The sequence below is a fragment of the Schistocerca americana genome, chromosome 4 (genome assembly GCF_021461395.2).
Source record: "Schistocerca americana isolate TAMUIC-IGC-003095 chromosome 4, iqSchAmer2.1, whole genome shotgun sequence".
NCBI lineage: Eukaryota > Metazoa > Arthropoda > Insecta > Orthoptera > Acrididae > Schistocerca > Schistocerca americana.
In genome coordinates this window covers 516,373,149-516,445,237 of record NC_060122.1, presented here as the reverse complement: position 1 = coordinate 516,445,237, position 72,089 = coordinate 516,373,149, and positions in this window count along the sequence as shown.

Genomic DNA, 72,089 nt, shown 5'->3' with positions numbered 1-72,089 from the left:
AAGGAATGCCCTGGCTCAGAAATAAGTAAGTAATCTCCGAAACTTTGTACTGAAGTTTTGCACTTTATAAAAGTGAAGCACACACTGACTGGAAAACTTTTACTGTATATATTTCAACTTTTTAGATTTTCTAACCTACCTGCTCGATTAAGGGATCCAGTATCTCACGCTCCGATCCGTAGAATGCCAGTTTTGTTTCTCCTGATGACGACATCCTTCTGAAATGCCCCCCCCCCCCCCCCCGGATATTCTAGTGAGACCAACCCAGCGAGGTGGCGCAGTGGTTAGCACACTGGACTCGCATTCGGAAGGACGACGGTTCAATCCCGTCTCCGGCCATCCTGATTTAGGTTTTCCGTGATTTCCCTAAATCGCTTCAGGCAGATGCCGGGATGGTTCCTTTGAAAGGGCATGACCGATTTCCTTCCCCATCTTTCCCTCACCCGAGCTTGCGCTCCGTCTCCAATGACCTCGTTGTCGACGGGACGTTAAACACTAATCTCCTCCTCCTCCTCTAGAGAGACTATTTTACCTCCTGAATGTTTTACCTAATAGGATGCCATCATCAGTTGCATGAACTCGGGAGGATTACTGCTGCAGTTCCCCTTGCTTTCAACCACTGGCAGTGAAAGGTCTCTGTTGGATTCCTTTCATGTTAATTTTTTAAAACTATTGTCATTTACGGCTTACATTCCACTTCTAAATTTACTGTGGTGTTCCTGACTATCTGGGAGGAGACTGAGCAGTTTAACGTGTTACTTTTACACATAATCAAGAACGATCTATCACACTACTACCCTTTAAAACACAGTATGTATGTAATTCATGTCACACAGTCTCATACGGAACCTACATCCGCTTTCTTTTATATACTGCATATGATAAGATACTGTCATCCCTCTTCCCTTCTGTGTGAAAGGATGAATGAGCAAATGTATATCTAGTTGCATGCTTGATGGTAGCAGGACAAGCCTGTCTGCTAGAGAACAGTAGGACCAACGTCGGAACAGGTAGCTACGCTTTCTAAAACCAAAGTGGTTTCTATTCTTAGTATGGTCCTGTCCGTCCCTTGTCATGTTGGTATAGGAAGCTGCCTCTCTGATCACCTCCATTTTATATCTGGAAGCTTCGTTGGCAGGGGCCCACGGCAGTCTGTCCGCGGCGAGCGTCTGAAGTGGTAAGATCTCTGGCTAAGCGCGTCTCTGCTAAGTCCGTAGGACAATGGATTTCTCAAGTTCAGCCTAACTGAAAGTTTAATCACCTTTACTTCAGGTTTAGATCTGAAATATCTAATGTTATCTTAAATTGCAACGCAGTGTAATTCTAGTGTGAAGTTCAGAATATTTTCCAGTAGTTGATTTGTCACTACTTTGTGAGTAAAGTGGAACCTCGTGTGGATGATCCGTAACTCTAACTAATATCATCAACCTTAAATGCGAATGTGCGTGAGATTATAACGTCTCGCCTTGACAATATTTTTCAATATAGCAACTTTTCTTTATGTTCAACCCACGTGGGGTGTACTTTGTGAGACCAGTACCACGTGCTTATACAATTGTTTGACCCATCAGGTTAATAATAAGACGATAGTAACCAGTTCGAGGTTTTTCTTTTGTAATTTGTGTTTCGATGTAATTTATTTCAATTATCAAAATTATTGTAGAGTTACACTCTTTGTGTAAACCAAGTTGACCACGTGACGCATGTAGTGTAATCATCAAAGTAGCCCTGAGCTATTCTTTTCGGGAAGATTTCACAGAGAGTTAGTATGAATTTAGTATACCAGTGTGTGGTAATTTCATGGCGGACAGAGATTGCGCTACGAACGTAACTTCTTTGGGTGAAAATTTAATGGGTTGGTTGTGGTTAATTTCCTCTTGCATATGTTTCAACGTTCTTCGTGTGTAATTTTATGAATGCAGTGTTGTATGCAGTCTCCCAATCTTGGCTCCCTATTTGATGTGTTCCGTAAGATTACAGACTCACATTTTCACAATCCTAAATATGGCACCAGTTTAGTTATGAATCCAGTTTAATATGCTGAAATTTTAACGAAACAATGATCAATGTTAAAATAAATGTCCAAATATAAAGTGATTTATTTCTTTTTATTTAAATTGTCTTTATATATGTATCACCGGTTATCGTAAGATGACTACTAAAAGATTATAATTAATATTAGTCTGGTTGGTTGGGAATTTGGTAAGCTAGACTGGATACCTAGTGAAACAGTTGCTCAGTAATGGAAAGTTAACTTCCCCAGATAGCTCACAACTTTTAACCCGCTTTTATTGTCTTGAATATCAGTACTGCTTTCGGAACAAATTAACGCATCAACATTTCAGCAGTAGCAGCAGATTAAGGCCAGATCAGTCAATCATCCAGATTGTAGCACTTACTGAAAAGGCTGCTGCCCCTCTTCAGGAACCACACGTTTGTCTGGCCTCTCAAAAGATACCCCTCCGTTGTGGTTGCACCTACGGTACGGATATCTGTATCGATGAGGCACCCAAGCCACTCCACCGAAGCAAGCTCCATGGTTCACGGTACCGGTTAATATTCAGAGTAATAAGTCGACAAAATATCGTATGACTGGCAGAACTGACAAAAGAAAAGTTGTGCGGAAAACTGTTATCATAATTAAGATAATGACAGGATATATCTTCTGGCAACCAGTAGAAGTTAGTCTGACATTGAAGGAATATGCATGACGTTAAAAAAAGGCCATTAGTGATTTAAAGATTATTGAAGAAGTGGAATATAGCAGGAAGGGGGAAACAAGAAAGATATCTGATGGTGTAAACACAGGTTGTCCGGGTTGAAGATATAATAATATTATTATAGAATTTAATAACTTGAGATGTAATTGAGATATTTATTGGTGGTTTGCTTCTAAAAGTGTAACAGCTGTTTTCCGTGTTTGCTTGCGGCAATTAGTACGGCGGGCGCACGCGTTTGATTGCTTTTTTCCGTAAATTCGCTTCACTAGCCATGTGGACTTCACAGCAGAAGGTGTTTTGTGTGCTTTCTCTCGTGGAACTAAAATTCGTTACTCTGGTACGACTGTTTTTTTGGCGTGACTATGGACTGCGATCAACCGACGACGTTCCCACTTACAAATGGGACAAGGAGCTTCGGGAAACTGGGAGTTTGCTTTCGATGTCGGGCCACCACGCCGAGCAAGTGGTTGCCGAGGCTGGCTGCTGATGAATTAACCCGTACATCCTTACAGCGGAGCTCTCGAAAGTCAATCCGGCAAGAGAGTAGGCAGTTCCACTTTCTTTGTTATGCAGTAGACGATGTAATCAATAAAAGGTTCCTCCTACGGGCGTAGAAACTGCAGCTTCGTTACAAAATTAAGCGTGAGGACAGTCCACGACGGAAATCATTCGCAGAGACAGTTCTGGAAAAAATTGGGTGAAAACGAAGCACTCCTCGACATTGTCTGTTACTCAGACGAGGCTACATTCAACACTTCCACACGGGAAACATGCACAAATGCCGCATATGGGGAACTGAATCCCCCTTCCCACTTAGTAACAGAGTGCGAACGTGACTCTCCGAAAGTGGCTGTGTGTTGTGGATTGTGAAAGGACGGGATTATAGGCCCATTCTTCTTTGCGGAGCCTACAGCTATTGCAGCAACGTACGTATACATGTTGGAGCTGCGTGTTATACCACAATTTCCTCGTGACATGATCTTTCAACAAGAAGGAGCACCATGCTACTTTGCGAACATTGTGAGGGATTTCTTGGATTGTGGGTTCAAAGAAGGTTGGACGGGGAGAGGTAGTTGGCTCTCAGAAGCCCAGACTTTAGGCCACTAGTTTCTGTGCTGTGGAGGTTTATCAAGAATCAACTGTACCAGACACCAGTCCGTGACCCAGCAGATATGCACCATCGCATTAATGTAGTTATGACAAAGTTACATCGGCAATGCTGCAAAAAATTTGGAGCGAGATGGAATACAGATCAGATGTCTGTTGCGCCAATAATGGTGTGCAGATCGAGGCTTGTGAGGTGTGTAAAAAATCATTTTGGGATGTCATACTTGGAGAAACATACGGCCAATATATTTCTCAATTACTTCTCAAATTATTAAATTTTATATTATTATATATTTAACACGGACAGCCCGTACTGAAAAGACAACAACATTCTATGTCCGTCCGTTACCATCTAAAAGGAGAACGAAATTGTTTCTAATTACAGGAATTCTTGTTCCCCGAACTCACTAGTCGCTTCGAAGTCAGTGCATAGATTATGGTCAGCTTCTTCCAGGCTTCATGAGGAAAGGTAGTGGAGCCATTTCATTAAACCTCTTACTGCGAAAAGTGTCGTATACAAATAAATTGGGTTAGCTTGCTGCAGTGAGACTCCGATCAAACAGAATGTTATGACCACCGACCTGCTATCGATATAAACACGTCCAGACGATAGCAGCGTCACCTGGCGTGGAATGGCTGCTAGACAGACACACGCACGATGCATATAGTATCAGTGAGCGTGCTTCCGGGTATAGAATGGGGAAGGCGCGCGACTTTCATGAGTCTGACCGAGGGCAGATTGTAATGGCCTCGCGGCTAGGCACGACCATTGCGGAAACCGCAAGACTTGTCAGGTGTTCGAGGAGTGCTGTGGTGAGTCTTTTCAACACATGGCGAAACCAAGATCAAACCAAGTCCAGGCGTCGTGGGGCTGGGCGGCTACCCCTCATTACAGATGTGGGACGTGGTAATCTGGGCATAGTGTTAAAACAAGACAGGCGGAGAACTGTGGCGGAACAAACATCAGTCTTTAATGCTGAACAGAGTACAAGTGTTTCTGAAGACACAGTCCACCGATAACTCCTAACAATGGGCCTCCAGAGCCGACGACCCACGCATGAGCCAATTATAACACCACGACATCGGCAGCTACTACTGCACTAGAACGGCACTAGAAGTTGGCGCAGTGGCAGAGCGTTGCATGATTTCGTGAAGCCCGATAATGTTTTCATAATTCTGGGGGAAGAGCGCGAGTCCGTCGTCTTTCACGGGAACAGTTCCTCCACACGTGTATTGCGGGAGAGAGACAAGCTGACGGCGGCTCCATTACGCTCTGGCGAACATTCACGTGAGCATTCATGGGTCAAGTGGTGCTCGTGCAAGGTACCATGAGGCAGAGGAGTATCGTACACTGGTTGCAGACCACGTACACTACTCCACGACGATCATGTTACCCAACGGCAGTGGCATTTTTCAACGAGATAATGCGCCATGTCACAAGGCCAGGAGTGTAATGGAGTATTTCGAGGAACACAGTGGCGAGTTCCAATTGATGTGATGGCTCTAAAACTGGCCAGATCAGAACCAGATCGAACATATCTGGGATATGATTGAACGTGGCGTCAGAGCTCATTGTCACCTCCGCAGAATTTACGGGAATTTGGGGACCAGTGTGTGCACATGTGGGGACAAATCCTCCAGCGACCTACCAACGCCTCATTGCTTCCATGCACGACTCGCCACCGGTTACCCGTGCCGAAGGTGGACATACCGGTTATTCGGTAGGTGGTCATAGTGTCGGGCTGATCAGAGCACATGGAGCATTTCTCTGTCTCATCTGTGCAACGTATATCAAGAGTGTTTAAGGAGATGACGATTCTTAGCTGAGGGGAGCCTCATTGCACAGACTAATTTAGGAACCCGTTAAGAACGAACATGGAAATAGGAAAAAGAAACAGTCTTTAGGAGAAAGTTTACTTACTTTCCACGTTGCTCCACTGTCTGATCTTGGTTCATCTGGATGAAATACATATTAGGAAAACTTCCCTTATCGCATCAGACGACCTTATTTAATACGCAAACCTTCAAAGGGAAACAAATAAAGACGACACCGTCATTTTACAGCAAACAACTTTTCTTTTTTCCTTACACTTACATTCGTATCCTGTAATTCAGTGCTCCCTCTTTGTTAAAGGATTCTCCGTGAGTGAGTTCTACCCAGTTCCCTTATTCCATTTGTGTGTTGAACATGAATAAGGACTGTCTGTAGTTATGTACAATCGTAAATGCGATTTCAGCTACGGAACATAAAGATTTTGCTGCATATTTGCCCCCTAAAGCCTGCTTAGCACTAATGCTGACAGTAAGACAAAATGTACAACAGCAGCGCATCGTTTAAGAAACTAGCGCCGTAAGCTATTCCCCATAACCAATAAAGATAAAATAACGACAAAATTTATGTAATGGGAAATTTTCCCACTTCATTTAATAACGATATGCAGTGTGACCGTCTAAGGCGCTGCAGTCATGGACTGTGCGGCTGGTCCCGGTGGAGGTTCGAGTCCTCCCTCGGGCATGGGTGTGTGTGTTTGTCCGTAGGATAATTTAGGTTACGTAGTTTTTAAGCTTAGGGACTGATGACCTTAGCAGTTAAGTCCCTTAAGATTTCACACACATTTGAACATTTGCAGTGTGAATGAAAACTTCTTGGACAAAATTTCAAAGGATGTTTGGTGATATTTTCTGAGTGTTTTGGTATAAAGAGCCATTGGTCTCCAGTGACTTGTTACAGAGCAGTTGTGTTTCGTTTGATTTTTTACCGCCGGCCGGAGTGGCCGAGCGGCTCTAGGCGCTTCAGTCTGGAACCGACCGACCGCTACGGTCGTAGGTTCGAATCCTGCCTCGGGCAGGGATGTGTTTGATGTCCTTAGGTTAGTTAGGTTTAGGTAGTTCTAAGTTCTAGTGGACTGATGACCTCAGATGTTAAGTCGCATAGTGCTCAGAGCCATTTGAACTTTGTGATTTCTTACCCTACTTCTTTTGTATATTTATTGCACTGGAGATATCTGCAGAACAATGCAAATCCGGGCCGTATAGGCTGTGTCCCTTGTTTACAAACAAAATTATTGCTCTCAGTCACAGTACCTGCCGCTGACAACGACTTGTTCGCACTCAAGCTTGCGTTCAGTACTGCCCTGTTCTGACACGGGTTTGTCTGCATCCGTGTTAGTTGTACGTTAACAAAATGTTCAAATGTGTGTGAAATCTTATGGGTCTTAACTGCTTAGGTCATCAGTCCCTAATCTTACACACTTCTTAACCTAAATTATCGTAAGGACAAACACACACACCCATGCCCGAGGGAGGACTTGAACCTCCGAACGGTACCAGCCGCACAGTCTCTGACTGCAGCGCCTGCGACCGCTCGGCTAATCCCACGCGGCTGTACGTTAACAGTGAGACACACTAGTATTGACAGGTTTGCAGACGAAGAGTTGGCCAACATGCATCTCTTGTACGGCTTCAATGGATTTGGCGGAACGGAGCAACAACGGCGCTACGCTGAGCTGTTCCCACAGTGTCAGCAATGACATTACACTACTCTTGGGGGTTGCTGCATTACTCCGTGTTTTCTGTTGTACGTTCAGGCGAGTGCATGTTACAGGCTTCTTCGCAGCTACTAAGCTGTTTTCACAGGGAGAGGTAACACGGGTTATTGTTGTGGTCCTCAGTCCTGAGACTGGTTTAATGCAGCTCTCCATGCTACTCTATCCACTGCAAGCTTCTTCATCTCCCAGTACCTAAGCAGCCTACATCCTTCTGAATCTGCTTAGTGTATTCATCTCTTGGTCTCCCGCTACGATTTTTACCCTCCACGCTGCCCTCCAGTACTAAATTGGTGATCCCTTGATGCCTCAGAACATGTCCTACCAACCGATCCCTTCTTCTTGTCAAGTTGTGCCACAAACTCCTCTTCTTCCCAATTCTATTCAATACCTCCTCATTAGTTATGTGATCTACCCATCTAATCTTCAGCATTCTTCTGTAGCATCACATTTCGAAAGCTTCTATTCTCTTCTTGTCTAAACTACTTATCGTCCATGTTTCACTTCCATACATGGCTACACTCTATACAAATACTTTCAGAAACAACTTCCTGACACTTAAATCTATACTCGATGTTAACTAATTTCTCTTCTTCAGAAACGCTTTCCTTGCCATTGTTAGTCTACATTTTATATCCTCTCTACTTCGACCATCATCAGTTATTTTGCTCCCCAAATAGCAAAACTCTTTTACTACTTTAAGTGTCTCATTTCCTAATCTAATTCCCTCAGCATCACCCGACTTAATTCGACTACATTCCATTATCCTTGTTTTGCTTTTGTTGATGTTCATCTTATACCCTCCTTTCAAGACAATGTCCATCCGTTGAACTGCTGTTCCAAGTCCTTTGCTGTCTCTGAAAGAATTACAATGTCATCGGCGAACCTCAAAGTTTTTATTTCTTGTCCATGGATTTTAATTCGTACTCCGAATTTTTCTTTTGTTTCCTTTACTGCTTGCTCAATATACGTCGGGGATAGGCTACAACCCTGCCTCACTCCCTTCCCAACCACTGCTTCCCTTTCATGCCCCTCGACTCTTATAACTGCCAGCTCGTTTCTGTACAAATTGTAAATAGCCTTTCGCTCCCTGTATTTTACCCCTGTCACCTTCAGAATTTGAAAGAGAGTATTCCAGTCAACATTGTCAAAAACTTTCTCTAAGTCTACAAATGCTGGAAACGTAGGTTTGCCTTTCCTTAATCTTTCTTCTAAGATAAGTCGTTGGGTCAGTATTGCCTCACGTGTTCCAACATTTCTACGGAATCCAAACTGACATTACCCAAGGTCGACTTCTACCAGTTTTTCCATTCGTCTGTAAAGAATTCGCGTTAGTATTTTGCATCCGTGACTTATTAAACTGATAGTTCGGTAATTTTCACGTCTGTCAACACCTGCTTTCTTTGGGATTGGAATTATTATATTCTTCCTGAAGTCTGAGGGAATTTCGCCTGTCTCATACATCTTGCCCACCAGATGGTAGAGTTTTGTCATTCTGGCTCTCCCAAGGCCGTCAGTAGTTCTAATGGAATGTTGTCTACTCCCGGGGCCTTATTTCGACTTAGGTCTTTCAGTGCTCTGTCAAACTCTTCACCGAGTATCATATCTCCCATTTCATGTTCATCTATCTCCTCTTCCATTTCCATAATATTGTCCTCAAGAACATCGCCCCTGTATAGGCCCTCTATATACTCCTTCCACCTTTCTGCTTTCTCTTCTTTGCTTAGAACTGGGTTTCTATCTGAGCTCTTGATATTCATGCAAGTGGTTCTCTTTTCCCCAAAGGTCTCATTAATTTTCCTGTAGGCAGTATCTACCCTACCCCTCGTGAGATAAGCCTCTATATCCTTACATTTGTCCTCTAGCCATCCCTGCTTAGCTATTTTGCACTTCCTGTCGACCTCATTTTTGAGACGTTTGTATTCCTTTTTGCCTGCTTCACTTACTGTGTTTTTATATTTCCTCCTTTCATCAATTAAATTCAGTATCTCTTCTGCTACCCAATTATTTCTACTAGCCCTCGTCTTTTTACCTACTTGATCCTCTGCTGCCTTCACTACTTCATTCCTCAAAGCTACACATTCTTCTCTACTGTATTTCTTTCCCCCATTCCTGTCAATTGTTCCCTTATGCTCTCCCTGAAACTCTGTACGAACTCTGGTTTTTTCAGTTTATCCAGGACCCATCTCCTTAAATTGCCACCTTTTTGCGGTTTCTTCAGTTTTAACCTACAGTTCATAACCAATAGATTGTGGTCAGAGTCCACATCTGCCCCTTGAAATATCTTATAATTTAGAACTTGGTTACTGAATCTCTGTCTCACCATTATATAATTTATCTCAAACCTTTTAGTATCTCCAGGGTTCTTCCATGTATACAACCTTCTTTCATGATTCTTGAACCAAGTGTTAGCTATGATTAAGTTATGCTCTGTGCAAAATTCTACCAGGCGGCTTCCTCGTGCATTCCTTAGCCCCAATCCATATTCACCCACTATGTTTCCTTCTCTTCCTTTTCCTACTGTCGAATTCCAGTCACCCATGACCATTAAATTTTCGTCTCTCTTCAATAACTGAATAATTTCTTTTATCTCATCATACATTTCTTCAATTTCTTCATCATCTGTAGAGCTAGTTGGCATATAAACTTGTACTACTGTAGTAGGCGTGGGCTTCGAGTCTATCTTGGCCTCAATAATGCGTTGAGTATGCTGTTTGTAGTAGCTAACCCGCACTTCTAATTTTTTATTCATTATTAAACCTACTCCTGCATTACCCCTATTTGATTTTGTATTTATAATCCTGTATTCACCTGACCATAAGTCTTGTTCCTCCTGCCACCGAACTTCACTAATTCCACTATAGCTAACTTTAACCTATCCATTTCCGTTTTTAAACTTTCTAACCTACCTGCCCGATTAAGGGATCTGACATCCCACGCTCCGATCCGTAGAACGCCAGTTTTTCTTTCTCCTGATAATGACGTCCTCTTGAGTTGTCCCCGCCCGGAGATCCCAGTGGGGGACTATTTTACCTCCGGAATATTTTACCCAAGAGGACGCCATCATCATTTAATCATACAGCAAAGCTGCACGCCCTCGGGAAAAATTACGGCTGTAGTTTCCCCTTGCTTACATCCGTTCACAGTACCAGCACAGCAAGGCCGTTTTGGTTAGTGTTACAAGGCCAGGTCAGTCAATCACCCAGACTGTTTCCCCTGCAACTACTGGAAAGGCTGCTGCCCCTCTTCAGGAACCACACGTTTGTGTGGCCTCTCAACAAATACCCCTCCGTTGTGGTTGCACCTACGGTACGGCTATCTGTATCGTTGAGGCACGTAAGCCTCCCCACCAACGGCAAGGTCCATGGTTCATGGGGTGGCGGGGGGGGGGGGTAACAGGGGGGTAACAAACCGAATAAATCTTGATAACATTATCACTCTGTAACAAACTATGAGAGACCACATATACGGAAATAGAAATATCCCCTGATACAACAATATTCAAGAAGTATCCCTCTTCAAAGCCCAAAATTTTATCAGTAGAATTCGAGTGAAGATTGTATGTAGATTGTAAGTACATAAAAAGTTTCCTTCCACAGCTGAGGTAGTTATCTGTGGTTGGGTTGTCACCTTACGGCGTACGAACTTGCCTATTTTTCTGTCAGGTTGCCTCCGCTACCCGTACAGTTGCAGCAGTTTAAAGGCGCCAAAGATCTGCTACATTCAAAGTGAGTGCATTTTGCAAGGGCGATAACGTCACGGTATTCACTTAACGCCGAGGAGATGTTGCTTCGCACCCCTAGGCAAGCCTGATCAGGGGATATTGTCCTGGATATCGCCAGCTTGAGACGAGACGCTAGCAGTCGTGCAAAGATTTTATAGTCGGTGTTTAGCATAGTGAGAGGCCGATATTGATTAACACTGCGACTCCCCGCCATCTTCGGGATGGGAAGAAGAAAGCCCGTCACAAAATCCGACGGTAGGCGCATGTGGAAGTATGATGTGCTGGTAGAACTGCTACGTAGCCGCAGCCATGTCACTCAAGCATTCTGACTTACTCGACATCTGTTATGGCAGTTGAGACTTACCATCCTTTAGCCTTCTTGTTCACCCTGCACATCTGCAGTTCATGCAAATTAAGAAATTAATTACATATGAAGGTAGAATCTGTGCCCGAAAGAACAGTTACCGTTGATGACCGTGCAGCTTTCGCTAGAATGAAATGATAACTAAATGGACCCCCTAGCTGCAAAGAGGTGTTGATATACTTCATTGGGGACATGTTGAAAATGTGTACCCAGACCGGGACTCGAACCCGGGATCTCCTGCTTACATGGCAGACACTCTAACCAACTTTATTTTATTTTTTGTTTTTATTTGCAGTTGCGAGTATGGGCAACCATCAGATGTATAAAGGAACCGTTACTGAAGATTTGTGCTGGGCCGGGACCTGAACACGAATTTCCCGTTTAATGCAAGCGGTCACCATATCAATTACCCTATCCGAGAAAGACTCATGAATTGACCCTAACTTCCACATGTCGTCAACCATTAGTGTATAACCTGAGGTCGTACACTCATTATATATATTTCCAGTTCCGGGGAGACATTTCATTGAAAGTCGTTTGCCCGGTGGTGGCGGATAAATACGGTACGGCTACGTCTCTGGTGTTATTTTTTTTTAAGAAAAAATTAAATAAAAATAAAAACGCCGTTCCTCCGCTTTATGGTCCAACAGCGTGCCCACTTTTTTCTTTTTGGGAACAGGAAGGCAGGGTAAACAAACAATCTTTATTCGTACATTTGTGCTGTCCTAGGGATAAGAAAAGTATCGAGACAGCAAATACAATTTGGAAACCATAAACATGAGTAAAGTAAATGACAATCCTAGTCACGGGCGGGAGTGAAAATGAAGTTATCATCTGCATCACAATCCCTGCAGCACGCGGTGTCGCAACATAAATCTGGCAGAAAGCCATATAATCTTGACCATTTCTGCCATTGTGGACGGCATGTATTTCTCCTGCGTCGACCATTCGAAGGACCATTACCTAAGGCGGTTTCGGTGTTTACCATCGTTGTGTTTTTTTTTTTTTTTTCGTGTTAACATAATCCAGTCATAACTCGTGTCAACAGGTAGGGGCCAGTTTTCTTCTCAGTGTGCCATGTGGTAATATAATTGAACCGCGCAGTACGTCTCTAGTCGTTCCTCTGCAGGAATCTTCTCAGTTCTGGGACATCCCAGCTGTCGGGCGGATTGTGAAAAACACTTCCTAAAAAATTCGAAAAGTGAGTCCTGTATTTCGTATGACTCCGTATGAGCTCGTGTTGTTCTTGTAAATACATCCAATAATTCATCACGGACTTAATATCGTACGAATACAAATATTTCGTCGCATGTCCAGAGATCCAATTGACCACATACGTCTTTTGGTTGGGAAAAAAGGTCTTGTCCGGTAGAAAAAGTACATCCGATGTGATTTCTGTGTAGTTAGTGCGCCGAAGGAAGGCAAATATTCGACACGTCAGCATCCAGACATCCCTCGCTGCGCCACACACTAAACCATGTTCTTCCGTTGCTAACAGGCCACAGTTTGCGCAAGGAGGAGAACCGACCATATGAATTGTATGTAATCGACTCCTGGTCACAAGTTTACGGTTTATAAGAATGTACCACATCGATCTCCCTGCTGTTGACAGTAATGGAGTATGCACTACACACCAAATGTGGTTCCACGTTCTCGACGGGTATTTGAATTCCATTACGTTGCGGGCATGGTGATCCATCAAGCACCTATAGATCTCCCGAGTCGTGGGTATTCTCGTCGAAGGTACTTTCAGACGAACATAACTGTAATCAACAAGAAATGAGGCAATGTGTGCAAGAGAAGGCGAAATATTGCCCACTGCAATAGGGGGTTCGTACGAAGGCGGAACAAGTACTTCTATCAGAGCTGACGTTATGGTATGTTTTCGTTGTTGCCAATTGCGTATCATCGCTCGCATGTAAAGCGCCAGAGCTTTGTTTCGCACGTTTGTGAGGTTGAGGCCACTGTTCCGGAACTGTAGCGTTAACGTGTCATATTTGATCTTAAATAACATCCCAGTACTAACATAGTAACCAAAGGCAGCCATGAAGCGGTCTGCAATATCCTTCGGTATTGGTAGGATCTGCGCTAAATGGGGCAGTCGTGACGCTATGTGAACGTTAGTGTATGCCACACGTCGGATCACGTCAAAGGCTCTTAGTGACTTGTTGCGTATCGTCAGACGAACATTCTGCAGAAGCGGCCGAGAACTCGCCGCCGCTGACCGCCGTAGTGAACGGGTAAATGTGATCCCCAGACATCTCAGCGATTCCACCGTCTGAAACGGTCCCGGTACGTCTTCCAGACCCCGTCCAATGTGCATAATATTGGATTTCGTCATGTTAACGACACTGCCTGCCGCCGTCCCGTTAGAGTCTAGATGTTCAACAGCCTGACGCACTTCATGTCCTGATCTGACAAGAAGGATCAGGTCGTCCGCATATGCGCGACAAGGGAAAGAGTTCTCATTAAGCGCTATCCCAGTAAGTGAGCGCCTCATAATACACATTAGCGGCTCAAGCGCTATCGCAAACAGCATCATGGAGAGTGGGGACCCTTGTCTGACTGAGCTGTTAATAGGAATCGAGCCCGCTTCCCGATCGTTTACAATCACCTTCGATGTAGCCCCTCGTATTAGCCTCATAACGATGGAGATGAAAACAGGTGGAATCGCCATTCGGCTCATGATTGACGCCAAGAAGTCATGGTTTATCCTGTCGAACGCACGATTTAAGTCCACAGATATCATCGCTGCTCGCATTTTACACGTTTCCGCAAGGGCGATAACGTCACGGTATTCACTTAACGCCGAGGAGATGTTGCTTCGCACCCCTAGGCAAGCCTGATCAGGGGATATTGTCCTGGATATCGCCAGCTTGAGACGAGACGCTAGTAGCCGGGCAAAAATTTTATAATCGGTGTTTAGCGTAGTGAGAGGCCGATATTGATTAACACTGCGACTCCCAGCCATCTTCGGGATGGGAAGAAGAGAGCCCGTCACAAAATCCGTCGGTAGGCGCACGTTCGGACTCATCGCCTCGTTGTACATCGACACCAACTGTGGCATCATCATGTCCACGAATTCTCGATAAAACTCCAGCGTAATCCCATCTGGCCCCGGTGATTTATGGGCCGCTCCATTTGTGAGTGCCACCTTTATATCGTCTTCTGTGAGTGGCTCCGTAAGCGCTGCCTTATCCGTCTCTGTCAGTGTCGTTTGCAGATGTTGCAGTATCTCTTCCCTCACCCGACGGTCCGTCGGTGTACCGGCATAGAGATGGCGGAAATGCTCTAAACATTCATTTGCAATGTCCTGTTGTGTTGTCAGTTGACTGCCATCTAAACCGTGGAGCACTGTTACCAATGCCCGGCGGTAACGTTTATGTTCCCGCGACACATGGTGCATCGAGGTACGTTCCCCAGTGATAGTGTCGAGACATCTTGCCCGTATTGGGATGCCACCCAGTCGTCGTCGCGTGATCGATAGGATTTGTGCCTTGACACGATGAACTTCCGCATGATGGTCTGCAGACGGCATCTGGAATGACAGCTCACGAAGTATGGTGTAATAATAATCAAGAGTGTCTCTTTGCCATCTCGTCTTATCCCGACCACACTGTATTAGAGCTCCTCTTATGGCCGGCATAGTACACTCGATCCACCATTGAGGCACGGACGTATATGTTGTAGACGGCGTTGACATGTGATCCATATCTCCTCGACTCTCTGACGACATTCAGCGTCCGCCAAAAGTGACGAATTGAGCTTCCATGTCCCGCGGCTTCTCCACACACTTTGCCTAGGGAGTGACATGGTACAAATGTAAGCCAGGTGGTCAGTAAATGCCGCAGGCCATCGTTCCGCGTCGACCACCTTATCCTGTAGGCCAACCGAAACACATATTCGATCGAGTCTGCTCGCCGAGTAACTGGTAAAAAAAGTATATCCCTCACGATTCCTATGAATCATGTCCCAGGTGTCGCTTAACTCCAGATACCGGAAAAGCACATGCAATTCACGACAGGTATTGTAATGTGGAGTCTGGTCTTTATGGGTTAAAACACAGTTGAAATCACCACCTATAATGAAATGATCGAATCTGCCGGTAAATAAGGGCGCAATCTCTTCCGAATAATATCTCGCACGCGCCCGTCTGTTGTCTGTGCCGGAAGGGGCATAAATATTGAGAATGTGAATTCCATTAACAGTTATCGCCAGTCCTCGTACCGAAGGTAGATAAGCCAGGTTGCGAACCGGAATCCCGTCCCGGACCAATATCGCCGTTCCACTGTCGTTGTTCGAGTGCAACGAGGTGTAGGAGATGTATGCATGAACTTCCTGGAACTCAGGAATGTAAATTTCCCGCACCATCAGTATATCCACATCCGACGCGTATATCATGTCCCTAAACAACTGCTGTTTCACGGGCGATCTAATGGTATTTACATTCACTGTCCTTATTCTGTATGCCTGGGGTCGAGTAGCTGTCATCTCCACATGATGTTAAAATGACAAAGTTTCCCCGTATCGATAGTCCCTTTGCACATCCGCAGAGGGCCACCCGACGGACGTGTCCCTGCGGCCTTAGGTGTCTTGAGATGCGGACGGATGCAAGTCCCCACCAATAGAATGGTCCGCATCGGTGATTTCGTCGTACTGCTCATACCAGCTGAAATTATTGGAGTGCTCCAAATTTTCCTGATCGGCATTGATGTGTGACATCTGTTGTTCTTTCGCAGCTTTAGACTCCGCCGCAGAAGGGGTATCAAGCCCCTGTGCGGATGCGTCGTCTGAACGACATGACAACTTTTCACTGTCCGAATTCATATGGTCTGCGACATCCGAAGCTTGTGGTTCCAAGTCAGACAGGTCCATAGTGTTAGACTCATCTGGGCTCCCAAGAAGAGAAGGGAGCGTCGCCGCAGAGTTTAGTCGGCGCTTCTTGCGGCGCTTTGGCGAGCGTTGTTTGCGGGCCCTAACCTCCGCCTCTGGTGTTGGCGAATCTTGCATCTCCTGCGTTCTCACCACCGCCACAATGCCCATGGGGCCATTCCACTTCAGCTTCCATGCCTATTGTAATGCTGTCATCCTCTATCTACACCACCTGTAGTGTCTGAGATTGGATGTTGGTCGGAGCCATTCCTTCTTCAATGGGGTCCGAAGGCGCCTCAATCAACTGTGGCGTCGGTTCAATAGTGCGCCCCGATCTCGGCGTCACCTCCCCGCGAAGCGCCGTCACGTAAGTCACCGGCAGTGACGTTGGTGTAGTCGGATCCTGGAAGTCTCCGCTGGGGAGTTGCACGAGTCTCCTCTGCATACACGCAGATCGAAGATGTCCTTCACCACCACACCCAGAGCATGTCCGGGGCTGTCCATCATAGATGACAATAGCTCTACAGCCGCCGATGTTTATGTACAATGGCACATGTTTTGTAAGGGCAATTCGCACCTGTCGTACACCATTGAGCACTGGATACGTGCTAAAACTTGCCCAACGTTCGGCCGAATGACTAATAACTCTGCCATATGGCTGGAGTGATTCAGTGACCAATGATTCGGGTACCTCGAAAGGCAGCTCGAAGACTCGAATCGTACGCACGCCCAGGCCCGAATGAGCGACTAAAACTTCGCCAATATGACCATCGGAGTGTCGGAACTGAAATCCTCGTTTGGCGGCTTCAATGATCCTATCGCATGCTGCGTCGTCAATCATCTTTACGTAAAGAGTGCTGCTCACGATTGAGAAATGAATTCCAATAATCTCCGTGTAATTAAGATGCACTTCGTCCTTCAAGAAACGTTCGATTTTTAAAGCCTTCGGTCTTGCATACTCGTTACAGAACGTGAACTGTATCGTGGTTTTTCGGAAATTGTGTGCCATTGCGTTCGATTCAAACAGAAACACACGCGAGTGACGACGGTGTAAACACCGCTTCTTCCGCGAACGTTCGCAGCCGGGACGTAAACAAGTCCGAGCTGCTCCGCGGCTAAAGGCGGACTGAGCCACCGAGGGCACAGAGGATAGGGCACCTGCAGGGACTTATTATCCCTTGCACGCTTCCCGTGAGACCCACATTCTCAACATGTCCACACCACTACATTCGTGGTGCGCCTAATAGATGTTTGCCCATCATACTCATTACTCGTGGCAGATTAATCTACCAAGTCCCGTAAGAGTTTGGGCACAGTGTGTGCGTTCGCACAAGAAGGTCAATGGCCGGGAAGCCATATTTTAACTATATATGAAGGTAGAATCTGTTCCCGAAAGAACAGTTACCGTTGATGACCATGCAGCTTTCGCTAGAATGTAAGCAGGAGATCCCGGGTTCGAGTCCCGGTCGGGGCACACATTTTCAACATGTCCCCAATTGAAGTATATCAACGCCTCTTTGGAGCTAGAGTGTCCATTTAATTATCATTTCATTCTAAGAAATTAATGTCTCCAGCTGACGCTTCAAAGAAGCTATCAATATAGAAATAACGTAGATTCTTCATTATCGGAAACACCCGCCTCGTAACCGAGGTCTCTAGCACACAACTGTGCGGTGGCATTCGACTCGTAGGTACACCAGTTCGAATCGTGCTGTCTGGAAAATTTTTAGTGTCAGTATAATTCGGGGTGGAGACATGTGGCGTAGTTCCTGATCATCAGTCTTCATGCCAATGAACTCAATTTGCAAAATTGTTAAGGCTTTCGTGAGCGTTTGCTGCAAACTGCCTGTTGAGTCCTGCCTCGGGTTCTACGGCCGAGGTTGGTCTGATGTATTTTCTGACGTTTCAGCAGCAAGAGTGGGTGACATTGTCATAGTTTCACCTTCCATTGCTGATGGTACTCTGACAATGCCAGCCACTCTAGCTGGCAAAAAGTCAGAAAATACATCAGACCAATGTCGGCCGAAGAGCCCTAGACAGAATCTATCAGGCAGTTTGTCAACATAATTTGCAACGTAAAAGTGTATGGGGGCTGCGACTATAATGTAAAATGTGGGCACTTCTTGTACACTACTGTAATGCACTGCTTAAAACTAAAAAAACCTTCTTGTTAAATTTTCTTATTGGGCTGGCGCTTAAAATTATTAAACACAAGAGATACATGTAACAGAGACTTCAGTCGCCAACAACATATTCTTCTTCACTATTTATAACATTACGCCTACGCTGGGGTAACTTCCCGATTTCGCTATTGTAGAAATCACGTAGTTCTGAGGTGAAACACTTTTCGAGAAATGTTCAGAGGACACTTTCATCCGGAAAGGAAGTTCATTGAAGGGTGTTCGACAGAGAGCGGAAAAGGTAAAAATTTGGGGGCAAAAGATCAGGTGAATAAAAGGGATGCGAAACGTCTTTCCAACCCGACTCCTGTATGGCGCTTTCTGTCTGTCTGACTTCACGCAGCCTTCCTGGTCGTTGTTCTTGGTTTGCGTCTGCAAGACGCCTCAGATGTTGACAACAGATGTCGACAGTTATGGTTACGCGTCGCGGTTCCACCAGATGCATAACATTATCTTTTGAGAATGAACGCAGGTTTGGTACAGGGAGTTGCTGTTTTGTTTGATCTCGTCTATTTCTTCCTTTTCCGTATGTACGCATAAAGGCACCATTTATCGTTACCAGTAACGATACAGGGTAGGAATGGTTGGCGTTGTTCACGAACCACTCAATGAGGAGCAAGCAGAGATGCACATGTGGTCACCAGCTGATTTTTATTATTATGGCTTAGAGCGTGCCGTACACATACAACCGAATTTTGAACATACTCGGTTAATGCAAATATCACACCATGGCGGAATGATCACGGATCATCACGTCGGCCGAAATGGTTCAAATGGCTCTGAGCACTATGGGACTCAACTGCTGAGGTCATCAGTCCCCTAGAACTTAGAACTACTTAAACCTAACTAACCTAAGGACATCACACACATCCATGCCCGAGGCAGGATTCGAACCTGCGACCGTAGCGGTCTTGCGGTTCCAGACTGCAGCGCCTTTAACCACACGGCCACTTCGGCCGGCTACGTCGGCCGATTCTCGAGTATATTCTCTTGGATCAATGTGGATTAACGCTTTTAAACAATCTTCATCAAACCTCGAAGGTCTTCGTGAACGTAGAAAGTCACTAATGTTTAAACGATTCTTCTTAAAACCAGAAGCCGCGTGGGATTATCCGAGCGATCTTGGGGGCGCTGCAGTCATAGACTATGCGGCTGGTCCAGGCGAAGGTTCGAGCTCTCCCTCGGGCATGGGTGAGTGTGTTTGTCCTTAGGATAATTTAGGTTAAGTAGTGTGTAAGCTTAGGGACCGATGACCTTAGCTGTTAAGTCCCATAATATTTCACACACATTTTAAAACCAGAAAACTATTTTCTTGCCATGCTCTGTTCAGTGGCATTATCCCTATAAACGGTCAAAATGTTCCTGGTTGCCTCCATTGCTGTCACTCCTCTACCGAACGCAAACAGAAGAAATGGTCGGAAATGTTTCGATTTCTCCACTTGGCACTCCATTTTCTACCATCGACAGATCTACACATTATCTCAAAATGACAATATGAGAACTCAGAAGCAACAGTTAAATACAATTAATAAAAAAATTGGGAAACCACAGCAACTGGAATACCAACAAGCCTAACAAAAGGTTACAAACTTTTGCGTCAACTTAATACACTTGACAACCTTCGGGCTTAGCCCATCCTCGGAATATCAAACAGAATACGTAGTACAATGTCAGATGTGCAGATTCTCGACTTCGGTGTTCAACTCAGATGCTGAGAGGGTACACCTATAACGCTATACTGCGTATAAAGGCATTTTGTTTGATGTTGTTGGACGGAATATGTCCGAAACGCGTCAACTATGGCAGTTGCTTGCAGCGAGGGATCTGTTGTTTACAAGCGACCCATAAAAGCAGTGTACAAGAGGTGCTCACTGATCTCGCAGGTGTCCTAGATTAAGTTCCAGACCTCTCCGCAGTGTCTCGTGAAGTGAGGGCTTGCGACACTGTTGACGGTGATCCGGCCGTCATCTGTGTGCTATTCGAGAGGAACTGGCTATGTGCCGCCACCAGGCTTTACACTCTCCCTCCCCTTTGTAGTGGTAGATGTAGGGAGGAAGTGGTAAGCTGCAGGACCGAAGTTACTTTACACATTTTACCGAAAAATAATTTATTGCAGGAAGACAGGAGTTTGATATTCAAGTTCAAAACTTTGTTCTGCTTCAGGATTAAACGCCACATTCCCATACTTCATATTACAGTATCTAACGACACAATGTTACAACAATAACAGCTTAAGAGTTTGATGGCAAACAATATGAATTCAAGCTCAAATTACAGGTTTTATACGGTGACTGTGATTCAGTAAAAGAAGGCTTCAAAACTAACGTCAGTTTCACAGAGCTTAGGTGACAACTAAGCAAGTTAACGTCTGAGTTAGAAAACTCAGCAGCGATTTCACAAATTTTGGCGTAATCAAATCCGAGAAGAATGAGCTTGGAGCTAACATATGAATTACTAAAACTTCTGAATGGTATTATAGCAAAGTTCACCGCAGTGAACGATTTTTACACTGAGCGCCAAAGAAACTATTATAGGTATGCGTATTCTAATTTCGAGATACGTAAACGGGCAGAATACGGCGCGGCGGTCGGCAACGGCTATATAAGAAAACAAGTGTCTGGCGTAGTGGCTAGATCGTTTACTGCTGCTACAATGGCAGGTTATCGAGATTTAAGTGAGCTTGAACGTGGTGATGTCGAACGAGCAATGGGACACAGCATCTACGAGGTAGCATTGAAGTGGAGATTTTCCCATACGACCATTTCGCGAGTGTACCGTGAATTTCAGGAATCCGGTAAAAAATCATATCTCGACATCGCTGCGCCCGGGAAAACATCCTGCAAGGACCGGAGCAACGACCATTGAAGAGAATTGTTCAGCGCGACAGAAGCGCAACCCTTCCGCAATTTGCTGCAGATTTCAATGCTGGGCCTTCAACAAGTGTCAGCGTGCGAACCATTCAACAAAACATCATCGATATGGGCTTTCGGAGCCGAAGGCTCACTCGTGTACCCTTGATGACTGCACGACACAAAGCTTTACGCCTCGTCTGGGCCCGTCAACACCGACACTGGACTGTTGATGACTGGAAACATGTTACCTAGTCCGACGAGTCTCGTTTCAAACCGTATTGAGTCGCTGGACGTGTACGGATATAGAGACAATCTCATGAATCCATGGACTCTGCATGTCAGCAGGGGACTGTTCAAGATCGTGGAGGCTCTGTAATGGTGTGGGGCGTTTGCAGTTGGAGTGATATGGGACCTCTGATACATCCAGATACAGCTCTGACAGCTGACACGTACGTAAGCATCCTGTCTGATCACGTGCATCCATTCACGTCCATTGTGCGTTCTGACGGACTTAGGCAATTCCAGCAGGTCAATGCGACATCCCACACTTCCAGAATTGCTAGACAGCGTCTCCAGGAACACTCTTCTGTGTTTAAACACTTCCGCTGCCAGCAAACTGCCCAGACATGAACATTATTGAGCCTTTCAACAGATGAGATCTCCACCCCTCTACATTCTTGTGGATTTATGGACATGGTGTCAACTCTACTTCAGACATAAGTCGAGTTCAGGCCACGTTGTGTCCTAGTACTTATGCGTGCTCGCGAGGAACCTACACGATATTAGGCAGGTGTACCAGTTTCTTTAGCTCTTCGGTGTTTATCTGCCCCCCTATGCTCATTACTTGTGTTTGGGACCACTTTGACTTTGACTACGGGAAATTCCTGCCAAGTAGAGGATACTTTGCAGCAATTGAAGTGATTACTACCAGGTAACCATCTAGCTCATCTGGGCTAACCATAGCTCGAATCAGCGACGGGGTAGACGAAGTGCCATTGTGTAACCGACAGAGACGTAGCGAAATGCAAATCAGCCTGCAAGTATGTGCGGGAAATTAACTCTCCCGTTAACTGAAAGCAAAGCTATTTGCGTCAGGCTATCAAGGAAACAAATTAACTCCTCAATACGTCATGCCGCAACAGGCAAGCGGCCGTGACGCAAGCACACGCAGATTAATGCGTGAGCTCTGTTTGGTATCGGCGCGGCGGCACGGAATGGCCGAGGACTCGTCACGGATACGGCGGCTGGCTAATAGAGAGAAACGTGCCCGATAGCGACACGCCGCAGCCAGCATCAATACTTGTCAGGCGCGTTCACGCACACGGCTCGCTAATATGTTAATAGCCGTAGGAGGGACGAGATTTACGACAGTGCTGCCGCTCTGACAGCGCCAGAGCAATGCGAACGAGGAAGTGCCGTAGCCGTCGCCGCCGCCGCTCCCGCGTCACGGTCGCATTAAGCAGTGATTCAGTACGGCCGAGGACTGTGGGAACGGGCGGCTGTCGCTTCCGTTTAGTTACACAACGGCCCACGTCTCTATTCCCCAGGTATAGTTTACCTGGTCGCTGACGTCGTGACAGGCTCGTGGCGACATGCTGATCTGGCGTCCGCATGCCGTATTCGCACCATTGCTTGAATGTACCTAATGAGAAATATTTAAGACACAAAGCAATTACAGACATTGGCTGCCAGTGGACACTAAATAAATTTGGAAAGTTTGAAAATTTGTAACGCACCAAGACTGGAACCTGGGTCTCCTCTTACTAGTCAGTTGCGCTGACCACTGCGCCACCCGATCACACTGGTCATCGCAACTGCACCGACTATCTGTCAGACCCACGTTCTCAACCTACCCACACACTACGATTGTAGTGCCCCTTCCTAATTATCCTCATTAATCGCGATATTTCACCGATTCCCGCAGGAGTTCGAGCCTGGGGTACATCCACACTGAGGACAACACTGGTTGTCATTGCCTTAAAGAAATGGACACAAAGACTAATCAGAATTAATTAGACCATTTCTCATTTTATTTATTAAATGCTTAGAAAGACTGATGTGAAGAATAAAGCAATAAAAAAACAAGCAAAAATTTCTAAAACAAAAAATTTAAAAAGCTATTCTGAACTTAATACATAATAATTAACTTATCTTGTGAAAATCACAAGGATAGTAGTAATAAAATTAACAAAAACATGAAGCTGTAGAACAAAACTTTAAAAGAACTTCAAAAACTTCATAAATCCAAAAATTTAAGAAAAACTAATCTAACCTTCATAAACATCAGTTAATTAGTCTTACTGGAAATGATAAGGATAATATTAATTATAAGGATAATTGATTGGAGAATAAAACTTTATAAGGACATCAAGAAATTTGTACAACAAAAATTAAAAAAGCTATTCTACATTTAATAAACATCAATTAATTAACCTTATTGAAGATAACAATCTCAATAAAATCAGCAAAACGAATAATAGTTATTTTCGAAATCTTCTAGCAGATAAAAATGAAGAAATTAAATAAAAATTATTAGAAATTTTTTTGAATTTATAACCTCCATTTTGATGAATTTTAAACTAGAAAAATTAATAGAAAATAGATACAGGTTCCAGAATAGTAATGTATGAATTAATAATTGTGATCATATTTTAGAACAAGGAATTTTTTAACGAAATACTAGAAATAAACACTAAATTTAAAAATGTTTTCATTTAAAGAAGAACAATTAATGTTAGTATGAGATGCATTTGTAGTTTTAAGAGATATGAATAAGTAGGAAAAGTTAGTTTGAGACAAAAAAACAAGTTTTATTGACATTACCTGATTCAGAAAATTATTACTAAAGACCAACAAATGAATTATTAACTGAAGGAAGAAATACAAAGAAAATACTCAGATTGGGCTTTATAGTCCATAATAATTTTGAATTATGTATTTATATAAACAATAATATTTTTGGTTCTCAATTTATCGATTTAAGAAAATAAATTAGAAATAAAAAGTAGCAGCCATATGTTTTTTACTTTCAATAAAATTTTCTTAATAACAAGTACATCACGATACAGAAAGAGTTAATACTTATAAAAGCAAAAGAGCCCAAATAGATGAAATTTTTCAAAAAGGAAAAATTATTTTTCCTTTAGAATAATTGGATGTTGTAAAATCTGAAAAGAAATGGTGTATTTCTATTAATGATTTTTCTTATGAAGGAAAATTTGTTACATACCCTCTTAACCACACATAGAACAAACAAGAAACCCACATTAAAATTCTATTTATTTGAGATGAAAGTAATTCACACTATAGTCAGATAAAAAGCTTACCATAATTAATTAGTACCAAAACACAAATCAGAAATTTACCCTCGTGATACATGGTTAACATTTTTAATGTCCAAGAAAAAATAATAATGAGCAAAAAGGATTATAAAGGACAAAAGAAGTAGAAATGAATATGCCTGCAAAAGAATAAAAAATTAAATTTAAAAATTGTAATCTTTCATTATGGGAATTTTTTGTAATACATACCAATTTCGAAAGATTATGACCAAACTGCGATACTTGTCAAGCAAATCGTGATAAACCTTATACCAGTAAATATAAAAAACATTTACCAGAATCTTTGAGTTGCTACATAATATATTGCAAGGGGGATTATAGGTCCCCCATGGAATTGTTGTTGATGCCACGAAAAATTTCTAGCAATATAAAAACAAGAATTTAAAGAACTTAATGCTGTACATAAAAACTCTAATAAGAGTAATAAAAGAAGACAAAGTAAAGTTTAAAAAATAGAAAACTTGTCTTGTCTGTGAAGAAGAATTTGCTGCTGGAGAAAAAAAGTAAGAGATGAATGTCATTTAATGCAGAAAATTCGAGGAATTAGAAGGATTTAATAAAGATATAATTGACAAATCAATAATGAAAAAAGTATCAAATACAATAGTTGAAAGTCTTTTAACATTCAGATTTATCGATAGTATTGGATTTTTATCATTAAGTATCAATAAATCATGTTGAAACTTAATAACAAACAATTTAGAGAAAAATTAAAATATTTTTAGGTGAAAAATTAGATTTGATTTTTAAAAAGGTGTTTACAAATAAAAAATATACAGATTGTGAAGAAAAATTGAAAGAAAGGAAATTATATAAAATAGAATGTTTTATATGATATTCAATTAATCTAATATATCTAATGAAGACTATAATTGTGTAAAATTAGTCTGGGAAAAATTTAATACCAAAAATTTAGAAGAATATATGAAATTATATAATTCATCTGATGTTTTACTAGTGGATATAGTTGTATTAAATCTTATTATCCTTATCAGACTTATATCCTTCAGCCACAGGTTTATATTATGACACTATGTCAAAAATGACAAAAATTAAATTACATTTATTAGACAATTATGACATGTTTTTAATGTTAGAAAAGGGAACTAGTGGAGGTAGTTCCCAAAGTATTAAGAAATATGCTAAGGCTACTAATAATTATATGACAGATTTTGATTATAAAAGGAATCAAGTTATTTAGAATATTTAGATGTAAAGATTTTATTTGGTTGAGCTACAACTCAGCCTTTACCATACAGTGGTTTCAAATGATTAGATCCAAAATATTTAAATCTAAAAAATTCAACAAAATACTGGATGATTATAAACATGACTATATTTTAGAAGTTGTCTATCAATACTCAAAAGAATTATATGATCTACACAAAGATTAACCTATAGCACCAGAAGGAGGAAATAAATTTTTAATGACACTATTTAATAAAGAAAACATGTTTTAGATTATAGAAATCTGGAACAGAGTGTAAATCTTGGATTAAAATGAACAAAAACCCTGTAAGTTAACAAATGATTCGGTTTTTGGTAACACAATGGAAAATATTAGAAGTAGATGCCATATGAAAATAGTAACAGGTCTTGGAAAATCATTCAATATATATTTCTACACAATATTATAAGTGTAAAATGGTATTTTCCGAAAATTTTGTACCAATCCATATGAAAATAATAAAATTAGCTAAACCCAGCTATGTTGGAATAAGTATTTTTAGTTTTTTCAAGAATTGAAATGTACGATTTTTATTGTTGTGTTATACAACCAATAAATGGAGAAAATATTAGTTTATTTTATATGAATACTGATTCCTTTACATAAGATAAAACAACTTAATATCTTTTCATAACGATATAAAATGCATTTTAAACAAATTTGATGTAGGTGAATATGTAACAGATAATACTTGTGGTTTACCCCAGGAAAATAAATTTTATTGGGCATAAATGGAAGATAAGAATTGTGGAAAAATTATGTTAGCACACATTAGGTTAAAATCTAGAATGTATGCTTATAGAGTAGAGGACAAGGAATTTAATAATTCTGAAAGAATAAAAAAATCAGGAGTAAAAATGAAATGACTTTTAATGATTATAAAAATGTTTACATGATAAAACAAAACAATACAAAAGTGAATTGAATTATATCTTAGAAACATAAACTGTTTACTATTGAATACAATAAAATTTCTTCACGTACCAGTGACAATAAAATGGTTAAATTAGAGAATGGAACAAATACCTTACCATATGAACATTAAAAATAAACGATTTAAATTTGAACAAAGAAATCCAAACATTTCAAAACTGTATGTATCAAACATTAAAAAATACATATTAACGAATATCAAAATGTTAAATATATGTACATGATGATAAATATTTTCGAAAAGGAAAACTTGGAAAATTCTGATAATTTTTAAAACTAGAGAGTTTTTAAATAATTAGTATATCTGTACATGTATGTTACCAGTTTCAATATTGTTTTATGGAAAGCCAATTTTTAATGTGTTCTCAGATTCGTTATAGATTTAATTTTTCATTAAATATTTAAACGTTTTCCTTGTAATTTGATTTATATTTTTGGTAATAAGTGTTACTAAACTAGTTAGAGGATTTTTGTTACAATTTAAACATTTTCTTCCTTTTTTGGCAGCCTATAGATTATTTGTGAACGTTTTCAAATTAATTTTTAATCCTATTTTTGTAAATTACCCAACAGGGTTGTTATTTGAATTATTAACAATTTATTTAGTACATCCAAATTTCTTTGTATTTTATTTGATTCTTTCTTTCTACAACCGATAAAACCAGTATAAGAAGGTAAATTCTTTTTTATGGATAAATAACGCACGTTCGCTAATATTCATCCACAAACTGTTATTATTAGTAAACCAGGCTTATATTAATTAATTATAAAGTGAAAAATGAAAGAAGCTGAAATTTTTTTATTAATTTTTGATATTTTTCATTTTCAATTTTTTATTTATTGGATGGAAATAATGTTAGGTCTGCAAAACAAGTAATTAATCTACAATAATAAAGAAGTATTTATAAATACTGAGCAAAAAATAACCCTTGGTATAAGCCTAACAAATGGAGAAATATTAGACTATGAAGATAGTCGCTATGCAATCAGAAAGCATGTTGATGGAAAAGATAAAAATTTAAACACAAGCAATCCTCACAGTTAAGAGGTTTAATAAAAATCATCAAAAGTTATCAATGAAGTTGGTTTATACTCTTTAATTTCAGAACCAAAAAAACTAGAATCCGCAAAATTTAGAAAATGGGTTGCACATGGTGTTTTATCCTTAGCTTGTAAACGTAGAGAATATAAAGTTATGACCAAAGTAAAACAAATATATTGGGGTCGAATAATTCACTTGGAAAATTTAAACACAATTTGTAAAGATCACTTACAAAACTTATATGTAGTATTGGATACTGCTATAGGAATCCTACAAGAGTGGAACATAGAAATATATAGACTATCGACAATGTTGTACTTCAAACTGAAGAGCTTAATTTAAGATTGATCTTTGTACTCTTAAAAGTATTCAGTGATTACTATGAGAATAATTGTTACATCATTAGAAGACAGAGGAATAAAGTATGCAAATATAGTTATATAAAATCGAAGCAATACACTCAATTAATGAAGAAATGTTAAGTCTTAAGAATGATCCTGATTCAATAAATTTTCACCAATGAATGCAAGAAAATTTCAATATGAATTGCAGTTGTAGCTATTTTAAACTTGTGAATGGATACACAAAAGAACAGTTGGTTAATGATATAACAGTTCTTCATCAATAAAAGTGAAACCCCAACTACTTTTCATAATTAAATTTTATATAGTATTGATAGCGATTTTTGTATACCTCTAATAAACCAAACTTGTCAAATCCATCTGATTGAACCAATTTAAATTTAATAAGATCAATAATTCTGACCTTATATGATTCTTATTAACTTTTCTTCTAATTCAAAACTATACCCTACCTTCCTTAAAAAACAACCAGTAGAATTAATATTGTAATCTATACTTAACACTTTTAAATTATCAGTAAAGAATTTCAAAAATTTCAGATCAGCAATTGGTTATGTAATTTTTTTCAAAAATTCCTTATAGTTTACTTATTCTTACCTTGTCTCCTATTTTATGCTTTGTTTTGTAATTGAATACAGCAATGGAAATACTCACCACAAAACACATTTCCATTACCTGCATGAAGGTTTTTTGGCATTCTTGAAATGAATTTTTTTTTCAAAGCTTCCAAAACATTTTAACTACGTTTATCTTTAATGGGAATTGCCCAAAAAAAATTTTTTGAAAGACATCAATAACAGTCAATAAACACTTATATCGTTATTTTTCTAAATTCCTTATAAGTTTCCATACTTCATTTCTACTGGATTTGCTGGCCATAAAAACCTATACCAAACAAAACAAAATTTTTTCTTTTTCTATTCAGTTTATGTAACTCATAAATTATTATTTTTAATGAATATTAGAAGGTTTTGTATCAGTATGTACATAATATTTGTAGCAAATTAACTGTTTTTAGTTTCACAAACTGTAAATATTCTGTCAGTTCCTTGTCTTTGAGGTTGGTGTGTTTCTGGAAACCTTCTAAACCTTGAGCACCAAATATGATTATGAATTTTTATAGAGGCAAACTTTTGCAAGCAATTAAAGGTCTTTACATAGATAGTCAGGCAGCATTTAGAGTCGACAGTAAACTGAGTTCATGGTTCAGAGTAGTTTCAGGAGTAAGACAAGGCTGCAACCTGTCTCCACTGTTGTTCATATTATTTATGAATCACATGTTGAAAACAGTAGACTGGCTGGGTGAGATTAAGATATGTGATCACAAAATAAGCAGTCTTGCATATGTGGATGACTTAGTTGTGATGGCAGATTCGACTGAAAGTTCGCAAAGTAATATTTCAGAGTTAGATCAGAAATGTAAGGACTATGGTATGAAGATTAGCATCTCCAAAACGAAAGTAATGTCAGTGGGAAAGAAATATAAACGGATTGAGTGCCAAAGAGGAGGAACAAAGATAGAACAGGTGGACAGTTTCAAGTACTTAAGATGCATATCCTCACAGGATGGCAACATAGTGAAAGAACTGGAAGTGAGGTGTAGCAAAGCTAATGCAGTGAGCGCCCAGCTACGATCTACTCTCTTCTGCAAGAAGGAAGTCAGTACCAGGACTAAATTATCTGTGCACCATTCAATATTTCGACCAACTTTGTTGTATGGGAGCGAAAGCTAGGTGGATTCAGGTTACCTTATCAACAAGGTTGAGGTTACGGATATGAAAGTAGCTAGGATGCTTACAGGTAGTAGTAGATGGGAACAATGGCAGGAGGGTGTCCACAATGAGGAAATCAAAGAAAAACTGGGACTGAACTCTATAGATGTCAGGGCGAACAGGCTTAGATGGTGGGGTCATGTTACACACATGGGAGAACAAGGTTACCCAAGAGACTCATGGGTTCAGCAGTAGAGGGTAGGAGGAGTCGGGGCAAACCAAGGAGAAGGTACCTGGATTCAGTTAAGAATGATTTTGAAGTAATAGGTTTAACATCAGAAGAGGCACCAATGTTAGCACTGAATAGGGGATCATGAAGGAATTTTATAAGGGGGCTATGCTGCAGACTGAATGCTGAAAGGCATAATCAGTCTTCAATGATGATGATGATGATGATGATGATTTATATAGATTAAAAATGTATAAAGCTATTTTTTTCACACAACAAAATTATTTTTGAATCTACTGCTACAGTTTTTACTATATATATTAATCCTGTAGCTCAAAACTTGATTTATCTACATTTTTATTGATTTGATGGCAGCAGTTATTTTGTAGAGATTATCAACACACTTATGGAAATTCAGGTTGATCTATTTATCTTATGACCACCTGCCTGGGGTATTGTAGGCCAGCCATGAAGCAGCACCTCAAAGTGCAATGGCTCCCATGTGACAGCACTATGCCCCCCCTTTCTCTGTGTGTTTTAGCCTGAAGACCATACAAATGTAGGCGCTTGTCAGGCAGTGTCATTTGAGCAGTGGAACAGGTATCACGAGTGTAACAGTGTAGTTTGCAAATGCAACAATGGCAAGAGCAAATTATTCAATTCCACAACAAGTATTTATTTACAGTTTGTATGTGCATACAGAGACTGCTCATACTGATCGGAAACTGTTTAAACAGCAGTCTCCAATTATCTGAGTTCCAAGACGTGATGAAATTCACAAATTATAGAAAAAGTTTGGGAAACAGGAAGTGACCAAGACAAGAAGCATAAATGACAGTGTACAGTGCTTGTGTCGAAGGCATTGCATATTACCAGGATAATTCCCATAAAATGTTTCTTGGACATCTTTCACAGCAAACACAAATATTGTGCACCTCTGTACAAATGGGTGCTATACTGCAGGGTAAGTATCAGTCATACAAGAACTTTGACTCTGTGATCCAGCAACAGCTATAAATTTTGCGAATGGGTTTTAAAACAAGTGCATGATACTGAAATGGATCAATGCCTCATTCTGTTTTCAGATGTGGCTTGGTTCCATTTACAGAGATATGTTAATTCCCAAACTGTTCACACTGGAGCACAGATAGATCTGTCGTTCTTCATGCGGCACCCCTTCATGATCTGAAAATAGAGGTGTGCTGCGCAGTTAGTGGAGACGAAATAATAGGCCCCATTTTTTTAAATGATATGGGTACAAGTGAAAGATGCGTGCAAAACATTTTGTGACTGTTTTTAATGAACCGATTGAAAGATTCAGCAATCACTCATATGGCCAATGTTTCTCTGAACGCAATTTACGATGTATTCGACGAAAGAGTGATTACTAACAATATCTGGCCCACTAGTAGTATGGATTGTAGTCCATGCGACTTTCATCTGTGAGATTCACTGAAAGACAAAGTGCACACTACAAATCCTCACTTGATAGAGGAACAAAGGACACTATCCATGTACCAACTAATTCAATGTCTCAGAGAGAATTACACTGTGTGATTAATAATTTCTTGAGTACATGTCACAAATGTGTGGAAAATAATGACAGGCAGTTCCAGCATGTCCTTGTGTGACATGGGTGAGTACAAAATTTGTTTACTTATATTCTGAATGTAGTCATGTCATACCACAGCAGTAGATGGGCAACACAGCATATGATCGCCGGTCAATGGAGTGCTTGTTGCTCGGAATCTATTGTGCCACAAAGGCAGTCACCATATAAATTGGACACCGTTTATTATATTATTTAAAAGATAAATCTTTCTTTTTATTTTCCCTAATAAGAACCACTTGCTTAAGAATAAAAGCATTCCCGAAATTATGAGTTATTTCCTCATTTAGAGACATAAATCAAAATTAAAATAATAGTTTATCATAAACCTTTCCCTCTAATTTATCTAGGTAATTAATATATGGAGCTACTTCCTAATTGGTATGATAATCTTTGAACGCTTTTTCCAGTTCCCTTTTGGTATAATAGTTGTTTAATCCTTTTTTGGTAATATAATTATTTAGCTGTTTTAGAGTACTTGCAAATTCAGCCTTCATGCCACATTCTTCAGTTAATTTTGTAAATATATTTTCTTCACTACATCTGGATCATTTACACCTACTAACTCTTTATTACTTAAATTAACTAAAGGTTATATTTAGTTAATTTAGAAACGCTAAGTAATTCTTTATAAAATTGTTTAATCCTATTTTCTATTTTTGATGAATTTTTGATCGAATATTATCAATTCCCTTTTTAATTTTATCTGATTTCATATTAAAATGTGATACGAGTGTTGGTTTTGTTTTTCTACTCCCTTTTTAAAATTTGATTCTGATGTTAGTTTTCTTTTTCTAATTTTCATTGAAAATTTTCTAATTATTTATTAATATTTAATTTCTATTCTTCACATATTTCTATTACCAAAAGTGTCCTTTTAGTAGATTCAAACATCATTACTGTTGTAACTACCTGACAATACTTTTAACACAAATAAACACAAATGGCGACATATAAATAAATTAAATTTTTTTTTATTCTCTCAATGTTGTAACATAAACTATTTTCCACAAATATTTTACTAATTCCATATGTATATTTCCACTAAATGAATAAAAAACAATTTTTATGTTATTTTGTTTATTAGACATAATCCACTCAGTGCCAACATTATCAGAATTATCTAAACTTGCTATTCCAGCTTCAAATATTTTTATGATTTATATGTGACAGATGAAGCAGTGACTGCTAAAAAAGGCTTAGGCCTGCTCCCAATCCTGAGACTTCATCCACGTAATTCGCCAGTAATATAAACACTTCTAAAATATTTTACTTTTAACTTATCAATAATGTGATAGTTTTTTACATTTTTCCATTATTTTTTGGAAATCGTTTTTAGTCTTACATGTTCCTTTCTTCTCTATTGCTGTATTATGTCTTTTTTGTCCCACTGATTCCTTATCATTTTTTGTTTTTCATAAACTGAGTTTGCACACAGATCCTCCTTTATTTTTTGTTAGATATTCTATAATCATTTCTACAACAGGAGGTTTAACACTGTAAGTAAGTTTCCACTGTCCTCTCGTTATCTTTGTGGATCTTGTGCAGTTGATCATTACTGACATTAATTCTGACTACATTTTGCTTAATTTTAGGACTTGCTAGCAAAGATTGTTTGATACTACAATCATTCACTAACACAAATTAAAAATTTAATAAAGAATTTTACTATAGTGAACCATTATGCTCAAGATCTCCAACAGCTGAACTAACATGAACTCAGCACATTCCTAATTTTCTCTCTAACTGTAGTAGCAGCTAATGTTTTTCCTATTGAAGCTTCTTCAGCATAGATTCTTTCTGTTGCAGCTAACTGAAATTCTCTATCTGTTTCCTGTCTTTTCTCTAATGCTTCATTATCTCAATAGGAGGTATCACGTTTTCTACAAGCTTTGTCTAATTTATTTACTCCTTAATAATCCCTAGCTAACCTTTCTTCTTTTTCTGTTCTTTAGCCACAGTAATTATAACCAGGAAGCATCATTTCAAATGGTAATTTATTATTCAAAGTGTTAACTAAACCTTTTAGATATTTCTCTGATTTTCTCAGTGTTCAGTCACACTATGGACTTTTGTATTGTTTAAGTCTTGGTATGTCTTTAAACTTTTCTAAATAATGGTGATAAGGAATGGGTGGGATCCTTTTGTTTTTCTGTTTCTCTGTTTTCTTCTGTAAATTTCAATATATCATCGCCTAAACCATGGCCGTCTGTGGGCACTGATGGTGAGATCTCGGTCTTGTTGTGGTGTTCTTCACTGTGGATGCCCTGTCCTGTGGCGCCTGGACACGTTTGATGTCTGCTGAAATCATTGCCATAATTTTGAGATCACACTTTATGGCACATGGAGGGCCTATGCAATGACTTGCTGTGTTTGATCAGCCTCCAGTCGCCCTAGTGTTCTACCCCTCATAATGTTATCAATATGTGTTCTTTGAGACATTTTCCATACACGGTCATAAATTAGCACGTCTGAAAATGTCTGCACACTTACTCACCATATGGTATACCCCAAGGTCATTTAATCCCACAAACCGCCCACCAAAGCACTGTTTCATTATCTATCATCATTATCCTCAATTTATTAGCATGAGTGTACTATATTTGAATTATCTTCACATTTGTATAATGCTATAATTTCATGATCATGATCAATAAAAGTAATAATCTTCTTTATTATTTATCTTCAACTTTTTTAAACATTTTTATAAATTCTGAGTACTTTGTTGATCTAAAATTTGATAATAAATGTGTAAATGATTAATTTTATCCCAGTTTAACAATCCAGAGGTTTAAATATAACAGTCACTCATTAATGAAGTCTTGCCACATCCACTAGTTCCTATGATGGCACACCAAATACAGTTTGGTAAAAGTTTACCATGTTCTTTTTTGATTCTCAATCTATTTAATTATATAATTTCTCATTTCCATTAAATGAGTTGATTGATGCAGTATAAAGAAAGCTTTGTCTGTCACCAATTTCAATTGAGTGTAAATTAAATGCTCTCAAAAAAATTATCTATTATCTGTTCCTGTACGGAATAGCTATAAAAATGTTAGAGTAGCTGATTTTTATACAAGTTTCTAAACTCCAAATGCTATTTAAAAAACAATAAATTGTTTTGTGATGGAGCAACAATAGAAAATCCTTTTGGTCAATGATGTTCACTAAATTACAAGCATTTATTCAATAAAGAAACAATATTCAAAATGTTGTTGTTGTGTACTTCAGTCCTGAGACTGGTTTGATGCAGCTCTCCACGCTACTCTATCCTGTGCAAGCTTCTTCATCTCCCAGTACCTACTGCAGCCTACATCCTTCTGAATCTGCTTAGTGTAATCATCTCTTGGTCTCCCTCTACGATTTTTACCCTCCACACTGCCCTCCAATATTAAATTTGTGATCCCTTGATGTCTCAGAACATGTCCTACCAAACGATCGCTTCTTCTAGTCAATTTCTGACACAGACTCCTCTTCTCCCCAATTCTATTCAGTACTGCCTCACTAGTTATGTGATCTTCCCATCTAATCTTCAGCATTCTTCTGTAGCACAACATTTCGAAAGCTTCTATTCTCTTCTTGTCCAAACTAGTTATCGTCCATGTTTCACTTCCGTACATGGTTACACTCCATACATATACTTTCAGAAACGACTTCCTGACACTTAAATCTATACTCGATTTCTCTTCTTCAGAAACGCTTTCCTTGCCAATGCCTGTCTATATTTTATATCCTCTCTACTTCGACCATCATCAGTTATTTTGCTCCCCAAATAGCAAAAGTCCTTTACTACTTTAAGTGTCCCATTTCCTAATCTAATTTCCTCAGCATCACCCAACTTAATTCAACTACATTCCATTATCCTCGATTTGCTTTTGTTGATGTTCATCTTATATTTTCCTTTTAAGGCACTGTTCATTCTGTTCAACTGCTCTTCCAAGTCCTTTACTGCTTGCTCAATATACAGAGTGAACAATGTTGGGGAGAGGCTACAACCCTGTCTCACTCCCTTCCCAACCACTGCTTCCCTTTCCTGTCCCTCGACTCTCATAACTGCCAAATGGTTTCTGTACAAATTGTAAATAGCCATTCGCTCCATCCAGACTGTTGTCCCTGCAAATCTTGAAAAGGCCGCTGCCCCTCTTCAGGAACCATATATTTGTCTAGCCTCTCAACAGATAACCCCCCATTGTGATTGCACCTATGGTACAGCTGTCTATATCGCTGAGACACGCAAGCCTCCCCACTAATGGCAAGGGGGGGGGATATTCACAATAAAGAGAACTAAATTTTAAATACAGTAACCATTGAGTTCGACATTAAATTACAAGGTTAAAAAGATAGTACTGGACAAGTTTCATGCTATAATTATGAAACTGTTGAAGCTAAAAAATCATTGATAGAATGTTCCTAAACTTTTTCCACTCAGATTAATCAAACCAAATTGGAATTTGACTGATGAAATGTTTGTGAGCCACATCGATCATTTTCATCAAGAAACTAGTAATATAGCTTCATTCAAGTCTAATGCAAAATTTGGTGAGGCAATAATTTATGAACCAAATTATACCAAATATATTACAAATTATTGATACTACACGGGATTGAGAAATTATTGTAAGTGATGAAAATTATGATTTAATTGATTCCAATGGCACTGCTGTAACAGCACCTGCTGTACACCTACCCAACAAGGAAAAAGAGACTATTATAAACATTGTAGATGGATGGATTCATTCCAGTCAGGCTCAAGTTTATGTGAGTTTCAGTTTTATTGGAAATGATCATAATGATTATGCAACATATGATAGAAAATTCAATAAAAAGTTAACAATAAATATGTAATTATGCTGTTTGAGGATATTACTATAAAAAAGGAATAAAGTATTTCATCTAGAATGGAACTTCAGTTTATTTCCCCTGATCTGATTAACCTACTTTCTAGCCAATGAATTAACAATGGAAAGCCATATTCTTAATAATGTGACACTAAAAAGTGAGAAATATGAAGTACTTCATTGTTTCGAACTATTAGGCAGAATTATTTGGGAAGGAGATTTAACTGTAATTTTGACTTAGAATTCTATTGCAAACAGCTCCATTTTTCCCTGGGCTGACCATAATGAAGCTGGTGTTGAAGAAGTAACCATACATCCTACAGAAAGAATAATAACTGTATAATCAATGAAAATCCATGTTTATGTGCTCAAATATGAACCACAAATATAAGCTCACTAGAGCTAGAGCATGAAAGATAAAAAATCAGATTCCGATACCTATCTTCGAATCACAAATCATAGAAAGTGCCAGATGAAGTGGAAAGAGAAATTTTGATTTAGATATTGTCAATTACTATAACTTTGTTGAATTTGATATGCATTACATAATTTTTCTTGTTTTCCTACCAAATCGAAAAAAATAATATCTTAGTTATTTATTCTTTATTTGATGATGTTATTTACAGAATATGTACATAAAAATGGAAGAAATTAAGTTTTTCCTCAAGAATCATGGTATCTAGATCCTTCAAACAATTATCTGAAGGCATATGACACTTTCTGGGATTTTAAAAGAGTACTGTAATAAAATGGCGCTGTTTATGCAAAACTATAGAGTGTCATAATAAATTATGCAATTTATGTTGTAAATGTATCTAGGAGAACAAATGTGTTAGCTAGGCAATAACCTACTTTAAAATTGTGTGCTGCTTTTAATTTGAAAATTTCTAGTGATACTTCAGCTTATATAATTTTTTGTGGAAAAAAGGCTTTATCTTATGATTCTCAACACAGACTTCTAACTGAAAACTTTTAGGTAAAGTTATATTATAACAATTTAAAAAATAAAAATTATAATAAGGTTTAAATAAAAAATAATTACAAATGAATATGTAAAATAATTAATTTAATATTTTTTCATTTAATTTTTACTCTTTTATTTTCTTAATTTATAATTTTTTCATTCTGTAATTTTTAAATACTTTCTTCCTTATTTGGAAATTCTTAACTTCAACAACTTTGGTGGTAATATGATTGGGAAGCTCTTTGGATGGATAAATAGTATGTTTTTGTTTCAATCATGTCATAATCTGCTAATTATATATGTATGGATTATATAACTGGTTTTCAAAGAAGCATAAGAAAAAGATGGAAAATGTAGGTGGTAAGAAAATATAATCAGTTTTGGATTTAACAGAAATCGAATGCCAACATTGGAAACAATAATAAAAACAGAACAATATGGAACAGAGGACAAAAAGTTTGTTTATGTGGGTACTGGTTGCCTTTATTATTAATTCTGTCTGTAAACATGACCACTATGTTCAACATATGCTGGAAGGAAGAATTGTTGTGAGAGATTTTTAGTGTTTTTTACATAGTGTATACTTCACACTGTGTGACTATATAATAGGGTTAATTCGAAAGCTAATAGTACAACTGCAGGATAATTTGGTCCATATTTTTTAATATTGGTTTCTCAAGACCAGTTTGTGCATTACAAACGAAGGATCTCGGTCTTGCAGCTGAAATAAGAGACTGTGAAATGCAGTTGATTTCCGTCTTTAGCTTTCAACAGTCTCCTTCCTTTTTTGATAAGTGATGATTCTAGGAAGTAATTTCAGTGACTGTTGATGTCTTTCAGGTCTATCCAAGTAGATGTCTGATGGGAGATACATCTCCATAAACTTGTAGTGTAATTACCTCCATGATTACAGCAGCAGTTTTAACCATTCATATGCATTTGTAATGTTGGTCTTTGCTTCTGACTTCATATCACACGTCAGATAAGATGCTACAGCCCCTGTTTCGAAAGCATATCAGGGTTTTCTTATCCTGATTTATTTTCCCAAAAAATAACAAATCTTCATAGATCATTTAGAACAGCCGTGTTTGTAATGCCTTCGAGTGTGAACTAAAATTCATCTTCGTTTTCTTCGAAATGCCCACACATCAAATTCACTCAGACGATATCTCACGTTTTGTTCGTCTAACACTACTGTGAATTGCAACATCAAAATTGTAAAACCTTTTCGCTCAGTTGCCAATGTATCTATATTCAACAACAAAAAGATTTTCAATGTGCCCTACTCGATATTTTACTTGAGTTCCACAGACATGATTCAAATTTATCACCATTTCCATTGCTGATTTTGAAAATATCTTTGTAACGAAATTTACAAAACAATTTTAATCGGTTCCTCCGCTTTGTTCCAGCGTAGTGATCCTTCTAATTAGTTTTTCCATTTTTCGTGAACAACAACAGCTGTACAGCTTACCAAAACAATACGTTTACCTTCCTTTACCGTCTTTCTTCCTCTCAATAAACGTTTGTACGTCTCTTTTCTTCACTGTGACGGATCATAACACGTTCACCACAAATAAAACATTCAGATGTCATACTAACCTCCACTGACGACTGATGCTTCACCGACTGCCAGATTTAGCAGCGACCAATAAAAGACCCCATTGAAAGCACGAGTTTTCGACAGTGAATTGTTGCAGTGCTAAATAAATGAAGCAACAAGAGCGAATATTGGAAAAACCATAGGTTGGACGTAAAAGAGTGACGATCATTAACCAAGCGATTTCGATAAAACCGATAAATGGCGATATTTATTAACCATCTAGGTTTTTCGTCACTTCCTCTGTCTTTCTAAAAACACATTTTAATGCACTACAACCTTTCTCCTACAAAAATTTTTCATCAAATTGGTCAGTTCTCAAATATTGCTCACTGTATGATGTGGAAAGTAGTGTTTATCGAAAATTGAAAAACTAGTGTTTTCTATGTAGCATGGAAGGCGTGGAAGTCACAGTGTTTCGTGAAGGCGGATTACAGGTAAGTTCACAATCAATATAAGTTGCATATTTGAAGTAATGATGAAAAAATTAAATCTATCCTGTCCTCTTACAATAATTCAGTTGATTGCTAAGGTTGGTAGGCACGTTAGACGGAACACAACCGACATGACGACTTCCGACTTCTGCCGACAAGAACCAATCAGAAAAGGGAGAGGAAGCGCCAGGAAAATCTTTACAAGCAATGTTTGCTATTAGTGGGCTATTTGTCGGCAAAGGATGGTAAACGTCGTGCAGCAGCCACCCATTGCCAACTTTAGTGATGTAACATGCATAATTTAATTTTAACTTCATTACTATTAAAAAGTTACACATTTGAACACAAACGTTCCTCTTCTGCACTTTCTGCCATCCACATTTGGATTTTCAGTGGTTTCCCAGTGCATTACAGGAGAATGGAGAATTTGTTCCTTGGGAAGGTCATGTTGTTTCCTTCCTCTCCAATAATAAGAACCAGAAGAGCTCCGTTTCTGATGTCCTTAGCTATCGACGAGACATAAAACACTATACTTACCTTCTTACTTCCATAGCAGATAGTTGATGAGCCTACGGAGTGGAAACTATGAAAGTGTTGTCAGCAATGAGCAAAATGGAAATTCGTTTCCATGTACTTCTCCTCTCTTCGTGACGGTCATTGACGTGCTTCGAGCGCTTATTAAGTCCTAATTGTTTGAAACTATACCCTTTGTTAGAAAGACGTTAGATTACCGACTTGTAAGAGCAAATGTTCACAGCCATCTCCAAACAATCGTTTACAGTCATACAAAAACACATCTCCAAGGAGATGCTATCGACAAAAGAATTTTACTGACTTATGTCTGCTTGTACATTTACATCTACGAGATCTACACCGATGATCCGCAATCCACCTCAAGGCGCGTTGCAGAAAGTACCCAGTACCACTACTAGTCGCATCCTTACCTGTTCTGCTCGCTAATAGAAGGAGGGATGGACAATTGTCTTACACCTACGTTGTTGTTGTTGTTGTTGTGGTCTTCAGTCCTGAGACTGGTTTGATGCAGCCCTCCATGCTACTCTATCCTGTGCAAGCTTCTTCATCTCCCAGTACCTACTGCAACCTACATCCTTCTGAACCTGCTTAGTGTATTCATCTCTTGGTCTCCCTCTACGATTTTTACCCTCCACGATGCTCTCCAGTACTAAATTGGTGATCCCGCGATGTCTCAGAACATGTCCTACCAACCGATCCCTTCTTCTCGTCAAGTTGTACCACAAGCTCCTCTTCTCCTCAATTCTATTCAATACCTCCTCATTAGTTATGTGATCAACCCATCTAATCTTCAGCATTCTTCTGAAGCACCACATTTCGAAAGCTTCTATTCTCTTCTTGTCTAAGCTATTTATCGTCCACGTTTCACTTCCATACATGGCTACACTCCATACAAATACCTTGAGAAACGACTTCCTGACACTTAAATCAATACTCGATGTTAACAAATTTCTCTTCTTAAGAAACGCTTTACTTGCCATTGCCAGTCTACATTTTATATCCTCTCTACTTCGACCATCATCAGTTATTTTGCTCCCCAAATAGCAAAACTCCTTTACTATTTTAAGTGTCTCATTTCCTAATCTAATTCCCTATGTATGAGCTCTAATTTCTCGTATCCTACCTTCGTGGTTCTTACTTGCAGTGTATGTTCGAGGCAAAAGAATCGTCCCACAGTCAGCTTCTAATGCCGGTTCTCTAAATTTTCTCGAGAGTGTTCCTCGGATAGAACGTCGCCTTCCTCCAGGGATTCCCCTTTCAGTTCCCGAAGTATCTGTACAACTCTTGGGTGTTGTTCGAACCTATCAGTAACAAATCTAGCAGCCCGCCTTTGAATTGCTTGGATGTCTTACTTTCATCTGACCTGGTACGGATCCCAAACACTAGAGCAGTACTCAAGAACAGGTCGAACTAGCGTCCTGCACGCGATTTCCTTTTTAGATGAACCACACTTTCCCAGAATTCTCTTCATGAACGGAAGTCAACCATTCGCGTTTCCTACAACAAACTTCACGTAATCTTTCCAGTTTATATCGCTCTGCGACGTTACGCCCAGATATTTAAACGACGTGTCTGTATGAAACAGGACACTGCTGATGCTGTATCTGTAATTATGGGTTTGTTTTTCCTGCTGATCAGCATTGATTTACATTTTCTTACATTTACAGCTAGCTGTCATTCATCACACCAACTAGAAATTTTGCCTAAGTCATCTTGTATCCTCATGCAGTCACTCGAGTTTGACACCTTACCGTAACCACAGCTTCATCAGCAAACAACCGCAGACTGCTGCCCACCCCATCCGCCAATCATTCATGTACATAAAGAATGATAGCAGTCCTATCGTATTTCCATGAACACTCCCTTCTCTCTGATGATTACTCGCCTACGAGGGCAACATACTGGCTTCTATAATCTAAGCTGTGTTCGAGCCACTCACGTATCTGTAAACCTATTCCGTATGCGTGTACCTTCTTTGACAGCCTGCACTGGACCACTGTATCAAATGCCTTCCTGAAATCTAGAAATATGAAACCTGTCTGTGGCCCTTCATCCATAGCTCGCAGTATATCGCGTGAGAAAAGGATAAGCTGAGTTTCGCACAAGCGATGCTTTCTAAAACCATGCTGATTCGTGGACGTAAGATTCTCGGTCTCAAGGAATTATTATAGTCGAACTGAGAATTTGTTATAAGATTCTGCAGCAAACCGATGTTCTGGATACTGGTCTGTAGTTTTGGAGGTCCTTTCCTTTAGCCTTCTTATACACCGGTTTTTTTTTCGGTCGTTTGGGACTTAGCGCTGGGCTAGAGATACACGATAAATGCAAGCTAAGTAAGTGCTCTTTCGAAAACCAAATTAGGTTCCCATCCTGACCTGGTGACTCACTTGTGTGCAACTCCTTCAATTGTTTCGCTACCTCAGGGATGCTATTTACTGCGTCATCCATAGGCGAGTCTGTTCGATGGTTCAATGCCGGTATATTTGTACAAGTCTCCTGTCTGAATGGTTTCTTGAACGAGAAATTTAAAACTTTGGCTTTCGTTTGGCTGTCTTCGGCTGCCACACCGGACTGCTTGATGAAAAATGTTATAATTTATTAGCTAAATGCACACAATAACTTAAATTTTATATATAAGTACACAATACTGCTTTATGTTCTATTACAATAAACTCCTCTTTATTACGATTTCCGTCTGTTGAAACCCGCCCCCGAAATCAAGCCCTAATTACGACTTTGAAGAGGTATGTTTCACAGTAGCTTAGATGAAAAAGTGCCCACGCACTTTAGAGGCCATACTTACTGGACATTTTTGCTTCGAATGACCGTTTCTGTAATATTCCCGAATGTTGTCCATTTCTCCTATGATACCTTGTATAGGAACATATATGGTTTGCCATCCTTCAAACGAAAACGTTGATTATACCAACAGATACTTATCAGAAGAAGCAGCGCTGCGAAGAATGCCAAAACGTCGATTGTGATAGTGGTTTGGTGTTTTTTTTTTTATTTTTATAATAGACAGATTGAGCGTGGTTAAGTATAAGCCACTGTAATGTACATATTAAAACTGAAAATAGTAATCTGAATTGTCAGCATGTTTACATATTTTGTATTTTTCATGAGAAGGATTACCGTGATTGTGAAATTAACTAACCCCATGTCATAGCGTGAAATCGCTCTTACGGTTGATAGAACATCCAATTAACAAAGCTATCATTAACCTTTTGTGAGACTCTAGTTTTCTTCAATTAAATTTGTGCAGGAATCTGATTTTGTTTTTCCGTCAGTTCTGTGTAGGCTAGAGAAAAACTAATGGTGGAGAACAATGACGCATTTCTGTAGCCTTCTTTCGGCATCTAATGAAATTACGGCATGTGACACAGCTGCAAGTGTTCGTGCAGGCTCGCCCCCTCCTTTTTAACTCTCATGTATTAGCACTGGGTGTTTCTCGGTCCTTAATTACATTTCTGCAGCCATTACATTCCACAAATATTTGAAACGGTGGACCGCGTACCTCTAATATGCTTTGAAAGGTCTGTGCTGAACAGCTGGCATACCTTCAGCCTATCTCACCAACTCTCGTGTGAAATGGATCTCAAGATTCAAGATCGAATTTCTAATTAGGTACAGGTCGCAGAGAAACATAGGCTATAGTCAATCCCCTAAAAGACCATCATACTTAAAATAAATATTTTTGTGTCTGTAAAAATAATTTTGACTAGAAATAAATAGATTTCAATGAAACTTAGTTAAAATTAACTAGACAAGGAGTGGAAAATAGGTAGTTTCGTTAGTTTTATACAGGGCGAGTCACTAACCGTTGCCACCTGGAGTAATTCCCAATGTATGATAGCAACTGAAACGTTTGTGGGACATATGTTGCATGTGTCGTTGGTTTTGTAGTGCTAGGTGGGGTCGCGTCAGAGATATGAAGGCCAACTTTGTTTTCTAATGGGATGCTATTACTTATTTTCTGATAGCGGCTATCGAGACGAATCCACTGATGTGTATCAGCGAGATGTTTGAAGGTCATAAAAAGGTGGCATGAACGTCGATTTACAGAAGGAGTTCGAAGTGATGACTGTTGGTATCAATGCAGTGCTGCAATCTTCTTATCATGGACTAAGAGGTATTCCTTATCACTTCAGCACTTATCGAAGCACATGCTCTGACATTATCCCTCTATATCGTGCGAATAGAAAATATTCACCGAATACGACGTATCCATCTAACGTGCCATAGACATGTAAACACCATTCGACGGCTTCGCAATACAGCACTAATAGGAACGGTAAGACTAGTATCGTCGAATCAGGCGAATGTGATTGATGTATTCCTTCGAAGAATAAGTCGATATGCTTCTCATTTACGGAGAATGCAAACGAAATTCAGTGAAAGCTAGACACTTACATGCAGAAAGATATCCTCAAGATACTCACCCTACACGTCTTACATTTAAATGTGTGTGTAATAAATTGAGAACAACTGGATCTTTAACACATCGGAAACATATCCGGCATAGGACAGTTACTAATGAGGAAATGGAAATTGATACTCTTGCTATTGTGGTTCGAGATCCACGTGCTAGTTCGCGCAAAATCGCACGGGAATCTGGCATGAGCCAGAGTAGGGTTGTTCGTGTTCTGCATCGCCATAAATATCATCCATACCATATCAGTCACCACCAAGAATGAACTGGTACGGATTGTATGCGTCACACTGAATTCTGCCGATTGGCTCAACTTCAGATTCAGAGGGATGACACATTTATTAATTTGGTTTTATTTACTGATGAGGCTACATTCACGAACCATGGAAATGTTAATTTGCATAACATGCATTATTGGCCAACTGAAAACCCATGTTGGCTGTGGCAAGTTGCTCACCAAAAACCGTGGTCGGTGAATGTATGGTGTGGAATTCTGGAGGACAGAATTGTAGGCCCCTATTTCATCGAAGGAAATCCTAATGGTAGCAAGTACACCACATTCCTGCAAGAAAGATTAGGCCTGTTATTGGAAGAAATACCTTTAGGAACAAGGAACAGAATGTGGTATCAACACCATAGGTGTCCGGCACATTTTTCGCTGATAGCTAGAAATGAGTTGCAGAGGCAATTTCCGAATCATTGGTTTGGACACGGAGCAGATGTGTCGTGGTCGGCTCGTTCGCCAGACTTGACGCCTTTGGATTTTTCCTTGTGGGGATTCGTAAAAGATGTTGTTTATAAAGACGTTCCAACTACACGTGAAGATATGCGAGAGAGAAAATTTAGAGCATGTGCTTCGATAAGTGCCGATGTGATAATGAATACCAATCAATCCATGGCAACAAGATTGCCACACAGCATTGACACCAATGGTCATCACTTCGAAAATCTTTTGTAAATGGACGTTCACGCCACCTTTGTGACCTTCAAAAACCTTACTGTTACACATCATTGGGTTCATCTAGTCAGCTGCTACCAGAAAATAAGTACCAAACTATAGCAACCCATTTAAGAAAACCAAGTTGACCTTCACATCTCTTAAACGACTCCACCTAGCAACAAAAAAACCAGCGTTATATTATGGCCCCCTTTTTCCCATGTAACTTTTGTCCCACAAACGTTACAGCTCCTATCACACTTTCCTAGTTATTCTTGGTGGCAATAGCTAGTGATTCGCCCTGTATTAAGAAATCAATGGTAAGCACGTTTAAACGCTCTTCTACACACTTGTTTACCGTACTTCTTTATTGAGGACAATGAGAAAACGCCGACAACCCACAATACCATGCTCTGAACCATCATTCCGCCAGCCAGAGAGTTGTATGCAGGCAAGCCCGTTGCGCAAGTTGTAAGGTGTCAGGCAAATCCAACACCTTCCATGAAAACCCTGACATGATAAGCAAATCCAGTAGTATGTCACATAACTCCGAATAAATCGTGACATTAAATTAACCAAATTAATACGAGTAACGAGTGAGCAAATGGAATACCACAGACTAACACAAGAAGGCCTAAATGCATGTCTTACCTTCACACCGTGAGACAGACGCAGTTCCGAGGGGAGAAACGAGAACAGAAGCCGAGAGCAGAACCATGTTAAGCTGGAAGGCCCTACGATAAGGGACGGACACCCACGTAGCCAGCTAACCGCTAGGACCACCCCCCAGCCCATGTTAAAAGATAGAGCCCTCCAGAGGAACAGCATAGATCTTGCGATAACACTAAAAGGACCACAACAGCTGCAAGTTTTAGCGTGAGACTTTTTCACGTCTCTGTTACGTTGCAAACTTTAAAAACATTGCCCCACCACGAAAAGTATAACGTTTCTAATTCGATGGACAGAATTTTTGTAGGTGGAGCTTGAGGTTAACATTGAGACCCTGATTGGTCAGATGAAAATACAGCCAGCTATTTTTTTAAACAAACTTCGGTAAATTGTAGTAACGAGAAGTTAGGAGAGAGTTGCTTCTGAGACGGCGAGGTGAGCGGAGCTGTGCTGACCGCCGCCCCCTGATGAACACTGACAAGGTAATGATCGCACGCAATGCTGCATAACAGCGCATAAAGCTTCACTCAGAACTGCAGAAGTCTCGTCTGTTATACCCCCTTTTTGCGTAATACTAGTGTCGATCGTCAATTAAAGCTCATGGTGTTCACATTTGCCACTTGAAGTAAACATCTGAAACGCTATGATTTTTCTGTTATATAGTTATTGAGAAGCCACATCAGCCACTGTAATTTACGACAAGTTAAATAAGTAATTAAAGATAATTGAGGCTCACTGTAGACCACTTTGATAGTTTTCTCTTGTGTGAAACTTAATTTAAACCTATATTATAGATGTGATATGTCATAGGTCATCTTTCGATCCATTGTAGAACTTGGAAACCCATTCAGGGAATATTCGTTCATATTTTTGTTGAACGCAGTTGGTTTTTATCATCCTGTATCAAAACATTTCATTTTATCAATAGTGCAATTTATATACAATGTTTTGTGAGTAGAATAAAATTTCCAATGGTAAACTTAACTGCTTTTCGACGTTATTTTACCAGCTAACTAAAAATAGGAAAGCCTTGAACCCCTTCCACTAAATTTAGTTAGTATTAAGATTCTTTTACAGGGAGTGCAGTGGAGCTGACGCTGAAATCATTAAGTATTTGGTTATACCATCGCTAGTCTCACTGAACTCTTCAGAACTCTACATGTCATGTGTGGTCTGGTGTCTCCTTACCAGCAACAGATCCCAGGTTCAAACTAGTCAATTCCCTAAAAAACACGCTCAGAGCGTCGTTGCGCGAAAGTGATAGGGAGACACGACATAGAACAAACAGACACCACGCAGAATGTTCGAAAATGGCGACCCTGCCAGGATGGTAAAATACCATGATTGAAGATCGACCACATGCCTAACTAGGTCAGAAAAATATCCTGTTAAAAATTTTCGTAATAAATTTTTTTTTTATAAAGGCATAAATAGTCGAAAACAGTAGCTGCAGCGATAGATAGTGAGACATTCTAGCAGAGACAATAGCATAATTAAGTCATGAACTTTAAAAATTGTTAGAATTAAGTTTTCTCCTCAATGCAAGCGCACAGGTGGTGGATACATCGCTGGCAAGTTGGTTCTGACCCTACAAGTAAGTGAATGGGTTGTCAGTATTGGGTATAGTAAGTGTCAAATCGTGTGAACAAAAAGTTTATGAAACGCGTGAGATCGTATGAGCGCATGTTGACTCGAAGTAGGGCGCGTGAATTGCTTTTAAAACTGAAAATAAGGGATTCGGAAAGATTAGCAATGGCAGATCGAGACCTTGACCGAATTGAGGTAGAGACCCAGCATGAAAATGGACAGAGAATAGAGGACAGTGCAATAGACGATGCAGTATCGCGAGAAATAGGACTTATAACGCACCATAACGAGGACAATGTACGTCAAGGCATACAAAACGTAAGTCAGCATACGACAGAGGAGCAGGAAAGTAGAGAGACAGCCGATGAGGATTCCAACTTGCGTCTTGAATACGTAGAACCCATAGTACAAGTAATCAGAGCTCCCTCACCACAGAGTACAAGGAATGCGAGCAGAAACGTGTCACAGCACAGTTCAATGCAATCGATTGCGAACCAACACTTGGCGAAAACACAGAGCGTAGGACGTCGGAAGAAAACGCAATAGGACCCACCAATGTGGCAGAATTATTACAACAAATTACGGAAACCATGACAAGGCAAAATAAAGACATAGCGAACCAAATTCAAATTCAGAATGCAGAAACCACGAGACAAATGCGTACGATTAAAGAACAAAACAAAAACATTCAGTTACACCTAAGTCATATTGAAGACGAGGCAAAAGAATCTCGAGAAGTGATAGGAAACTTAATAACAGGTCACAATCAATTGAGAACAGACATTGACAAGGTACAAGCGGACGTACATTCAGGACGAGATCAAAACATTACGTAACAACACCTAGGGAGAAGTCAAGAAACTAGAGAAACAGATAAACGAAATTACTAGACAAGCAGCAGGTACAGCGCGTGAAGTTGTTGAAAACAGTGTGTTACACAAACGTATCACAAAAGCAGCGCTGAAAAGACATGATAACAGCATAGTCAAAATAGAAGCGCAAACGAAGCGACAATTTCAGAAATTGCGAACAGAGTTGTTGCAAACCATTGAAGAGCGTAGTGAACAGGATCGAACAAGCACAGAGTCTGCAACCACATCCGTATCTGTAACAGCACCGGAAAAACAAGCAATTAACGAAGATATTACGCATTTGCGATTCCAATCACAGGCGGAAAGTAACATACGTGAAATCAGACAGCCTGCACAGCGACAAACACGTTTCGAAATTCTTGATGAACAAACGTCATCACAAACACATGCGGAACCACAAATGCATGTTTCAAGACAGTTTGGATCGTGCAATGAAGCAACAAGGTTAGCCAGACAAGATACCGAACCAATACCTGACAATGGAAAGCCAGGTCGCGAAGAGTACAGTGCAATGCATTCAGCTACACGTTCACAACCGATGGAAGAAAATTATTGTGTACCACTCCAACGATACTACGCAAGGGTAGGCGAAAGTTACAGTGGACAACATCCAATGGATCTACCACAACCGGAAAGGACGACGGGAGAAATGATCAGAAACAAAAGTGGCGAAGAATCGCGAATTTCATATGGAACTATGACGAAGTACGACAACGATCATTTCCTCACAGTCAGAAAATTTCAGTACTTTCGAGAAGGAAACTCATTACATCAACGAACTTTTATTGATGAATTCCGAGTAGGATTACCAGAACACTGGACGCTAGCACACAAATTAGACTTTATATGTGCACACATGTCAGGAACAGTCGCAGAAACCATGCAGAATGTTGCAGCGACATGCCGATCGTACGAAGATTTCGGAGAGAAGTTTCTCTCACGATATTGGTCCAGCGAAGCACAGGACACAGTGAAGTACGAATTATTACAGAATCTATATTTTGAAAATTCAGGAGAGTCCCGTGAAATTTTTCGAATTAATGGCAAAGAAAAATCAATGCTTAGATGTACCATACAGTGACAGAGAGTTGATTAAATTATGCGCGATGAAGCTACCATTGAAATACCAGAAATCATTAGTAGGTCGCGGAGGCATAGACGTCGAAGCATTTAAAGGTAGTCTAAGGGAACTAGAGTTCATATTTTCGGAAGATGACGTAAGAAAAAGACGAAACGCACGTGAAAACGAAAGCAAAAAGCAGTGGAATCCACAAGACACAGTACTAAGAAACAATAATTACGAACCATGTGATAACTTCGCACCAAGAAACGTCAATAGATTTCAACAAAGAACAGGTTATGGATTTAGGAGAGAATATAGCAGTAACTATAATTCACCGAGGAACGGCAACAACTATTACAAAGGGAATAACGACAACCGGAACGGGTACTGGAGAACCAATAGACCGACAAATTATCAACAATGAAACCACTATCAACAAGCTGAACAAGAAAAGAGAATACACATAGAAGAGGTGGAGGTAAGACCACCAAACCCCGATAAACGTTCGAATTGACAGCTAAGCGCCCATGCCAAAGAGAAAGACGCACCGACCCAGGACAATTGCAGCACCTTGAACAGAGAAGTAAAAATCTTATCACGAGAAGAGAATAAGGAAGAAACAAATCCGCAGGGACCAGATGAAAACGAAGACAAGAAAATAAGAATATCGTGTTGGGACGTAATTAATTGGGAGAATACTGACGAGGAAGATGAATTACCAGACGCATGCACAACGAATGTAGGAGGAAAGGACGAAGTAATGAGTATTGCAGAGCTATTTGAGATGGAAACCAGGGAAAGCGAATTCAATGATGATAATGCGCAGTCGACAGAAGTTGAAAATAAGTTACGAGTGGGCACACAACCCAACGTATATAATGAAGGAAGTTATGAAGGGATAATCAGAGCATTTAGATGCGATTATGTGGAAGTAGCGACGAAGAAGGCAAGATGGACGAGGAAGAGGAAAAAGTAGAGGATGTTGAAGAAAGCGTAAATGAAGGAAGAAATAGAGAAGAGGAAATAAAAGAGAGAGAAGTAGCAGTCGAAGCTTATCTTACAGAAAGTTCGGATTCACAAGGGAAATTCCTAAAAAGACTCATGTATGATTCAGTGGAGGATTCGTTGATGCAAGAAGAAGAAGAACAGAGCCAACCCTTTCAAATTCAACCAATTGTGAAGGCCATGGTAAAGCATATCCCAGTCAATATTGTAATTGATAGCGGAAGTGAACTGACTGCGATCTCAGAAAATTTATTCATGCAGTGTAATGCTAATGAGGAATTGCCAGTTCTGAAAACACGTAAGATTAAAGTAAGAGGTCCTATTAGAAACAATGCTGCGGAAGATACGAGACAAACATGGTTAACTCTTTTGTGTCAAGGTCAAAAGATCGAAGCCAACTTCGTGATTATACCTAAACTAACTGTAGATTTGATTATAGGTGCAGATTTTTTAAATGAGAGACGAGCGATAATAGATATGGGGAAAGGTAGCGTAACATTAGGGAATGTCACACTTCTCTTTGAGCAAAAGCTAAAATTAGAAGAAATACCAGTTATAAACAAACAATTAAGAATGACGCGAGATAAAGGGGATGAAGAATTAGAATGGTACGCACAAAAGGTGGAATCGCCTCAACTCATGTTAGATGTCCATAAAGAAATCGACGAAAAATTGCAAGAAGTTCAAGGTATTTCGGAACACAGTAAAAGAGAACTAGAGGGTATTTTACGAGATAAATCAGAGGTATTTTTCCCTAATACTGGCAGTATTAAACACTTTCAGTACAAGTTTGAAGTAAAACAGCACAAACCATTTAGAGTGCCACCCTATACAATCCCATTAAGCTACAGGAACGAAGTATTCCAGGAGATATCTAAAATGTTAGATGACGATATTATTGAACCAGCTACCGCCACATTCAACAGCCCGCTCCATATTGTACAAAAACGAGATGGGAGCATCAGGTTAGTGCTTGATGCCAGACAGATCAACACAATCATAATCACTGAGACACATCGCCCAGAAAAATTAGAGGAATTGATACAAAACTTCCACGGTGCTAAGTTATTTTCATCAATTGATTTACGGAGTATTTTCTGGCAAATAGAATTGGCCCCAGAATGTTGAAAATTTACAGCATTTGTCGTATTCGGTAGATGTTACCAGTTTTAACGATGGCCATTTGGTTTAAAAACATCATCAGCAGCGTTTATTAGGGGATTTAATACTATACTCAGTCCTGAAATTTTACAAAAGCTTACTTGTTATGTTGATGATGTGATTATAGCAGAACCCTCTTGGTAACATCACAACGACACATTAAATCAGTTTTTACAAATCATGAAAGAGCATGGAGTCACAGTAAGTATAACAAAATCCAAATTTGGAAGGCGAGAGGTCAAATTTCTAGGACACATAATTTCAGAGAAAGGGATAATGCCCGACCCAAAAAAAAAAAACCTAACGGCAATCAAAGAATTCTGTACTCCATATAATAAGAAAACTCTCAGAGGATTTCTAGGTCTCACTGGATTCTATAAAAAATTTATTTGGATCGACTCTCTCGCAACACCACGCCTATGTGCATTGACTGGAAAAAACACACCATGGGTATGGGATCAACAACCCAATGAAGAATTTTTAAAAGTGAAAAACGCACTAACAACAGCAACGATTTTAGCACATCCTGATCTATCACAAAATTTTTGTATGGCCACTGATAGCGCGAAAACAGGTTTAGGAGTTGTTTTATTCCAAGAATACGAACAGGCAGGGCTAAGATCATATAGAACAATTGCATTTGCCAGTCGGGTACTCTCAAAAAGCGAGAAAAACTATTCAGTTACGGAGCTGGAAGCATTGGTCATTGTATGGGGCTTCCAACGTTTTCGATACTTCCTATTCGGAAGAAAAACAAAAGTATACACTGACCACAAAGCATTAGAATTCCTGTTATCCGCCAAACTAACTCATGGTAGGTTAGCCAGATGGATGTTAATACTACAAGAATTTGACTTCACTATTACACACATACCAGGACCAGCGAATGTATTAGCAGATGCTTTATCACGATGTCCACAGGGTGCATCCAATAACATAGGTTTGGAAGCAGCAGAAGACCAGTTTACAATGTACTACATGAAACAAATACCTTTCGAACACTACATTACGACGCATTGAAAAACATAGGCAAAGAACAGGACAAGGCTCCCGAAATACTAGGAATCAAACACAAGTGGAGAAGTAAGGATTTTCCAGACATTTGACAGCACTATCTCGTAAAAAACAATGTTTTATTTTTTAGACGAAATGTTGCAACGAATGAATGGTTAATTTATATCCCAGATGAACTAATTAATAAGTACATATGGTATACACATTTAAGTAATGGCCCCTTTGGACCAAAGAAATGCTTTTTAAAAATAAAACAAACAAGCCATTTTCCTAATATGGAAAGACGAATTAGAACAGTATTAGTCAAATGTGAAAAATGTATGATGGCTAAACACATCACTTTCCAAACCAAGCCACCTATGTTTCCAATAATCCCTAAAAGATTAAAGCAAATAGCTGCAACAAATTTGATGGGGCCCCTCCCACGCACAAAAAATGGATATATTTACATATTTGTCGTTTTGGAACTTACTTCTAAATATGTTACCTTGACACCATTAAAACGGGCAACAGGTCTTACTGTAAGTAAAGCATTTAGACAAGATTTTCTCAGACAAGTAGGTCGAGTGGAACGAATAATTTCGGATAATGGCCCACAATACAAATCAGTGCAATGGCAGAACACGTTAAAACAACACAAAATAAAACCCATCTACATGTCTAAGTACAAACCTAGCTTAAATCCAGCAGAACGATCTATGAAGGACATAGGCACTTTATGCCGATTATATGCAGGCAAAAGACGCAACACCTGTGATATATACCTTAAAGATTTTCAAGAAGTAATAAATGAAATGCCATATAGCACTACACTACTACCTCCAGTTACTGTACTTAAAAATATTGAACCCCCAAACATAACCAGAGAAAATGTTAGATTTCCTATTGTACCACATAGACAGCACAAACAAGTCATAGCAACAGCGCTCTCCAATATCAGAAAGGCAGCCATTAAAAGAAAAGAAAGAGGAGATAGAACAGCAATTAAAAGAACATTCTCAGTAGGCCAGAAAGTATTTGTAAAAACGCACCATCTCTCCAGCAAACAGAAACACAAAATACATAAGTTTTACGCTGCATACAAAGGACCTGTCATAATTAGCCGAATTGCTCACGATAATGCTGTGGAACTAATGAACCCAAAAACAGGCAAAACCTTAGGACTTCACCATGTGAGCCATATCAAAAAGTTTGAAGATTAATTTCATTACTGGTAAATAATCAGCACAACATTTCAAGATTATGCTGCAGATAAGATCGTCAGGATAAAGAAGAATGAGGAGAGAGGAAGGTGGGAAAACGAAAGTAGTTTCAATAAAAACAAAAACAAAAATAACATCAATAGTACTATAGATTAAGGTGAAGGGATAAAGTGTAGATAGTCTAACAGCATGAAATACTAAAATGCTATACACCACGACACTACACAAAAATAATAAACGAATTTGAGGATTCTTGTAGACGTTAAGACTCAAAATATCTTAGAATTGTAACATGGAAAGGGCGCCGAAATTTGTAAAGCTTTTAAGAAGGCGTAAAACAATGTAGGTACTAGACATATGTTAGATGATTATAAGTAAAACGTTTTGTAAGAACCATTGTAAAAAATTCCAGCAAAGACGAGATGCAACAACCCACAAGTTGCAACGCGAGAAGTCTCAAGAAAGGAAAGGACGTAATTAGCAAGACACGATTCTTACAGGGCAGAAGCATCGAGAGCAGGGAAAGGACAGCGAGACCAACAGAAGGCCCTTGTAGCCGAAGTGGGCAGTAAATAAATCTGCTGCCAAGCTGAACCACAGGGTGGCGGAACCCTGCTGGGACAGAACACAGAACCACACAGTGGCGGAACCCTGCAGAGACACGACAGGACACCGAATGCCAGAAGGGTCTCCAAATGCCCTGACTCAGCAGAGCGATTAAAAAACGGCCCGACGAGAATACCGCTTGGGCAAGCCACCACTGGCAAAAAATATGTGTAAAAGTCACACTACTGCTATTAAACAGCACGCTGATGCACGAAACTGAAGAAAACTTCCACAAAGTAAAAATGACATGCCAAAACAAAATATCAATCTGTCACTAAGAGGAGAAGTTCAAAGCGACTAGTTATCAATAAATATTTCCGTATCCTGCCCAGAGAAGAACCAAGAAGCAAGTAAGAAGCAGAGAAAAAGCAGGAAGAACAGAAGTTGAAGATTCGCAAGATTGAGACCAAGAAAGAAGTTGGGTGAAGAATAGACGACATACCTTCCCAAATCCCTATCCTATGGTAAACTAGTCGTCTGCGAAGTATTACAACGAAAAACGACCGCTTTCAGCGACACATAACGATGACTTTCACGCATACAAAGCCAGTAAACCACGAGATTCTGCACTCACAGCTCCATTCCATTATGGGACCTCCACAACAGCAACACACACTTGCAAAGCCAACACGGAACGACGAACGAAGCTGTACATCAAATATTGCCCATATCCATCTCGCTCAAGTCCATCACCTTCATGCAAAAAATATTCGCCAACCTCACGCTTAAACATTCATAGGATTGTGTGAATGTGTGAAATCAAATTATGTGATGTAGGAATTGTGCAAAAGAAACATGCAAAAAACTAAATAAGTTAAGCACACCAGAAAGCTAATAAACTACAAAATAACAGTCATTGACTATGGACTTAAGTAAAAAACAGTCTATCGATAAATATAAGTCATTAGTTCTGAAATGGACAGTATATAAAGAACATAAGTAAAGCATAATAAACACTAAAACTATGTGCCACTTATTTTCTCATCATAAAAGTAAAAGAATAACTATATTTAACTTATTTTCTCCTTATAAAAACAAAGAATAAAAAATTATCTTGTTGGATGTTTTCCCATTTTTTCTAACATTTGTACCATTTGTTAGGATAATATCTCAATACTTGTGTATGTATATTTCTTTGTCAAAGCAATTCTTGAAAATAATTCTTATTTGTTAGTGTAACAATGTTGAAATGAGTGTCTAGAAACAAAAACACTTTACTTGTACATGATATTTAGAAAATGTGTTAGGAATAGATTTTACTTAATTACTAAATTTATAAAAACAATATTTCTAAGAAAATCGATGTGAGAGACCCCTCACTTTTGATAACAAACTTCTTAAAAAACAAACTTCACAATTAAATAAAGAAAGAAAATAATTAAAAAATAATAATTATAATAGAATAAAAATATTCTTCCCTTGTCAATATAAACGTATTTTTGATAATAATGTGGAAGAATATAAAAATATAAATTAGTAATACAAACTAGCATAGAACAGAATAATGTGGTTGAACAGTAGGCAACAAAATTTAGATAACGGAATAATTTTTGACTGGCTTAGACAACGATTCAATCATTGCCTAACTTCAGTACAAAAATTAAGTTCGAAGGGTGGTGATATGTAAGATGTCAGGCAAATCCAACACCTTCCATGAAAACCCTGACATGATAAGCAAATCCAGTATTATGTCACATAGCTCCGAATAAATCGTGACATTAAATTAACCAAAGTAATATGAGTAACCAGTGAGCGAATGGAATACCACAGACTAACACAAGAAGGCCTAAATGCATGTCATACCTTCCCATCGTGAGCCAGATGCAGTTCCGAGGGGAGAAACGAGAACAGAAGCCGAGAGCAGAACTGTGTTAAGCTGGAACGACCTACGATAAGGGACGGACACCCACGTCGCCAGCTAACCGCTAGGACCACCCCGCAGCCCATGTTAAAAGCTAGAGCCCTCCAGAAGGACAGTATAGATCTTACGATAACACAAAAAGGGCTACCCCAGCCGCAAGTTTTAGCGTGAGACTTTTTCGCATCTCTGTTACGTCAGGACCACCCCCCCAGCCCACGTTAAAAGATAGAGCCCTCCAGAAGAACAGTATAGATCTTATGATAACACTAAAAGGACCACACCAGCTGCAAGTTTTGGCGTGAGACTTTTTCGCGTCTCTGTTATATTGCAAACTTTAAAAACATTGCCCCAACACGAAAAGTATAACGTTTCTCATTGGATAGACAGAATTTTTGTAGGTCGAGCTTAAGGTTAACATTGAGACCCTGATTGGTCAGATGAAAACACAGCCAGATATTTTTTTTAAACAAACTTCGGTAAATTGTAGTAAGGAGAAGTTAGGAGAGAGTTGCTTCCGAGACGGCGAGGTGAGCGGAGCTGTGCTGACCGCCGCCCCCTGATGAATACCTACAAGGTAATGTACGCACGCGATGCCGCATAACAGCGCATAAAGCTTCACTCAGAACTGCAGAAGTCTCATCTGTTACACCCCCTTTTTGCGTAATACTAGTGTCGACCGTCATTTAAAGCTCATGGTGTTCACATTTGCCACTTGAAGTAAAAATCTGAAACGCCATGATTTTTCTGTTATATAGTTATTGAGAAGCCACATCAGCCACTGTAATTTACGCTGTATCACATTTTTTACATATATTTAAAAAGTTGTACATTCTAACAGGGAAACACAAATCGCAGAAGGCAAACAACAATTAAAAACAATGTGTTCTACATATCTATACTTCTTTAATTCACTGTTACTAGACGGTCCCTATGATTTTGGACTTGGTACGTATTACGTTATATGTGGTCGTGTACGAAATTCAGCTAACATATTGAATTTTTTTAGACTTCGATAGAAATTTCTATTTGTCACCAATCTCGAGATAACTGATGTTATGTAGCGGACTCGTTTCCGATTACATGTACCACTGACAAAGCCAGAATCAAATATCCACCACATATCTCATATCTCATAAACGATCTGAGATACTGAAAAGAAGATTTTGGTAAATGATAGTATGCAAAGCGGAGAGTGTTTCACGATATAGCTAATATGCGAAACTTCATTATCACTTGTTTGTCCGCCCGTGGTAACTGAGTGGTCAGCGCGACAGAATGTCATGCTTAATAATCCGGGTTCGATTCCCAGCTGGGTCGGATATTTTCTCCGCTGAGGGACTGGGTGTTGTGTTGTCCTTATCATCATCATTTCATCCCCATCGACACGCCAGTCGCCGAAGTGGCGACACTTCGAAACACTTGCAGCAGGCTAGCGGTCTGCCCGACGGGACGCCCTAGCCACACGGCATTTCCATCAACTGATTTATTCAACTAAGTGCAGACTTTTTCGACGAAACAATGTAATATTTAAGTGCCACCGATAGATGATGAAACGAGATTTGCTGTGGGTTTCGGAACAACATAAGTGAAAAACATTGTAGGTTTAATTTTGTACTGAGGACATGTTTTTTCTTTTGTGAACTGTCAACCTTGCTTGTCCTCAGTTCCTGAATAAAGTTAATAAACCACTGTTTCAGGATTCTGCCACAATTGTGTATGTGAAACATGTTAGTGAGGTGACACAGTGTAAATTCTGTTGTCTTTTGGCAAAAGGAGCAAATTTTAACAAGGCAACAAGAGAAATGTAGGTTTTACTCGGTATTCGCCACTCACTACGCTTCTCTCAAAGTGACAATTGGTTAACAGTTCTGTCTGCTTTTGATGCATATTCGGCTGTTACTAACCAAAGCAGAGAGAACAGTCAGCATGCAAGTTTAGGCGTAGAGGAGCTCAGTTTCATATTTATGAAAAAATATGAGCGTAGGCTTAAGTTCAGAACGGCACTTTGAAACACCACCGTTTTTGGTCCTTTATTGGGTTTGATGCGATTTACCGAAGCCGCCAAAATTAATTATTATGATTATATGACGGTGTGCTTAGTGGATGAAAGGCTATCGGGTTTTCTGCTGTGGTTTCGGGGGTATTTCAACCGAGTGCGGCTGTTCTGAGACTGAATAGTGGAATGGTTGAAAGTTTTGTGTATTATTATAGACCATAAAGGTTCCGATGTACAAATTGATTTGTATTTTCTACGAACACACAAATTCTGAGGCAGTTGCTACCTTCGCCTTACACGTCTAATTACGGTTATGTCTTTCATTGGTTGCTGATTTTAGGTACTTCGTCACACGCAATGATGATAGTTAACATTCACAACAATCCTCACTGCAATACATGGTTGTTGCTGGCCGACGCGGATGACGCGAAACGCGTAATTCGGCACTTGTCACTTTTGGTTTCGTATCACTCGCGAATCGGTATCGATGAGGGTCAACCCCACGACGATCAGGGGGACGCGCTCATTTGTCATACTCCGGTGAATTTACCGTTTACTACTCACTCGACCACCATTCTTGTCTGTCTCTCTAGTACTATTGCTCACTCGACACTCACCAGTACCACTTCTCACTCGACACTCCTCACACTGCCTCCTGCAGCGCTCGACAATCGACTCCTGTCTGCTATCGACTTGGATGTCGGATACTAGCATCTATGTTCGTGGGATCATGGATCCCTTACAACTTACCCCCTAGTGCAGGGTACAATGCATTCATTGACCGTCCACAATCCCGACCACTACCGCCCTCCCCACGTCTGTGCAGCCGAATGCGCGTCTACTGCCGATGTTCTGCGTGCTCTCAAACAGCACTTAATAGCCTACCCACTAGATATCGGTACTGGAGCACAAGTTGTTCATTTACTCAGGAACCAAACAAAATCGTTATTTTTACAGCTCCCGATAGCTGCGACGCGCAGTTTCAGAGACCTTGCATTAGCACCTGAAAGTGTCAAATGGTTATCTTAGGTCATCAGTTCCCTAGAACTTAGAACTACTTAAACCTAACTAACCTAAGGACATGACTCACATCCATGCCCGAGACAGGATTCGAACCTGCGACCGTAACACTCCCGCGGTTCCGGACTGCAGCGCCTAGAACCGCACGGCCACCGCGGCCGGCACCTGAAAGTGTCACTCGTGGTCCGTGTGCGCTTTGTGATCAGCGAAAAGGCCGTTAGCCTGGAGACTGACAGGTTTTCACAGCAAAGTGATTTGACAAGAGTATGATTTCTCCGTCGCCGTATCAGTACTGTTCGACTTTGCAGTATGGCTCCAGGAGGGTATTACAGAACCAATTACGTTCCTTTATGCGCCAGTCAGAGCGTTCGCAGAGCGGCGGCAGAAGTAAAATTCGTTTAAGCAGAAAAGACGCGTTGTTACTAGCGTCAGAGGCGCCGGGTGGCAGCCGCGGACATTAAAAGCTGTAATGGCCTTGTCCACAATGTTTTAACGATTTGCATTCGGTAAATTATTCAGTCGGCTAAAAGGGCCGTTTTGCACAGGCTGTTAACCCGGCGAACATTAGCACTTACGCCGCTGCGCTGTGCTGTGCGTGCCGGCTCGACGACAGAAATACGACGGCGCCGCGGCCGTTGCATGCTAAGCGCGTCGGCTCGGACCGTTACGCGAATAGAAATCACTGCACCCAGACGTCGTTTCTCCTGTAACGGACACGTAAGCTGGCTTAAAGAGACTTCGCAATTCCGTGGTACGTAATCTGCTTACGAGGAAAGGGGCGAGCAGCCACTGTTCAAAAATCCGTGTGAATTATTGCAGTAATATACACAAACCTGACATGAAAAAAAAATTTGAATGTTTCAGATAAGGTAATGATTCATCGCACAGTTGTCACTTTTCTCCGTTGCAGTGTCCACGTCATCTTTTAATCCCATAATTTCTTTCCAGTGCGATAGTGCATTACTCAAAAAATGGTTCAAATGCCTCTGAGCACTATGGGACTTAACTTCTGAGGTCATCAGTACTCTAGAACTTAGAACTACTTAAACATAACTAACCTAAGGACATCACAAACATCCATGCCCGAGGCAGGATTTGAACCTGCGATCGTAGCAGTCGTGCGATTTCGGACTGAAGTGCCTAGAACCGCTCGGCCACCGCGGCCGACAGTGCATTACTCCATCTTCTTCTTGTCTGTGATCTCCATATCAGTTACACCATCATAATCGAGAACCAGCTTTATTTATTTTAATCACTGTCTGCCCCTACAATCTGATCTTTCGAGGCCTTTCCGTCTTCAGAAAATTCATCTGGTAAAGATTCGACAGACACTGCTGCACAAAAAAAGAAAAAAAATGGCAGCATCGTCAAGGACAGTATTCAGTGCACCAGGGCGTACTGCGGGATTGTGGAGTTAATGGTTTCGAAATTATGGCAAGCCATCTGGCCTGTCTCGTTACATAATTATTCAGTTTTGTAATGACATCGAAGAAAAGGAAAGTACATAGGTGCTAAAATGAGATCAGTTAAACGAAAGCTCTATTTACATTGGAGTTGTTGCTCAGAGTGATTTTCGTCTTCTAATTAACTTCTTCTTCTGAAACTGGGAGCAGCCATGAGCTTCATGTCGGCGCTCAGGATATGCTGATTGTACGGGTTAGGATGGTTTTTGTTGGGTTGGCAGAAGAGCCAACACCGCCTTACTAGAGGAGGCCGAAATGCACGCGTTTTAGCTCACGCAGGCTGGCGTGAGGAGGGAAGGACTCAACTGACGTGAGGTCTGGAACATGACAAGGAATTAGAATTCAGAAAGCGGACGTAATTACTTTGATACTTAACTTTAATCCATTAATGATGAACGTCGCTCTTGACGGTACATTATTCACAATATTATCTGTTCAGAATAGTAACTGAATATGGCGCCTTGCTAGGTCGTAGCAAATGACGTAGCTGAAGGCTATGCTAAACTGTCGTCTCTGCAAATGAGAGCGTATGTAGACAGTGAACCATCGCTAGCAAAGTCGGCTGTACAACTGGGGCGAGTGCTAGTGAGTCTCTCTAGACTAGATCTGCCGTGTGGTGGCGCTAGGTCTGCAATCACTGATAGTGGCGACACGCGGGTCCGACGTATACTAACGGACCGCGGCCGATTTAAAGGCTACCACCTAGCAAGTGTGGTGTCTGGCGGTGACACCACAGTTTTGAGTAGGCAAACCCCAAGAAAGTCCCTCTGGGAATTGTAGCCCGGAGAACATGGCAGTGACTGCTTTCGACCTGGGGGTGTGTACTGTAACTTGTGACCCCGAAACCACTTTCGCTCTGGGAAGTGAAACGGCGGTACGTCCGATGTAAGACATCTGCAGTGTATGTATGCCAAACTATTGTCAGAACTCTTCTGCAGATGGTCAACGCAAAGTACAAGTTTCGCAAGAGCTGGGACTGTGAGGAACTAGCCTCTCGTTCAGCCCTTCAGCTTTCTCGCAGGCTGTGTAGCGAGGCTAGTTACTTTATCAGAAGGCACGAATTGGTCAGTTTCTCTGTGACGTCAGGTGGACGTAGGAGATTTGTTTAATATACGAGGGTGCTTCGCAACCTTTGGTGGGAAGTAACACAGAGGCATACTAGAGCATACTAGAAAGAACTAGTGACTGTGGGGTGCCAGACCGATCAGACATTTGCGAGGAGCGATACAAAACAGTTCGTACATGACTTCGTCATGTGCAGCGCTAGATCTACGACGAATAGCACATTATACTAGCAGATCATCGCAAGTGCTGTACGGGTTCACACCCAATTACCTCGACACGGACTAGTTATGCCGCGTTATTGTAGGAGAGAAAGGCGTTCGCGCCTTTCAGTGTATAAAGCTACTGGCAATATGTCTATCACTACGAAGAGCGGAGGAGGTGCGCAAGTTATTCTTCATGGTCCTTCAGCGTTTTGTGGATGCGTACTGAATTTTACACTTACTAATGCTGATGATAGTGCACATGGTAATGGTTGGGTTACTGTGGCTCTAGTTCGTGGTGGCAAAGTGGAGACTGTATCAGGGCTGGAGACTTTTAACAGCCGAGAAGTTATTGCTTACCGCACATTTCAGATATGTGAAGTGTATAACAGCGATCGTGGTTCATCTTACTATATGTCTACAATGCCGTTGGTTTACATGGCAGCAAATGTAATGGTGAGCGTGATTGCTGAATCGGCATAATAGGGAAGCTTACTTATTAGAATCATGTCAGCAGTTTGGATGCGATTTTTCAGGCGTGCATAGTAATATCCATGGCTCCCTTTTATAACATCTTCCAGCAGACGGTCAGCCAGAGAATAACGTGTATGTGGGACAAACATTTGGCGTAGTTCAGGGACAAATGAGCATCTGAATTCCAACTCCTCCCATAACTTTGCCATTCAGTAGCCTCTGAAAAGATTTTTATGTTCATTATTGTTAAGTAACACTTCTAAAATGCTGTACATTTGATTGATTGTCGTTATGCAGATTTTCTCTCTGTGATAAACCGACAAGTAAATTGCATTTGATTCTTATGGCTCACTCCCTCATTATTGCAATAAACTAAATAATAAAGCAGTATTCTGTTTTCAGTCCATTGTTCAAATATTCAGCATCATTGGATCTTGAGGTTGTGTCTCGGGTATGTCTAGGTCTGATCCAGTTAACAACACCAACTCACAGAAGTGGGGTTTCGCGTTTCATTTGCCACGGTCATCGGCGATGAGAGGGCGCTCACGTGGCTTGTTCGTGCGCCCTCTGTTTTTACTCTGCAGGCAGTAACTGAGTTTAGAGGCGAGAAGTGTTTGCAACATTCATTATAGGATACAACCATGTGCCGTCAACGAGTGCGTACTTCTGTTGAATAACATCAACCATTTGAATGGGGTCGCACTTTGGTCCTGCAGGAAGCTGGATGGATGTATCGACTGATCGCTGCCCATCTCGACACCGCCAAGTGCGACTACTTTGTTGTCGTGAAAGAGCTGACAGGAGATTGGAATGCCGCTCTGCAGTCTCCAGTGATGAGAGTAGGTTCTGTCTATACGCGAGTGGTGGACTCACATGTGTATGGCGTAGTCCTGGTGAGCTGCCTATTCCAGAATGCATTCGCCCACAACCCACAAGTACCAGCCAGGGCCTCGTGGTGCAGGGAGGCGTTACACCTCTAGATGACATCTGGTGTTTCTGCAGCGTAAGGTAAGCAGTGCTCGCTACTTTGAACCAGATTGTTATACTCGTGCTACTTGTCGCAAACCCTGATCCCGTAAGCGTTAGAAATTATTACGAAGGTGCAACTTGGAGCTGGCAGCCAGGACCTGCCGGAGCCTTGCAGCACCGTTTGAACAAACATGTCCAAGCTGCCGATATCCCGGCGCCGAGCGACAAACAGGAATTGTAGTGACTATAGCCATGCCAAAGACATATAGTTGTCAAAGGAGATGTTCTAGAGTGCTTTCTAATATGGTATAGTCCGAGAAAGCGACCTTTGTGAACAGTACAAATACGGGTCCGTCTGCAACCTAGGAGAGAACAGGTCTGCAATAGTAAAGAGACACTACCTCTGTGTCGCTCGCCACCCGGTCTCAGACAGTCGTTGGCCTCGATATGCCGCCGCCACTATTCTGAGGAATAATTAGCCGACTTTATCGGCCGCTACTAATAAGACTGATTCTGAGGAATAATTAGCCGGCTTTATCGGCACAAGATCACCATTATACAAAGAATTAGGAGGTCTTAGTGTTGGAGTAATGCCTGGAGTAGAGCTCCATTATCATGAATCCATTCTTACATTTCCAGCCTGCTTCCTTCAGTTCCGTGCTTTGAAATACTTTTACCATGTAGACGAGCCGCTATCGGAGTACTAGAAGGAGCCCACACTAATTTGTCTCATCGATTGTGTCTGCTGAGGTAAGATCCCCTGTCTTCTATAAGGTAACCTTCTATCTCCGTCACAGAACACTACATTCTGCCGTTTCTATGACAGGAAGTTATATGCATGTCCACATACGGCTGCTGAGACACAACATAGTCTTCGTGGTGTACATGAACTGTCGTGTATAGCAAGATCACGAGATTTCTAGCGAAATGAACACATATGGGATATGATGAACACGGAACTTACTTGTTCTCCAAAGAATGCAATAACTGTTACCACTTTGCATCAAAGGGTGCAATATGCTTGGAGCAAGCTATTGCAGGAAATCATTCGGCAACTTTACTATCGTTTGTATGCGAGAGTATAGGCCTGCTTCGCCACTAGTGGTTGGTATACTATGTATTAATGCGACGGTTTGGGCACCCTTAACTGTGACAAGTGTGTTTCGTTTGCTCTGTGTCCTACAGTGATGAACTATGGTGATATCCATTTTCAGGTAAATGACCTTGTCCTTGAAGGGCTGGACGTTCCGGCAGTGAATTTCTGCAGCACGAAATCCCAGTGTCTACAGTTTCTTCTTATTCTTCTTCTTCTTCTTCTATGTCTTCTTCTTCGATCTGCCATCGATCAAAGTTTCAGTACTTTGCAAATCCAAACCTCTGGTGTGCAATTTAAAAGTGTTCTCCGTCCACTGTTGGTCAATATCTGATAGCATTACATCATGTTTGCCAAGAAAAACATTTCTAGCTTGTTTCTGTGAGTTAACGAGCATTGTGCTCTCATTTAAATATATGGCCGAAAGAGTCAGCCTACAGGAACCGTGAAACGAACCCTATCGTCCAGGACCGTGTGCCACAAAGGTCGCAGATTTACCACGAGATTGGGAAATTCACAGGCGTCTATTGTCTATTGAGGTCTAAGCACTGTAGTGTGCGAGTGAGACAGACGAAGACCTACGTCATAGGGAAACTCAGTAGAAGGCTTTTGTGGCCAAGGAGACGTAGTAGTGTTAAATATGGCGGACCTAAGATCGGCCGTAAAGGGAAACATTTATGAAAACTATTTAATTCTGTAGTAATTCAGGGAATTAAGACACAGTTATTTTAATCTACCATCCTCCATAAATTTTTATGGTGATCCCAATAAAACTTGAAAATTGATCGTATCTACAATAGTTTAGGATTTACTGTTAAAGTGAAATTAACAAGTTTTGTAACAAAGTCCTGAATCCCAAAATCTGAACGCTTTGGTCGATCTTAACGATCGACATTTCATATAGAAGTGCATCATTAAAGTGACAAACGTTGTAAATATGAACTATGCAACTTAATTTGTTTAAAAGATATAGTAAATTATAGTAAATTATTAAACTATCTGTATTTTCAGTTAAGCATCAGATCATCATTTCCTCCACACAAAACACATTGAACGATGACAACATTACACCTTATTGAATCATTAGGTAATAGAATAACTGTTGTAATGTTTAGTGCATAAGAGTTACATTTGTTCTTTATTTATTTATCAGAAAGCACATTGGCGCAAGGCTGCTGGCCGTGGCATTCAAAGCTAAGAAGGAAACTATTAGTTTTATGTAAAAGAATTTAACGTTTATTATGCAATGCATATTATTGTTACTTCGTTTAGAACGTTAAAGTCGTCAAGCTTTAATTATTTAAATATTTCAAAATGTAAAATAAGCCGTAGCCAATCAGATGGACAGCTTCAGGAAAAGGGAACTGCCCTAGTCAGTTGAGCGACGATCTTCGGCGCGCGGGAAAACGCGGCCTGGGACGGGCAGAGGGACAGTTCGGCTGGAGACACCAAAGAGTACAGTTGGGATTGAGACGCGAAAGCAGACAGTCGCTCTTTTGGCAACTAGGAAGTGAAACGACTTAGAAAATTTCCTGTTGTGTGGTATCGCGCGACTTAGTCTCTGAGCGGTGAACAGCCGCACGCCTGGTGTCAACTCTAACTTCTCGCGAAGATAACTAGGCGGAATATTAGAATTGCATTTCGCGATGAGATTGTGAATGATCGAATTGTGTCAAATAGATATTCGCTCGAGTGTAACAGGAGCTCTAAATACGACCACTTTCGCCATTAGTTTGTTTTTTGAACAAACATTATACTAACCAAATCGCAACTGTGTGGCCTACATCATTTATGGGTCGTTAATTTAGTTACCGATATTATTATTACCGTTATTATATGTTATGTTAACTTTGTGTTCCGCGAAATTGCCATCAGCCAGACAATTTAACCAAAGGGTCACAAGTGTCTAATTTAGCGACAAGTGCGGTTCAACCCCTAGAGTTTCAGCCAAGACATTTTGATGAAGAGGAAACGCATATGAGCACGAACATCTTTGGGATGTTAGCTCGCATGTCTATATGCTGTCCTCGAAAATTTTGCACCATCTATTTTCCCAACTGAAAGAACGCACTCACTCTTCCTACAAGTTTTCCCCGGCCAGTCTATGTCCTCCTACCTGCAGTTCTTCTTCACTTTCGCATTTGTGAATCGTTATTACAGATTCTGTGCAAAATAGCGTTGAATCTAAAAAGAAAGTAAGTGCCGATTTCTTTTCTCACTTGCGTGCATTTTCCTTGTTGTACAGAGGCATGAAGACAAACTGCAGCGAGACATGAAACGATACGTAATTACTTTAAAGATGGTGGAGTCCCTATTTCCAAACAAATCCTGAACAGGCTCGGAAATTTTGTCGCTGGATTTTGAGCTTACCCTGCATAAGACTGGGATAAGCGACACAGAGCGATCAGCTACTAAAAAATAAAAGTATTGATAACAGTAAAAGACACACTATGAACCATAGACGTAGCAATGGTAAGGTGGCTTGCATGCTTGCACGCTACAAACAGCCGTAGCGCAGGTGCAACCATATCGGATGGGTATCCGTCGAGATGGCAGAAGAACATACGACTCCTGATGAGGGGCAATAACCGTTTCTGTAGCTGCAGTAGGCAACAGTCTCGATGACTGACTGATCTGGCCTTGTAACATTAGATGAATGGTGGGCTCCATGTAGTTCCCAAGTCATGCAGCGACCGTAAACCATAAAATTACCAAATATGCAGCAATCAGTCGCAAAATCATGTTTTATTTATTCACGTTTGCAAATCAATTTGCAGAAGTGAATAAATTAAACATGATTTTGCGACTGGTTGCTCATATTTGGTAATTTAATTAGATGGTCTTACTATGTTCGTACTGCGGACGGGCCCGCATCTCGTGGTCGTGCGGTAGCGTTCTCGCTTCCCACGCCAGGGTTACCGGGTTCGATTCCCGGCGGGGTCAGGGATTTTCTCTGCCTCGTGATGGCTGGGTGTTGTGTGCTGTCCTTAGGTTAGTTAGGTTTAAGTAGTTCTAAGTTCTAGGGGACTTATGACCACAGCAGTTGAGTCCCATAGTGCTCAGAGCCATTTGAACCATTTGAACTGCGGACGGCTGAAAGCAAGAGGAAACTACTACGCTTCTATTTCCGTAAGACTTGCAGCTCTGCTACAGTGGCGGCCCGTGCAAAATTTTACCAGTGTGGTACAATGAGGTGGCCTATAGCTTTTTGACTTAAAAAGGTAGTAATTAAATGGAACATATTAATTTCACGTATATAAATTGAACAGTTTAAATATATTTGAATTTAATAAGTAATCGTTTAACATTAAGACGACAAAATAAAGCAAAAAAAATAGTAGCAATCGGAATTGAATCCGAGCCGACGAATCATCTGACCCCTGTGCTACCGCACCAAAAAGTTAATTGTCCCTCGGAAATCCCCCTCACTTCATGGTAAATCTTTAGAGAGCATTTTACCTTTTCCTATGTTCTACTCGGACGAAATACTCTAGGTAAAATGAAAGAGGCATCTACCTGCTTCTACTCACATCATTTGAGCCAGATCGGTGAGCCTCATCCCACGCTGTCCTTTCGTCAGGTTTACCTGGAGTAGATCTACCTGTCTCTTTAAATCTGACTTTCTCCTTCAAAGATCTACTCGAAGAGGGCCTCTTTAAACAGATCATCTGCAAAAAACACTTTCATACGAAATTTTCTTGTATACTCGCTTTTTTACCATCATCAGTAAACTTTTAACTTACAAGGTAGTAACCATAACTAAATTAAACATAAAATTAAAGAATTTTAGGCATATGAACTGAAAGGCTTAAATATATTTAAATTTTATTATTAATCGCTTAATATTGCGAGGAATAAAATAAAATGAAAAACATCATAGAACCTGGAATCGACCCCCAGCCAGCAAACTGCGTCAATGCACAAAACCCCTCAGCCATGGTGCTATTACGTCAACTGCTCCTCAAGAACCTCATACTCCACGCTTTCACAGTGTGTTACACATACTTTCAAAGAAAAATGCTGACCTGTTGTAGGCAATAGTAGTGACAGAAGGGATGCCGTCACATCAGAGCAGGCGCAGTCGAAAACAGACAGCTGTGTTCCTTATGTGAGTTGACTGCAGTTTGGCTGACTTTCATTGAAGCACTCGGCACTGGTTTGTAGTTATCGCGGGGAGAGCACCATAAAACACGTTTCCGTCCATCTTATTTGCATATCAGCACGCATTAGAAGAGAAATGGAATAATTTCAGTGTGATTTATGGATTGCATTCGAAGAGAAATGGTGTAACTGTAGTGCGATATATGGTATATTGCGTGCTGTACTACAAGAGCACAAGAGCCATTGTTCAAAGTACGACTTAATAATGGTGAGATCCTCTTGAGCAAAATAATCAGCAAGTAGAAAAGTCGCCCATTCGGATATCAGGTAGAGGGGGACTACTCAGGAAATATCGGGGGAAACAGCGGAGGGAAATGTGAGAGGTAAAAGCAGAAGTGCGGTTGGTCGGTTGATTTCGGAGAGGGAACCAAATAGCGAGGCCATCGGATTAGGGAAGGAAGTCGGCCGTGCCCTTTCTAAGGAACCATCCCGGCATTTGCCTGAAGTAATTTAAGGGAATCACGGAAACCCTAAATCAGGATGCGCGGACGCGTTGAACCGACGTCATCCAGAATGCGAGTCCAGTGAGCTAACCACAACGCCACCTCAGTCGGTGCTGTAGTGCGAACCGCAGCTTGACTACATGAAGCACGTTAAAATGGATGCAGTTTGCTGTAGTTATGTAGAGATGGACAGGCTTTCATAGAATAGATTAGTATGGAGAGCTAGATCAAACCATTTTCAGATTGAAGTCCACAGCAACAGTTGGAACAGAAGAGAAAACAATAGCAACAGCAGTATGCATGATATTTCTGCAAACACTTAGCAGGCCTGCTAAATTTGAAAATGGCACCTGTATCTATTATGAATCACGCCTACGACCGTTTGCATGAGCTAGCATCAGTACACAAAATTTCTGCTTGGGATTCGCTGTAAGTTGAAAGGAGAGTAAATTATTTAAATTGAGCTGTAATGCCATCTTACAGAGTTTTAATAAAAAATGAAAGTACACCCATGTAACGGTCAAATAGCACAATTTATTGCACTGAGCACTTTACTGAAACACAGATTAAATTTTGAATAACTTAATTGACATGATAAGGAAAATACGTAGTGATAAATCAAGTTAAGAATTTTATATAACAACAACGTTCATTTCCTAGAAAATATGAAAATACTCATTAATCACTCGCTTTACTGAATAATGCGATTCTATCGAATGCTGGCCCACCATAACTAGTACAGAATAAATATAGCAATATTTAACAACCTACTAGTCATATAACCAAAACGTGGTACGTAATATTACAATGGTTTTTCTTAACTTGAAAATTAAAGTCTGCTTATTACATCAAAATCGTTGAATTAAGCATTCACAACACGTGGTACGTAATATTACAATTGTTTTTCTTAACTTGAAAATTAAAGTCTGCGTATCACATCAAAATCGTCGAATTAAGCGCTTACTAGCATTCACACTACTCATTCTAACAATACCACCACTTGCAAAGTAGGTTAGAAATCAGGTTAATAATGTTACCTACGCAGCATATGTTCCCTTTCACGGGCAACAACAAAGTTATTATCTGCGGATGGTATCGCCAGAATGGAAATAATGAAGTCACTGTAAAAAAGGCATTAATATTGGCACTTATCTTGAATGGATTCCCACGTAGATTTCGTCGAAGTGGTTATGGCTCATCTTGTTGATTCTAGGGTGATTCCACTTTGACTGCTAGAAGGTCCAGATCTGTATTTCAGCAATATTTGAAGACCTAACAAATGTGTTTTTCAGGAAATTCTTAATCAAACAATCCCAGATCAGAACAGTTGTAAGTAGGCTGTTTAGGTTTTCGTATTGGTAATGCCACGTAGCGCTCTTTATGAAAATCACTGGCTGTGCTGTGTGCAGTCTGTGGCTGGTTTGCATTGTTATCTGCCATTGTAGTGTTGGGAAGCTGGATGATAACAGCGCGTAGCGCTGCGCAGTTGGAGGTGAGCCGCCAGCAGTGGTGGATGTGGGGAGAGACATGGCGGAAATTTGAGAGCCGATGATCTGGACGTGTGTCCATCAGATACAGTACATTTGTAAGACTGGATGCCATGAACTGCTATGTATATTATGACTTTTGAAGACTATTAAGGTAAATACATTGTTTCTTCTCTATCAAAATCTTTCATTTGCTAACTATGCCTATCAGTAGTTAGTGCCTTCAGTAGTTTGAATCTTTTATTTAGCTGGCAATAGTGGCGCTCACTGTATTGCAGTAGTTCGAGTAACGAAGATTTTTGTGAGGTAAGTGATTTGTGAAACGTATAAGTTAATGTTAGTCAGGGTCATTCTTTTTTAGGGATTATTGAAAGTCAGATTGCGTTGCGCTAAAAAATATTGTGTATCTGTTTAAGCACAGTCATGTATAATTTTTCTAAGGGGACGTTTCACAGTGGTATGCTAGAAATTATTTTTGACTTGGTGTTCACGATCCACATTTTTATTAAACTTCTTGTAAATTCACATATACTTCTTCTTAATTGTCACATCATCAAGAAAACAGTTTTGTATCAATCTTCATATATTTAATTTTCACTTTACCCAAACACAAGACTTGACTATTCTTTTACAAAGCGAAAAAACAACTTAACTTCTACAAAGTAAAACAAAGACTGCTCTGTGCGCATTTGCGTCAAAACAGTCACAAGTAAGTCAAAGATTATGACAGTCTCACAGAAATGAATACACGCAAGAACCATATCACTGTAAAACCAAATGTGAATATTGTCACAAAAATATGTCTTGTTACTTCGCAGAAAAGTAGTACGATATTATTGGTATCGAGAACTGGGGTTGGAGTGCCGTAATGGTCACGTAAATAAAGAACCATTACAACATTCATACAATCAGAAAATATAAGAAACTTCCCACACCAGATGGGACTGCACTTGGGAGAGAGCATATGGTTCTATCGGTCACCGGTTCAACAACAATTCCTGTTCATACATGTTAAGATATATCTCCTAAGTTTTCCGTGTAACACGAAAGAACATTATCAAATCTTTCGCGTGAATTTAACTACAAGGTTCAGCTCAGAACACGAGATTTGATTGC